A 66,946-nucleotide genomic window follows, 5' to 3' on the forward strand; every position below is an offset into this window, starting at 1 on the left:
GCTTTGTTTAGTGTTTTTTTCCTAGATGCATCTAGGCTGTCTTTCGGTATTCTTTGCAAGATTGGCTTGGTGATCATGTAGTTTTTCAGCTGTTCTTTGACATGGAAGTATCTTATTTCTCCATCCATTTTGAAGGACAGTTTTGCAGGACACATCAGCCTGGGTTGGAAATCATTTTCCTTTAGAATCTGAAATACTTCGCTCCATGCTCTTCTTGATATTATTTTTTTGTGCTAAGAAGTCTGCTGTGATTCTGATAGGTTTTCCTTTATAGGTGATCTGTCTTTTCTCTCTGACAGCTTTTAATATTCTATTCTTTTGTTTGATTTCTGGGATGGCCATTACTATGTGTCTGGGTGTAGTTTTATTTTGGTTATGGCTATTTGGAGTTGTATATGCTTCATTGATCTTGATATCAGTTTCCAATCTCATGTTTGGGAAATTTTCAGCTATTACTTCTCTAAATATCCTCTTGACATCTTTTATGTTGTTCCTTCTTTTTCATTTATCCCTATTAACCTTATGTTGTTCCTCTTTGTGTCATCTTGCAAGTGTTGAATTATTATTTCCTGATTTCTTGTTATTTTTAAAAGATCTTTCCTTTCCTGTTCCCTGGCTGCAATCTTGTTTTCAAGGTCTGAAATTGTATCTTCATATTCATTGAGGTGGTTTTTACAACTTTTGATGGAGTTTTTGATTTTCTGTATATCTCTTTGCATCAGCTTTATATATTCTTTTTGTTTCTTATATTGTTCATCCAGGGATTCTATCTTTTTTTTTATCTCCTCAAAATTTTAAACTGTGTCTTCTTTAGATATGTTCTGCATCTCCTTCATTTCTTTTATCGTTTCTTCTTTTACCTGAGAGATAATTTCTGGTTTGATTTCTTTTAAGGCTTCCCAGAGATGCTTCTTTATTTCAATTACTATTATTTCAGGTATTTCAGGTATGTGGCATATATTTTCTTCCATGCACATGGCTCCTAGGCTTTCTTGGGATGGGCTGGATGTTTGAGACTGCATTTTGGTCTTTTGTTTTGTCATTTTCTTGTATTTTTGAGCTTCAAGTTTTGTTCCAAGTGAGGTAGAGAGGACAACCAGGCTGGGACAGAATTCCCTGCCCCCTCCTTACTCACTGATTTTGACAAGATGCCAGATCCTTGGCTCCAGGCAAAGAAAACAATTTGCTGCCCTAGGGTGGGGTTCCCTGCCTCTGCTGGTCTTACTGGACCAACAGGGAGCTGGAGACTGGTCCCCAGGCAAAAAAGAGAGTGTCACGTCTCTCTGCTCGACTTACTCAACCCACAGGAAGCCGGATCCTGGGCCCCAGGGAAAGAAAACAGTTTGCTGGCCTAGGGCCGACCTCAGGTCTTTATTTACCTTGGTTGAAATTATATCATGCTTATGTTATATGAGATTTTTTAGATAAATTTTATAATCATAAAATTCTTTATATGATTAAATTTATAGTTTCAAAGTGTGATTCCGTCTACAAATTCTTTAGCATTTCAGGAGAATAGCCACATAATTATTTTTTTCAAAATGATTCACTTATAGAACTCTAAACAGGAATTTGTTGAGAATATGATTTTTAAATTAAAAGTATTAGCACTCAGACTTTAGATATTAAGTTACATCCCCACAGTGTGATTCTTAATGACAATATAGATTTATGATAAACATAGGAAATAAAATACATGACAATATGTGATAATAAATAGTTGATACACCTAAATATGTAGCATTTGATAAGAATTTAAGAGTAACCTCAGTTTTCCCCTTTGGTTATTTATAAACATTTTATAGTGAAACATTTTAATGTGATGAAATATGTATGTATGTACACTATTACAAATTTCTGAAGTATGTTACACAAAATTATACATACATTTCATATGAATTTTTACTGTTCCCCTAAATGTTTGTTGAAAAACTTGACACAAGTAATTGTACACTACTTAGAAAATGAATGAAATGAATTTTACATCAAAAGAAGTACAATGAAAAGCTTTCTTCATACATGTAATACATAAATCATATTCTTACTTCATTTGGTTTAAAGATCAGATAGAATATAAAGTAAGCATGATTATGGTTAGGAAATATGATTGGATGATTTAAACACAGAATCTACAGGATGTGTGAAAGTGTATTGTGTCATACATGTTGCATCCTGCTGTAAATGGAGAACACATGTGACATGTACACTGCACACAGCAGGACCAAGGGGGAGACTTCCCCACTGATGCTACCTCGAGGTGCTTGCAGCTTCTGCCCCACAGCTGGTATAAAGACCCACAAAACTTATCTCTAACTCCTCTCAGCTACAATCACTGAGGATTCTAAAGGGTTAAGACTCTTTAGACCCTGGATAACATGTAGCCTTGCTACCTAAGAATCATCCCTAGAAAGTGCAAGTCACTTCTCTATCAAAGCTTGGACTTAAGTCTCTTAGCCCTTTTGCTATGTGTCTTGAGGAAGTACAAGCCAGAGCAGTGAGTTTAGATTTTATGGCTTCCTTTTAGCTAAAAATACTAGATTGCATTGCCTCGTGGGAAAAATTGCAGAGCTGGTATAGCCTTGAGCATCATAATCTGTCTAAAAGTCTAGGATATTTATGATGCTTAATGCTTGCTTGTTAAGAATTTCATGTGTCACAATTATCCTTGCTGATACTTAGCTAAGCTTAAGTAACCAAAAAGTTAAATTGTCTACATTTTGTTCACTGCTTGTGCCAATCTTCCTAACATTTTCAGATATTCCTAAAACTTTTTCTGATTATTACCGAGTGGGTGCAAAATTGCCAACTCTCAGAGATCACCTTGAAATTAGGAAGGGTCTTTTTTGCCTCTGGTCCCCTTGTTCTGTAAAACCTCTAGTTCTTATATCATTTAGCAATCTAATGCATCTTTCTTAGAGCCATGAATGTATCTTTCAAATTTTTTATTGCAGCATTCTAATAGGTATTCCTCACAAGATCACCTTTATTTTTGACAACCGAATTAGACCTGGGTGTCCCATGTTATTTTCCAAATGAAATCAGTGTCCTCAGACACAACTGCAGAGCACTTAGAATTCAGGTTTGTGTGCCATGCCCCCTCTCCTCTGCAACTACGAAGAGCATTTTTCAGCACTGCACAGTAGCTATGTGTGTGTGGGGGGGACAAAGACCCACTTAGTAGATAAATTTTTATTAGTACATATTTGTGATGTATAATAAATACATGCAACACTAGATGTTGGTAGGAATACAAGTTACATTTTGATTTTTTTTTACTTTCTTCTCCTTATCTTTGCTTCCTGCTCTTTATCCCCATATCCGATTACATATTTCGAAAGTCAAGGGCTGCCCATGATAGAAATCGAACCTCATAACCACTACCATGGTTGTAAAGCTGGAAATTGTATTTTGCATCTTCTCTTTCAGCTTGGTGATCTGTTGTAATTATATTTTACATTAAGAATTTTGTGTGGCAAGTCTGTGTATCTTTCCCAGTTTGAACCCCTAAAAATAAACAGGTAAGAGCTCCTGTTAGACAAAATGATAACAAATGACACAGAAAAAGATCTCAACAGAAATGAGGCAGAGAAGATTGGATGGTAGAACAGCAATTTTGGAGAAAAGAAGACATCATAATAGCTAGTGCTGATTTAGTATCATCTTGTTTTGAAGTCCCATCAAGCTTGTATTCTTCTGTCTCCATCGGTATTAACAGGTTGTATCTTATAGGATTTCATTATATGTGATAATATAAGCAAAAACTTTTATAGACAAGGAGATTATACAGAAACCATGGTTCATTTTCTATTAGTTGGTTCTAAATACCCTGTAATAATGTCATTCTCTTGAATGGTTTTACAGTGTCTTGATATGTTTGGTGTTACAGTATACGAAGTTATATTCAAAGATTTCAAGGAAAGAGTCACTATGGTAACTATTTTTATGTCAGGATATCTTGAGGTGAAACACTATTTTGCTTAAATGGTTATGTTTTGACCTGTACTGTCCTGTTGTTATGCCCTCTTTTATCTCAATCCCTCTTTTTAAAAACTTATTTACTTCTTTATTTTTATCTTTTTAATTAAGGGAAAATAAATAAAAAATAGCAGGATACATTATAGTAACCTACTTTGATTTCCTACTTTTATTTCCTTGATTTGAAACCCTGTATTGCCCTCACCATCTTGCTTTGACTGATTTCCCCCTATTCTGCTTTTCTAGATAGTACCAAGTTCAAAAGTATAGGCAACAACTGTGAAGACAATAAGATTCATTATGATGCCCATTCTGGTTGACTATTATCTTCTTTTAAAGTCCTGTAAAGTCTCCAATGTTTTGATTGTATTCTCTACTGTTTTGTTCAATTTTATTATAACTGATGATATAGTCAATTCTTCTTAAGATAGCAAGAGGCAGTGTGGTAACCACTGTTGATCACCTTGTATTTTGTTTTTACATTATCTATTATGTCCATCCTTTTGATTTGACTGATTCTGTTCTGATATGTTGCATTTGGTTTTACTCTCTTCAAAAAAAGTAATAAGAACTGTGGAAGTAATAAAACGCAAAATGTGTAATTGTCATTGTACAAAAGAAAAGAAAAGAAGGTGCTGTGAAGTTTATAACTGCATATATGTTTGAGTGTATAAGATAGATAACCATATTACTGAGTTGTTTTGGATCACTGAACAAAACTGTTTGCACTCTCACTGTTTGAAAGTCCACTTTATATGCTTTAATTTTGTAACTTGAACAACTGTTTCTAAGATGAGAATATGTAATCTATTAACTAGTGATTTCTTACTGTTTAGTTTTTAAATTTTGTATTCCTTGTACCCTTTCTCTGTTTTTTTCTCCTTAAATAAAAAAAATTTGCTAAAAAAAGAGCGTGTGTTATTTATCCTCTCTCTCATCCCCTTTTCAGCCTGAGTATTGAGGATGCCTGCCAGGAAAGTGTATACCTGGTGAAGGAAAGCTTATATAGATGAAAATATCACTTTCTGGACAGACGTAGTACTCTTATATCTTAATTATGAATGGCAGAAAACAAACTTTCTGTGTGTATCTTTGAAAGAAAATGTCATTTGATATCGCAATAAACTCATAATCATAACATTGTGAAGTTAGCAAGGCTCATGATTTTTATGGAGACTTAAAAACATGAATGCCTGATGATTTATGGGAGCAGCCCGGCCACAAAGGATTTTGGGTGTTGTCTCAAATTCCCTCAGTGGTGGACAAAATGGTTTAGTTCAGTTAAAAGGTTACTTGGGAAATGAGTTCACCTCCAGGGTAAAAAATATTTAGCATTTAAAGCGTTATTAGTTCTGGTGATAGGACACATTTGAGATGATTGTTAATCTCTGTTTCAAATAGAGTAGCTTATCAGAAGTTAATGTAAATTTTCCTTTCTCATCTTTCATCCAGGAAACAAAGGTAAATATTATATTTAACCATGATCCAAGGAGCTAAGTGTTAGTTCCTTTTATTTAATACAAATGCAATTCTATAACTGCATCTTTAGCACTCAGAAGTAACACTTATTTACACAGCTTTTTTGGGGGGTGGGGAAGATACACGTCATTGAACTCAGAACTTTACTAAATATGATTAAAGTATGGTTGGATAGTACACTACTAAAGAGTATAGTTCTGTCTTAAATTTAAGTCATACCTTGCCAGACATGCAATGTACCTTTGAGCTAAATCTGTATGTCTGACAAAATTTTAAAAAATAATTTTAATATATTAAGTTTCAAAAGGCTGTTCTGGATGGACGTTTCCTAATTTTAATTATGACAAGGTCAAATAAGCTCAAAATGGAAAGGACATTTTCTAAAGTGAGGTCGTATATTCAATATTACCATTTTTGCAACTCTCAGCATTTTAACTCTCACTTCTTATTCAATGATTACTATCTGTGAGTGTATATTTAAGCATTGTGTTTACAATAAGCCCAGGAGTGTTATCTAAGTGCAGCACAACTTTACACAATTATTGAGCAGAACCCTGAATGGGTATTATGGAAAGGGAGGCCTTGATTGTTGTGCTTTTTGTTCCTGCACAAGTGTTTAGTTTGAGATAAAGAGAAACAAATTAAATATGACTAAAGTATGGTTGGCTAGTACACTATTAAAGAGTATAGTTCTGTCTTAAATTTAAGTCATGCCTTAATAATGTCTTAATTACATACTAATTTCTAAACATCATAGAAACAATTATAGAACATTTTTGAAAGGATGTGCTACCAATTTTTTCCTTTTTGTTTTGTACTGATATATTTATATATGTAAATTACTGTTATATCTTTTCATGTGATGTTTGTATACATGTGTAAATCACATAAATCTCAAATCAGAGTATGTTTAGTTCCTCAAGTATTTATTATACTTTCAGATTAAACCTTTAAAATATTTCTTTTACTTTACTTTTAAAAAATAATGGTATGGGGACGGGGACTTAGCTTAGCAGCATAAGTGCCTGTCTGGCAAGTGTGATGTTGTAAGTTCAATCTCCATTCCAAAAATAAAAAATAAAAAAAGAATAAAAAATAATGGTAGCATACCATGTTCTATAGTTGCATTTCAAGTACCAGCTCAGCAATTTTTAATCCTAACTACATAAGACTTAGTTTCCATTAATCTAATTCACATAATCACCACCAACATTTTCTCTCTTGTGTGATTTCAAGTTGTAGTGTCTCACAACCAAATTTCATCTAGGGAGTTATGAATTATGAATGTCTATTTAAACAGTGTAAATATCATTTGACACTCCCTTAATATTATGTCTGGAATTTTGTAGATGATTAAAGGAATTTATATATAGCTTTCCTTTCATTCCAGAAAATCATTAAGGTGCTCTGTTTTCCATGCACTCCTATCATTTCTCTGTGTGCATAGGTGTGTGTGTGTGTGTGTGTGTGTGTGTGTGTGTGTGTGTGTATGTGTGTGTGATAATACTGGACACTCAATCTAAGGCTTTTATGAAGCTCTTTATGGTTTTAAATTACAACACACATTTCCCCCTATGTTATTCTGCCTGGGTTTTACTGAAGATCTTAATCCTCAATCTCCCAGATTGTTGGGACTGCAGCTGTGTCATGGTATACCTGGTGTTTGTGTCTATGTATTATTCAAACCCCTTTTAGGATCAGTTATATGTGAATCTCCCAGTGTGGTTAGTCCCTGCTTTTAAAATAATATATAACATATATGCTATGTGCTATGTAGTACATCACAGAAGCACTGAGATGAATTGCTGTGTCTGCAAGAGTGAAAGAGGTCACAATGATTTGTAAATGCTCCATCTCTAATCCCACATCTCCAGCAAACAAAAAATCACACAGGTAAGGCATGTTCAATCTTTATCTGGAGATGAGGTCAATAGATTGGCTGGGACCCGATGTTATTCCTTGGGGACAATTGTAGTCATATTGACCAATTCCACTCATTTATAATTTATATGTTAAATTGATGAGTCCAATTTTGGGGAACACTACATTGTCTTTACAAAGTATTGATCATTCAAAAAATGTAACATATAACTCCAGAAGAAGAAACATATTGAGATAAATGATCACACATAGTCAGATGTATAAAAATGTGCAAATCAAGGAAAAGACTGAATGGAACACAAATGTAGGAAAAAGCAAGAATTAGTGAGGGCATGAGCTATTTAGTGCAATCACAGAAATCAGTTTTGGTTGACACTCTTTTCATACCATACATGCACAATTCAAATCTGTATGTTCTGGTCATAGATGTTAGCTGTATCTGGGAAATGTAGAGCTTTCCAAAAAGAAAGGAGAACTTTGAGGTCATTCATCTGTATTAAAACAGCTTGATAAAATTTGAAACTTCTAATTTTGTAGTTCTGGGGCTGGGAGTACAGTTCAGCAGCATATGTACCTGCCTGGCAGGTGCAAAGATCTGAGTTCAATTCCTTGTATTCTCCCCCAAAACCCCAGATATTAGTTTTATAGTTCTTACATTAAAGAGCAAATAAAATTTGATATTGAAATATTTCATATTTCATAATTAGTGTATTGGTACTTCTTAAAAATAGAGAAACAAGCCATATAGTAATCATAAACTAGGAAGAAATAAAATAAAAATTGACCTTACTGATACATAAGAATTCTTAAATATCTTATAAAATATTTATTTAATATGATTAATTTAAATTGAAAATACTAAGGTCTATGTTGTGTGAAGTAGAAATCATGGTAAATTAATGAAATTAGTTATAGATATCCTGAATATTAATTCAGGGTTTGAGTTTTTAAGAATTCAAATAACAGTAACATTTAAAAAATGTACCTCATCACAAATAAAATTTCTCTTTGAAGGGAAAAAGAAAAATGATCTAACATGGGACTATATTAATGATTAAGAATAGAGAACAATCAGCTTATTTTTCATTCTGATATGGAATGGGGAAATGGGGAAATCACTATGTGTAAGATTTTTGTATTAAAAATGATTAATGAAAGTCAAGGCTGATGATATGACTTGAGCTTCTGATGATGTTCACAGATGACAAATGAAGAGATACATGCACATCACAATGATTCCATGGCACATCACTTTATACTGTTGGGATTTTCTGACCTTCCAAAGCTGCAGGGGTTTCTGTCTGGGGTATTCGCCATCATGTACTTGGCTGTGCTCACTGGAAACAGTCTCATAATTATAATAATAAGGCTGGATCCTATACTACAGAGACCCATGTATTTTTTCCTGGCAAATTTTTCTTCTTTGGAAATCTGTTATGTTTCAGTCACTCTTCCTAGGGTTCTGTTCAACATTTGGACTCAAGAGAGAACTATTTCTAGGGTTTCTTGTGCCACACAACTCTGCTTTTTTCTTATACTGGGAAACACTGAGTGTTTCCTGCTGGCCGTGATGTCCTACGACCGCTATGTGGCCATATGTAACCCTCTGCACTATGGTCTCATTATGAACCCAAAGAAGTGTGCTCAGCTGGCTGCTGGCTCCTGGCTTGGTGGAATCCCAGTGCAGATAGGGCAAACATGCCAGATATTCTCTCTGCATTTCTGCAATTCCAACCAAATCAACCACTTCTTCTGTGACATCCCTCCCATTCTCCAGCTGGCCTGTGGGGACACATCTGCTCATGAGGCATCTGTCTATGTGGTAGTCATGTTGGTTGCTGCAGTCCCTTTTATGCTGATCCTTGCCTCTTACAGCAAAATCATTTCCACCATTCTGAGGTTGCCAACAGCCAAAGGACGGACCAAGGCCTTCTCCACATGCTCTTCTCACCTGTTGGTTGTGGTTTTATTTTTTGGATCTGCTACCATTACTTATTTCAGGCCCAAATCCAGCCATTCTGCAGGAACTGACAAGCTGCTGTCTCTTGTCTACACTGTGGTGACTCCCATGCTCAATCCTCTGATATACAGCCTCAGGAACAAAGATGTGATTGCTTCATTGAAAAAAATTATTTCACAAAGCACAGCATCACGGTTCTCCTTGATATGTTAGTCATGTAGTTATCCCAGAAACAATTTGTAGTATGTTTTTATTACATCTACATATTGGCTTGCAATTTATTATGCTTAGATGTGGACCAGGTTCATTCCGCTGTCTTCAGTAAGCCATGCTTCAACATAGTTTCTTTTAAATTATAATAAATGATGCACACATCAGTTTCTCCTTGTAAATAAATAAATTAAAAATACTGTGTTCTAGATTCAATTTAATGGTGATTCTGTCCTAAATGTCCATGCTGTATATGTATTTTCTGACATTTTGTTTTAATCTATAGTGCATAAAACAGTAGTAACCAATAGTCATTCAACAACTAATGCTTTTTGTGTGAATAATTCACTGTATGAGTAGATACCAGAATGAATCCTGGAGAAATATACAGATATTATAGAATCATCATTAAAATGTTTATTTAAATAAATGTGTGGGAACATGCATTTTTTGAGATTGATGCTAGGAGAAGAAGTTCCATCTGTTAGCCATCCACCTAATAATTCCCTGGGAGGACACATGACACAAAGCAATGCAGCTGCTTGGCAAAAGTGGTTTTGCTTTGTTCACATAATTATCTCCTTTCCAGATGCTCCAAACAATCTCTTTTTAAATCATTTAATCTCCTTTACCCAAAACACAAATACGTAGACATCTTTATTACTAAACATAATTGCAAATTTGAAGATATAAATTATTTCTGTGACTCCCTGAAGTTCTCTTTTATTCATTGCATCTGTTTACCTAAACTTTTTCATTGTGATGCCAGCTAAAGGATGTAAAATTACCTAGTATTTGAAACGATGGTATTGTGGAAATTAAGTAGGAATCAGTGGACCCCTAAGTGTCCCAACTTCCAATACAAGAAACATAATCCACTTTAAGAAAATTATTGTTGCATTTCATATGACAATTATTCTCACCTGTGGCTTTAGAAAATTATTTGCACCTGTGGCTTTAACTCTTATTGTAAGCACATATCCAAAAGCAATCTTCGTTTTTGTTCTGAACATAGTTCTATTTCTCTCATTTATCCATTTTCATTTTGTACTGTCTAACAGGTGATATTAAATTGTAGTCATATGTTTTCTTCATGTAAATCTCTGTCTGTGCATGTCTTGTCACACAGTGCTTTGTTGGACTTAAGGATTTGCCATTTGATATGCTAGAAAGATCATTTTAATGTGAGGAAAAAGACATGTGCTGGAGATGCTTCCATTCATAGTCCATTTTCTAAAGTTTGTACAGAAAGATTCCCTATGTTGGGCATGCATTTTTGTCCAGTGAATTTTGGTAACTAAATTTTATTCTTCTCTTTAGGAAGTATGGAGTACCTAAATATCATTTAACTTTTCACCCTAACATTTCTAATTAGTAAGATGACAATAATACCCAAAGGATAATTTTTGGGTAAAGACTCACGCATAGGATGAACAAAATCCTGTAAAGCATTATTAAAGCAAACTGATGTGTTGACTGTATCAAGGTATGAACATGGAAACATTGCTGCCTATGCTTTATTATATTTCTCTTCATTCATATAATTACAGTGTACTATTCAGAGGGAAGCAATATTCTTATATCAGTTAAAGTGGAAAATAAAATTGTTTGTATGTTCTCACTTTTTACATTAACCTTCTTGTAATATATCCTTTCCTTAAGATATTCTTTAAAATAACAAGGCTAAAAATGTAAAAATTTACCATCTAACATATGAACACTGTGGAGTTTGAGTCATTAGTTTCATCAGCAATAAAAAGTGATGTAATATCATAAGATGCTCAGTGAATAATAATTTATATCAGTTAGGCATACAGGTAAACAGGAATGTAAACTAGTACAAGCACTACAGAAGTCAGTGTAGAGATTTCACAACACCAAAAAGTAGAAATTCCATTTGATCGCACTACTCTACTTCTAGGTATCTTCCCAAAAGTTTTAGTGACATCACATTTCAGAAATATGTGCTTGCTGTGTATACAGCAGCACAATTTATAACAGCTGAATCTTAGAAGTAGATTATATGTCCATCAACAAGAATGGATAAAGAAAAATTAGCACATATATCCACTGGTGTATTAGTATACCATAAATAAAGATAAAATTGCAGCATCTGTACACAAATGGACACAACTTGAGAATGTAATGCTAAGTGAAATGTCAGAGATGTAAGCTTAAATATCACATGGATTCTCTTATATGAATTTTTTTATTTAAAGAAAAAAAGCAAAACATAAAAAGGGTAGAGATAATACATAATTTCAAAAAAGTAAGAAATCAATAGTTGAGAAACACATATCTTTTAGAAATAGTTGTTCAAGTTACAAAAGTAGAGCACACAAAGTGGACATTCAAATAGCAAGACTGAAAACAGTTCTATTCAAGTATTCAACAAAAACTTAGTAATATGGTTATCAATCCTACACAATTAAATATACATGCAGTTATATCCTTGAGAGCACTTTATTTTCCTCTATTTTTTACAATAGCAATTACACATTTTGGGTTTTATTGCTCCTACTTATTACTTTTTTACACCAGAGACACAATGTGTTATTTATAAATATGATTCTTATTTATTTCACCAATGGTGATAGACTCAAGTTGTCTCCATTTGCCTATGAAAGCCTCAGGATCATCCTTTTTATAGCTGAGTAATATTCCATTGTAGAAAAATACCACATCTTTTTCATCCACTCTGTGGTTGATGGGCATCTTGGTTATTTCGAAGATGTAGCTATTACAAATTGTGCTGCTATGAACATGGGTGAAAATATATCACTGTGATATGACTTTTTCAATTTTTCTGGGAAAATACCCACAAAGGGAATAGTGGGTTGAATGGAACTTCCAATCCCAGTCTTTTGAGAATTCTCCATACTGATTTCCACAGTGGTTGCACCAGTATGCACTCCCACCAACAGTGTAGCAGGGTTTCTTTTACCTGAAGCCTCGCCAACATTTGTTATCATTTGATTTATTGATGACAGCTATTCTTTCTGGAGTGAGATGAAATCTCAGTGCTGTTTTAATTTGCATTTCTCAAATGATCAGTGATGGCGAACATGTCTTGATGTACTTATTTGCCATTTGTATATATCTTCTTCTGAGAACTGTGTGTTCATCTCTGATGCCCATTTTTGGAAAAGGACTTTGAATTTGGGGAGCTTGATGTTGTTCAATTCTTTAATTGTTCTGGATATAAGTCCTTCGTCTGACGGTTGTTGGCTAAAATTCTTTCCCATTATGTGGGTTTTATTTTCACTCTGTTGGTGATTTCTTTGGAAGTGCAGAAACTTTTCCATAACATGAGATCTCAGTTGTTGATTCTTTGAAGTGTTTCCCATGCAGTTTGTGTTTTGTTCATGAATTCTCTGTCCATCCCTATGTCTCCAAGGCTTCTACCTACCTTGTCTTCCAGTAGATTTAGTGTCTCTGTTTTAATATTTAGGTCTTTGATCCATTTTGACTTTAGTTTTGTGCATAGTGATAGGCATGGATCTAGTTTCAGTCTTCGTCATGTAGAGAGCTGATTTTTCCAACACTATTTATTAAAGAGGCTATCCTTCTTCCAGTGAACATGTTTAGCCCCCTTGTCAAATATCAAGTGGATGAGTGTGTTTGTAGTTGTGCTTGCATCTTCTCATCTCTTCCATTGATCCTCAGGTCTATTTCTTTCCCAGTATTGTGTGGGTTTTATTACTGTGGCTTTGTAGTACAGTTTCAAGTGAGGAGTCGCCAGCAGCCTTCTCCCTGTCACTCCGGTTAGTACTGAATCACATGACCGGGGGTGGGGAGGTGCAGAGCACATTCGTGTTTTAAGCCTTGTAAAGGGGAGAATGTGCAGGTCGGTCCAACTTACAGGGACTGAAAAGAGAAGGAGAAAGACATCCATGCTGATCCTAAGCAGAAAGAAAAGCAAAAAAAAAAAAAAAAAAGCATGAAAATGTGCACCCTAGTAATGCCAAATGCTGCAATCTCATCATGCTGGCTGAGGCTCACAATTGTGAGGAGGTGCGGGGCTCCACAGCAAGACCCTGTATATAACACAGAGAAAGAGAAGTGTCAGTGTGGCACATATCCCAGGGCCTGCCATGCTGGTGAGCTGTAGGTGTTGACTTGACCAAAGGTTCCAGATATTGATTTGTTACCAAAGTGTTTTTGTATTAAATTAAGGTGTAAATTATTAAGCTGAGTAAAGGTTATTGCCCTGTGTAGGAGCGCATGATCCTGTTGATGAAGATTATCTTGCTTGACTGCCAGCAAAACACAACAGCTAAGATTCTGTCTTTGTATGTAAATGGAGGCTTGAGATTCTGCTTGGTCTCAAGCCCAATGACCCTAAGCAGATCTGTGCAAACAGCAATTGTGACACATTTGTAATTATACTGGAACTCAAACATTTGCTCTCCTGGAACATTTTATTTCATGCAATGAGCATTGCATACTATAATAAACAGTTATATTACATATAATAACTATTATAACCTAAGGATGAGAAAAATATTGGGAGAATTACAAGTAATTTTTAATATAATTTTTTTCTTATGTGTCAGTTTCCCAAAGAGGATACAAGTAGATGGATGGAAGGTGGTGGGGTGGTGGAGAAAGGGAGAAAGGGATGTTTGCTGATAGGGAGACACATAGATTGATATAGATATGTAGATGATTTTCCTACTTTAATCATTACAGAAACACTATGAATTTTCTGTTGTGATTGTGATAGCATAAGTCAAGATAGTAAATATTAGATGACAAAAATTCATACAGTTCACTTAGGTGAAGCTAACACTGAAGCCAAAATGTTGTGAATTGTAGAGCAATGCTTTTTACATGTTTCTAAATAAATTATTCAATTCAAAATATGCTCAATAGTGAGACAATTCCACTGTATTCCAGTAACACTGCATCTGGCTGACATTCTCTGAGGTAAGCAGATCAGAGAAAACATCTTGAAAAAATGCTCAGCATTATGATCAGCCTCATGCTTTCCTGTGCCCATGGCACAGAATGATTTTAGTGATTACATGAGGTAAACAAAACCCTTGGCATTGGTACCATCATAGTATTTATTACAAAAATGAAGGATTAAGTCAGAAATGTTTTAAAAATCCCTTATTGACCCCAGGGCAATACCAACATAATAACTGGATATTTTGCTTGTTTATTAATTTTATACATTTTTGTGTCCTTCATCCATGGCAAGATAAGATTTCTTGTTTTCTGAGGTACTTTTCAAATTCCTTTAATTCTTGGAAACAGTTTGAATTTCTAAAAGCCATGCTTGAAAGTTCAGACTGAACCCCATGAGTTTTTCTAAAACATAAGTGGTTAGCCACTAATTGCTTTTATGTGCTCATAATAATCACTGTAGTGATGCCATAGTAATATTGTTTTGATAAGTTAACTTACAACCATTGTTTGTTTTTTAACCAACATTATATAGACAGCTAACTTATATTAACTGAGCTCTTATTTTAGTCCAAAATTGAGACAGGAGCCATAGAGATTGGCACAATTGGTGTATTAATTTAGTATGTCTGTTTGGGTACTTTACAAAATATCCTACTTTCATTACTGTAAAAAAATACTCAAACTGATATCGATGACACTTGTGCTACTATGAACATTAGAATCCTAGCCTTTGTAGGCCTTTGTTATTCCTCATCTTCCCCAAAATGTTTTTCAATTTCTTATAAGAGAACAAAATTTCTAGTAAAGGTGTGCCTGCCAGTTTCCATGGAGTTTTTCTCCACTTTTGAAGATACAAAATGATTTATCTTCTCATCACAGCAAGAGATTTTTGTGTCACCATCTATAACACTTTACTGAACGTAGTTGTGATGTCAGAAGGAGTGTATGTATGGTTTAATGTTTAGTTACATCACAGAGGTAACCTGAGCTCTTTGTTTGTGTCATGCAATACTGTACCACACTGCTCTTAATGATTTTCCTGGGACACCCCCCGCCCTCTTTGCATAAGCTCTTTTGCATGGGCACATTGGCTAAGGAATGACTTCTCTCCTACTTTTTCATTCTTACCTGAATTTTAAAATTCTTATCTGAGTCTTAAAATTACCTGAGTCTTAAAGTTCTTTTCTAACTGTCTGCCAGTGTTGGCAAGCCAGCAAAATATCTTTGATTTGTAAAAAGAGAGACTTTAGAACAATAGTGCATTATGGAAGTGAGGAAAGGCCTGCTTTGATAAAAGAGGGGAAGAGATCTTCCATGGATTAGATCAAAACCATTAGTATTCACAGGCTAGAGGGACAAAACATTTTAAAGATTCAACCAGCTCATCATTTATTTGAGAAACCCTCCAGGGAATTAGACAGAGTCCTGACAAACCTGTGCCTCCCTCAGAATAATTCAAAGATTGAGAAAGATTGAGCTCTGTCCTTCTGAATTGTTCCAGTTGTTCTTTCTCTTGCTATCTAACATAGGTTAGAACCCTCTACAACAGTCCAAGAGCAAAATGGTCAAGAAGTCAGAAGTTACTTCCTAAATACCACGAAAATTCTATGCAAGATGTCAGTTTGTCTTTCTATGATGGATTCTCAAACTCCTGTGACAAATATGGCACATCAGTACTCTTGGAATGTCCTATTGGTGATCTTGTCCTCAGGTCTGGGTTTGCATTTTACTTTTCAGCTTTATAGATGACATATTAATATACATTTTATACCTTTCAGATACAGACCATGATGAGTTTATGCCTGTGTACAATGTAAAATCATTACTACAGTTGGAGATTTCTGTTATTTGTGTAGTGAAATCACTAAGACTGACTTTAAGTAAATAAGAAGAATTTAACGTTTTCATTTATTATAATCATCAGAATATATGATGGTTCTCCAAAATTTATCATCAAATAGAGCCGTTTGCTCTATTTGACCGGTGTCATCTTTTTCTTCTTCCCTCTGTCCCTCCTACAATTACTATTCTACTTTATATTAATGTGAACTTCATTATCATTTTTTAGATTGCACTAGTAAATGTGTTCATATAGTGTTTCTTTTCCTGTGTCTGCTTTGTCTTTCTTTGTTTTCCAATGATACTTTATGATTTAATTTTATTAACATATTTGCAAGATTAGAGGACTTATATTTGGATCAGTATAAATTATTATTATTATTTTTTATTTAAGGAGAAAAGAAAAAAACAGTGAAAGGGTACAAGTTATACAGATTTACAGAAGAAAAAAATGAACAGTAGGAAATCATTAGTTAATGGATTACATATTGCCATCTTAAAAATAATTGTTCAAGTCACAAAATTAAAGCTTGTAGAGTGGACATTCCAACAATGATACTGCAAACAGTTCTGTTCAATGATCCAATAAAACTCTGTGATATCATTTTCTATCTTATACACTTAAATATACATGCAGTTATATAGTTTAGAGTACTTTCTTTTCCTCTCTTTTGTACAATGACTATTACACATTTTGGGTTTCATTGCTCCCACGGTTCTTATTGCTTTTTTGGAAGAGAGTAAAACCAAATGAGACATAACAGAACAGAATCGGTCAAGTCAAAAGGGTGGACATAATAGATAATATAAAAACATAATACAAGGTGATCAACAATGGTTACCATAATGCCTCCCGCTATCTCTAATAGAATTGCCTATATCATTAGTTATAATACAATTGAACAAAACAGTAAAGAACAAAACCGACAAAACCAAAACATTGGAGACATTGTAGGTCTTCAAAAGTAGATAAAAGTCAACGAGAATGGGCGTTATAATGCATCTCATTATCTTCACAGCTGATGCCTAAACTTTCGAACTTGGTACTATCCAGCAAAACAGAATAGGGGAACATCAGTCAAAAACCAGATGGTGAGAGTAATACAGGGCTTCAAATCGAGATAATCGAAAGTCAAAGTGGGTTACTATATTATATCCTGCTATTTTTTTCCCTTTAATTAAACGGATAAAAATGAAAAAGTAAATAATGGAGTGGAGATTGAGAAAAAAGAGGGCATAAGAGCGAAACAGCGCAGATCAAAACATAACCATTTAAGCAGAATAGTGTTTCACCACCAGATAATTCCGACCCAAAAGTAGTTACCATATTGACTCTTTCCTTGAAGTCCTTGAGTACAACTTTGTATATTGTAGCATTAAGTATATCAAAACAATGTAAAACCATTTAAGAGAATGACAGCATTACAGAGTATTTAGAATCGACTAACAGAAAATGAACAATGGTTTCTGTATATTCTCCTTGTCTTTAAAAGGTTTTTGCTTATACTATCGTACATAATAAAATCCAATAAGATACAACCTGTTTAGACCATTGGAGACAGAAGAACAAAAGCTAGATGAGACTTCAAAACAAGATGATACTAAATCAGTATTACCTATTAAGATGTCATTTTCTCCAAAATAGCTGTTCCTATCATCCAATCTTCTCTGTCTCATTTCTGTTGAGCTCTTTTTCTGTCAGTAGCTGTCAGTTTGTCTTTTCATTTTGTTCTCTGCTCCATTCGTTGTGGCCTCCCCACCACCATATCTGGGTTGTTTGTATTTTTCTTTTTTTAGAATATCCTGCAATACTTTCTGTAGGGTTGAATTGGTGGTTGCAAATTCCCCCAGTTCCTCTTTATCCTGGAAGCACCTCGTTTTTCCATCAATTTCCAGGAACAGTTGTGCAGGATATCTCAATCTTGGCTGAGATTATTATCTTTCAAAGCTTGAATTATTTCCCCCCATGCTCTTCATGATTTGATGGTTTGTGCAGAGAAATCTGCTGTAATTCTGATGGGTGTTCCCTTGTAAGTGGTCTGTTTCTTGTCTCTTACAGCTTTTAATATTCTGTTCTTGTGTTGAATTTCTGGAATTTTTATTATTATATGCCTGGGTGTTTCTCTGTTAGGGTTGTAGGTAGCTGGGGTCCTGTATGCCTCATACATCTGAGTATCTTTACCTTTTGCTAAATTAGGAAAATTCTCCTGGATTATTTCTGTGAGTAGCTTTTGTAGTTCACTTGTTTGTGTCCCTACTTCTTCTTTTATGTTCTTAATCCTTAAGTTATGGCTCCTCTTATCATCTTCTTGTCTTTGTTTTATTGCTGTTTGTTTCTTTGTTATTTTTAAGAAGTTTTTCATTTCATTCTCCCATATTACAAGTCTGCCCTCCAGTTCAGATAGTCTGTCCTTAGTTTCTTTCAAGCTGTTATGCCAGTCTTGGATAGACTTCTTAATTTCTTGATAGTCCCTTTGAACCTGCTTCACATACTCAATGCTTTCTCTGTTTTCTCCATCAAGCAATTCTCTCCTCTTTTTCTGTTCTTCCATTCCACCATCTGTTTTTTCCTGGGTGGTGCTTAGCATTGCTCTAACTATTCTGCATACTTCTAGCTTCAGGTCATTGATAACTTCATTCCTGAATTGGTCTATGAGGCTCTCTATATGGCACTTAATGTATATTGGTGCGGTGTCCACTATTGCCTGATTCTCAGGATTGGGGGCCGAGGAGCCTTTCTTGTTGCTTCCCTTCCCCATATTTTCTGTTCCTTATTAAATGCAAGCTTACATAGGAGGCCCGGCTTCCCTGCCTGTCAGCCACAGCCTGATCAAATTGCGCTGGCTAGGTGTTCCCGCCCACCGCTTCGCACCAGGGAGTTGCGGAGGAGGCAGCCTATGTGGGAGTTAGTCGCTCCTCCGGGCCACCGTCAGGCTCTGGGATCTGGGTTGGGCTAGCCTACTGAGTCCGCCCGCAGCGTCACGCAGGCCAGGCACTTTTCACCAATCCCGTCCGAGAAGGGAATGTGTGGCTGGAGTTGCCACCGCGCCCTGCTCTTACAGGACTGCCCGAGCCCAGAAAGTCCTCCGCTGGAGTCAAACTGTGGTAGGGGGTCAGTTTCTCTCACTCACCTCGCCACCAGTCAGTTTTCGTTTACGCCTCCTTGTCCGTCCTGTTTTTGACTCTGTTCGCAGACTCTCGTTCCCAGAGTTTCTGCGCATCTCTCCTTGCCGAGCGGCTGTGGAGGCAGCCAGCCGCCGGGCGGCGGGAAACCCAAATCGCGGTTTCCAATGGCACGGGGTCCAGCCTCCACACCGAGTCTTTTCTGTTCCTATTTTAGCGCCAGGACTGCATTCCAAGTTGGTTTCTCTCAGCCCAGTTTGTTCCTGAGTCAGCAGAGCATATCTCTACTGGCTCATGTCTCCTTAGTCCGCATCATTCCTGACTTCTGAGCCGAGCCTTTCAGAGAGACTCCGGTAGTTGCTGTTATCTGTCCGCCATGTTCTCCCGGAAGTCAGTATAAATTATTTAAATAAGGTAAGTCAGTGTTTCAAAGGGATTTTATGGTTCTTTTGTATTAAATGAAAAAAGGTCAAAGCATGTTCCTTTACTTATACATCTCAGGACACACTTGTGTAGGAAAAGATAATCGTGCAGCACTTATTTAACACCTATCAACTCTTGCTGAATTTTCACTTTTATTTTTCTATTTTCTTGCAGCCACTGTGTTTTCTAAGTCAATCTATATATTTTATTATTAGTGTAGGTGGCTTAATGAGATATTTTCCCAAATGGTTTAGAAAGAAAATTTAGTTCTTGAAAAAATACCACATAGGAAGGCATTTCATTTAATTTCTGAGTGTGAAAGAAGGAATTCAGTGAAGACTCTCTAGATTCCAAACACCCGAGCTCAGAGAAGTGAACATAAGCCCTATGCCTTGCTCCTAGAAGTCAGAGTAATATTCCAAATTATCTCTCTCTCTCTTTTTCATCTTTCTCTGTCTCTCTCTCTCCCTTTCTTTGACATTTTCTGGTTGCTAAGGGAAAAAATAATTTCTTGAATATCAGTTTAAATTTATTCTCAATTCTCATCATATTTATTAATTTCACATGAAGTAATTCTTCAATTCTGAGCAACAGGTAAGAAAGTCTACCTTAGTTCAAATGCAATAACCATTAAATCTTTTTGTCTCTTTTTCCAAGGATCATCTTTTATAGTTCTGATCTTTTCCCTTTTACTTGGTTACCAATTTTAATGTAACTTTCAAAGCATCTACCATGTACCTAATATTGTATAGCAAGCTGACAAATTTTAAAAAGAATTTTATAAAATCTGGGAAAGTCCTGAGTATCTCATGTCATATACAGTGGAAGGGAGCCCTATCCATCATCTGCAGTGAACACAATTTACTGTGGTCCTTTGATTACAGCCTGGAGGTTCACCAACAGTGTAAGGAAAATGAAGTACTTCCTTGGTGTTGTGATTTGCCTAATACTTATAAAGTAAAAGTGCTGGAGTAGACTATGAAGAGTGAAAAATCAGGTAAATGCAAAAGAAAATGAAGGGGAGAAAGGGATAAACACATTACTGAGAAGAATAAAAATATTGAATAATATAAGTAATAACAAGGTTTTAAGTAAAACTAAATAAATACATGATAGATGGTGATTGCAGAGCAGCCTAAGATTGGTAGGGAGCACAGGAATGAGGGAGGTGAGGAGGAGGATCACTGTAGCTGAGCAGGGCCACTCTAGGAAAGCTAGCAGTGCTTCAGCTCCGTGACATCACAGTGAATGCTATGGCAAAACTTCCACAGATGCACTTCCGGGAGAACATGGCAGACAGATAGCAGCAGCTACGGAGGCTCTCTGAAAGATCCAGCTTAGAATCCAGGAATGGTGCAGAGTGAGGAATCCTAAGCAAGAGAGGAGATATGCCCTGCTGACCCAAGAACAAACTGGGCAGAGAGAAACCAACTGGGAATGCAATCCTGGCACTATAACAGGAACAGACAAAGCCTCAGCAGGGAAGCTGGAGCCCATGCCATTGGAAGCTGCGATTTGGGTTTCCTGCCACCACGGCTGCATCTGAATTGGCTTGGCACGGAGACAGACGTGCAAAAGCTCTGAGAAGGGAATCAGTGAATGGAGTTGAGAGCAGGATGGGCAGGGAGCTGTGCATCAACTTGCAGTGAGTGAGAGAAAGTGGGACTCTTCCATGATCTAGGAGGCTCCAACAGAGGACATTTTGGGACCAGGCAGACTTGCCGGAACAGGGCGCTGTAGTGACTTCAGTCACATATCCCCCTCTCAAGTGGTGCCTAGACTATGTGACGCTGCTGGCTGAGACCCAGTAGGCTAGCACAGCCCAGGTCCCAGTGCCTGAAGGTGACCTGGAGGGGTGGGCCCCACATAGGCTGCCTGGTCCATAACTCCCTGGTGCGCTACAGTGGGCAGGAACACCTAGCCACTGCAATTCAATCAGACTGTGGTCAACAGGGAAGGAAGCTGGGCCTCCTATCTATGCTTGCATATATAAGGAACAAAGAATATGGGAAGAGAGAGCAACAAGAAAGGTCCCTCAGCCCCCAATCCTGAGAAACAGGCAATAACGGACACTGCACCAATAGACATAAAACCCTATCTCCAGAGCCTCATAGACGAGTTTAGGAATGAAGTTATTAATGACCTGAAGCTAGAAATAAGCAGAATAGTTAGAGAAATGCTAAGCATCACTCAAGAAAAAACAGATGGTGGAATGGAAGAACAGAAAAAGAGGGGAGAATTGTTTGATGGAGAAAATAAAGAAAGCATAGAATACGTGAAGCAGGTTCAAAGAGATTACCAGGAAACTAAAAACTCTATCGGAAACTGGCATAACAGCTTGAAAGAAACTAAGGATAGACTATCTGAACTGGAGGCCAGATTTGTAATATGGGAGCATGAAATGAAAAACTTCTTAAAAATAACAAAGAAACAAACAGCAATAATACGAAGACTAGAAGATGATAAGAGGATCTATAACTTAAGAATTAAGAACATAAAAGAAGAAGTAGGGACACAAACAAATGAACCAAAAAAGCTACTCACAGAAATAATCCAGGAGAATTTCCCTAATTTAGCAAAAGGTAAAGATACTCAGATGTATGAAGCATTCAGGACCTCAGCCACCTACAACCCAAACAGAGCAACACCCAGGCATATAATAATTCAAATTCCAGAAATCCAATACAAGAACAGAATACTAAAAGCCGTCAGAGACAAGAAACAGATCACTTACAAGGGAACACCCATCAAAATTACAGCAGACTTCTTGGCACAAATCATCAAATCACAAAGAGCATGGGGGGAAATAATTCAAGCTTTGAAAGATAATAAACTCCAGCCAAGATTGAAATATCCTGTACAACTATCCCTGGAAATTAATGGAAAAACAAGGTGCTTCCAGGATAAAGAGGAACTAGGGGAATATGCAACCACCAGTTCAACTCTACAGAGAATACTGCAGGATATCCTAAAAAAGAAAAATATGAAGAATCCAGAAATAGTGGCAGAGAGGCCAAAATGAATGGAGCAGAAAACAAAATGAAGAAGACAAACTGACAACTAATGACAGAAAAAGAGCTCAACAGAAATGAGGCAGAGAAGACGGATGATAGGAACAGCTATTTTGGAGAAAACGACATCATAATAGGTAATGCTGATTTAGTATCATCTTGTTTTGAAGTCTCATCAAGCTTTTGCTCTTCTGTCTCCATTGGTCTTAGCATGTTGTATCTTACTGGATTTTATTATATGTGATAGTATAAACAAAAACTTTTATAGACAAGGAGATTATACAGAAACCGTGGTTCATTTTCTGTTAGTTGATTCTAAATACCCTGTAATACTGTCATTCTCTTGAATACTTTTATATTGTTTTGATATATATGATGCCACAGTATACGAAGTTATACTCAAAGATTTCAAGGAAAGAGACAATATGGTAACTACTTTTATGTTGGGATTATCTTGTGGTAAAACACTATTTTGCTTAAATGGTTATTTTTTTTTCTGTGCTGTTTTGTTATTATGCCCTCTTTTATCTCAATCTCCATTTTATTATTTACTTTTTTATTTTTATCCTTTTAATTAAGGGAAAATAAATAAAAATAGCAGGATATATTATAGTAACCCACTTTGATTTACTATTAACTTGATTTGAAGACCTGTATTGCTCTCACCATCTTGTTTTGATTGATGTTCCTCTATTCTGTTTTGCTTGATAGTACCAGGTTCGAAAGTATAGGCAACAGCTGTGAAGATAGTGGGATTCATTATGACGCCTATTCTGGTTGACTATTATCTACTTTTGAAGACCTGTAATGTCTGCAATGTTTTGGTTTTGTTGGTTTCATTCTTTAGTGTTTTGTTCAATTTTATTATAACTGATGATATAGGCAATTCTATTAGAGATAGCGGGAGGCATTATGGTAACCATTGTTGATCACCTGGTATTATGTTTTTACATTATATATTATGTCCACCCTTTTGATTTGACCAACTCTGTTCTGTTATGTCACATTTGGTTTTACTCTCTTCAAAAAAAAAGTAATAAGAACTGTGGGAGCAATACAACCCAAAATGTGTAATAGTCATTGTACAAAAGAGAGGAAAAGATAGTGCTCTAAATGATATAACTGCATGTATATTTAAGTGTATAAGATAGACAATGATATTACTGAGTTTTGTTGGATCATTTAACAGAACTGTTTGGTCTCACTGTTTGAATGTCCACTATATAAGCTTTAATTTTGTAACTTGAACAAATATTTCTAAGATGACAATATGTAATCCATTAACTAGTGATTTCCTACTGTTTATTTTTTTCTGAAATTCTGTATAACTTGTAAAAAAAAACTTCCACAGATGCAACAAGAGATGAGGAGGTGAGGACCAGATAGGGTAAGGAAATGAGATAAAGTAAGTGAGAAAATGTAAGTATGGAAGGCTGTACATGGACTAGGACTAAGGAGGGTGGTGATCAAAAGACACCAGACAAAGCTGAACTTGCCTTTGATGTCCTAATCTGTACCCATGTATCCCCTGCTACACACTGTGACCCACAATCTGGGTCTTAGATGTGTTTTAAAGGTGGGAAAACAATGCCAAGACAGACCTGCTAGTGCATGCCTGTAATTCCAGCTCTGAGGCAAGAGGATTTCTGTAAGTTCCAGGCCAGCCTGAGCTACTTAGTGAGTTCAAGGCCAGTCTCAAATACATAGAGAAAGCCTAAGTCAACATCCATGCACACACATAAAGAGAAAGATATGGCAGTATTCAGGAATCTAACAATTGTTGAAGTTGGAATTTTCCCATTTCCTGGACACCAAAACTGTCAGAGTTGAGGTAAGTCTGTTAGTGTATGTCCTCATATAATTCATGTACCTTTGATTCATGTATAATCTTGACATTAATTTTAAGTCATTGATGGAAAAATGTGAGCTCAAATAATCAGACTAATATCAACTGCCTGAAATTGAAATTACAGATTCCTCATCTGACCAGTAATGCATTTTAAAATTTCAAATTGTAAAAATGTTTATTTTTCATTGATATTTTTTATTTAAAGGAAAAAAGAAAGAAAAAAAACCAAGACAAAACAGAAAAAAGGGTAGACGTAATACATAATTTTGAAGAAAATTATTGACACTAAGAAATTACTAGTTGATAAGTTACATATTGTCCTCTTAGAAATAGTTATTCAAGTTACAAAATCAAAGCATAAAGTGGACATGTATTTAAACATTCACAGTGCAAATTATTCTGTTCAATGAACTATTTAAAACTTAGTAATATGGTTGTCTATATTACACACTTAAACATACATACAGTTATATCCTTTAGAGCACTTTCCCTCCTTTTCACTTTCACAATATCTATTATACATTTTAGATCTTATTACTCTTTCAGTTTTTATTATTTTTTACACTAGAGAGATAATGTGATATTTACAAATGTGGGTCTTATTTATTTCACTTATGAGGATAGTCTCAAGATGCCTCAAGGCCTCAAGGCCATCCTTTTATATAGCTGAGTAATATTCCATTGTATAAAATACCACATCTTTTTCATCCACTCTACAGTTGACGGGCATTTTGGTTGTTTCCAAGATTTAGCTATTACATATTGTGCTGCTATGAACATGGGTGCACATATATCTCTGTGAAATGATCTTTTCAAGTTTTGGGAGTAAAATACCTCAGAGGGGAATAGCTGGATTGAAAGAAACTTCAAATCCTAGTTTTTTGAGAAATCTCCATAATGATTTCCACAGTGTCTGTATCAGTCTGGATTCCCACCAACAGTGGAGCAATGTTTCTTTATCCCCAGAGCCTTGCCAACATTTATTATCAGTTGATTTCTTTTATTTTTTTATTTAAAGAGAAAAAACCAAAGCAGTAAAGGGGTACAAGTCATACAGAATTTCAAGAAAAAAATATACAGTAAGAAATCACTAGTTAATAGATTACATATTGTCATCTTAGAAACAGTTGTCCAAATTACAAAATTAAAGCATACAATGTGGACATTCATACAGTGAGATTGCAGACAGTTCTGTTCAATGATCCACCAAAAACTCAGTTAGTATGGTTTTCTATCCTACACACTTAAACATACATGCAGTTATATCCTTTAGACCACTTTCTTTTCTTTTTTTATTTAAAAGGAAAAAGAGAAAAAAAGCAGAACAAAACAAAACAGTGTAAGGGTACAAGTATTTCAGAACTACAAAAAAACAGCTATCACCAGTTAATAGATCACTCGCTATCATCTTAGAAACGGTGTTTCAGGTCACAGGATCAAAGCACACAAAGCGAACATTCAAACAGTGAGACTGCAAACAGTTGTGTTCAGTAATCCAATCAAAAATATTAATATGGTCTTCTATTTAACACACTTAAACACCCTTGCTGTTGTATCCTTCAGGGCACTTTTCTTTCCCTCTCTTTATTACAATAAAATTTACACATTTTGGGTTTTATTGCTCCCTTAGACCTTATTACTTTTTTTTGTAAGAGAATAAAATCAAGCATGATAAAACAAAGCTGTCAGTCAAAACCAAGGATAGACATAGCACATGATGTAAAAACAGAGTACAAGGTTATCAACAATGGTTACCATAATGCCTCTTGCTTCCTTAAGAAAAATTGTCTATCTCATTAGGTATTATAAAGTTAAACAAAACAGGAGACAACAAGAGCAATAAAACCTAAACATTGTAAATCTTACAGAACCTCAAAAGAGGATAATAGTCAAACCAGAATGGGTATCATAGTGAATCTTATTGCCTTCAAAGTAGTTGCCTATACCCTGGTACTTGATACTTTCATACAGAGCAGAATAGAGTCTAATCAGTCAAAACAAGATAACGGGGGTATTACAGGACTTCAAGTTAATAGGAAATCGAAGAAGTTATTATAATATATCCTGCTAGATTTTTGATTTTTTACCATTAGTTTAAAAAAGAAATTTAAAAAATTAAATAATTTTTTAATGAATAAGGGAGAGGTTGAGATAAAAGGGGGCATAACAACATAATACAGGTTAAAACATGACACTTTCAGCAACCTAGTGCTTCACCACCAAATAACCCGACTTAATAGTAGTTACCATAGTGTCTTTTTCCTTGAAATATTTGAATATAACTTCATATGCTATAGCATCAAACATATCAAGGCTGTGTAACACCATTCAAGTGGATGAAAGCATTGTAGAGTATTTAGAAACAGCTAACAGCAAAATGATCAATGGTTTCTATATTGTCTCTTTGCCTATAACAATTTTTGTTTATACTACCACATACGATAAAATCCAGCAAACTACAACATGATAAAATCAATGGGGACAGAAGAGCCATAGTTTGGTGTGGCTTCAAACAAGATGGCATTAAATCAGCACTAGGTATTATGATGTCTTGTTTTCTTCAAAATAGTGGTTCATTGCATCACAGGCCATAATATCAAGTAGCCCAAAATAAAGCCATTCCAATTAATGAGTGAAAACTTTATAAGACTTCAAGGCCACATAATGGGGAATCATAGTTACCACATACTTTTATATATTTGAATCATTTCCTACACTAGGGAAACTATTCAGTGTTCACAGATGCGAGTTTGATTTAGTTCACTTATGAGTATGGTTTTAAGCTGCGCCCATTTATTGATAAATACCTCAATGTGATCCTTCTTTATAGCTGAGTAGTACTCCATTATATAGAAATACCACAACTTTTTTATCCATTCCTCAGTTGATGGACACTTGGGTTGTTTCCAAGATCTGGCAATTACAAATTGTGCTGCTATAAACATAGGTGCACATATATCACTGTGGTATGATGCTTTCAGTTCTGGGAATATGCCTAAAAGTGGAATAGCTGGAACAAATGGGACTTCCAATTCCAGGTTTTTGAGAAATCTCCAGACTGACCTCCACAAAGGCTACACCAGTCTACACTCCCACCAACAGTGTAGGAGAGTTCCTTTTCCCCCACAGCCTCTCCAGCATTTGTTCTTGTTGGTTTTCTTGATGCTAGTCATTCTTTCAGGAGTGAGATGGAATTTCAGTGTGGTTTTATTTTGCATTTCCCTAATAACCAATGATGATAAACATTTTTTCATGTATTTATTTGCCATTTGTATTTCTTCCTCTGAGAAGTGTGTATTCATCTCAGATGCCCATTTTTGGATTGGGTCTTTGAATTTTGGGGGTCTGAGTTTTTTTAATTATTTATATGTTTTAGACAAAAGTCCCTTGTCTGAGGGGGAGTTCACTAAGATCTTTTCCCAATTTGTGGGTTTTCTTTTAACTATGCTGGAGATTTTTTTTTGACTTACAGAAACTTTTTAATAAGAGGTGATCCCAGTTATTGATTCTGGGAAGTATTTCCCATGCAGTTTGAGTTCTGTTCATGAATTTTCTACCTATCCCTATGTCTTCAAGGTTTCTACCTAATTTGTCTTCCAACAGATTATTGTTTCTGTTTTAATATTCAGATCTTTGATCCATTTAGATTTTAATTTAGTACATGGTGATAGGCTTGGGTCGAATTTTAGTTTTCGGCAAATGGAGAGCCAGTTTTTCCAACATCATTTATTAAAAAGACTGTCATTTTTCCAGTGAACCTGCTTGGCTCCTTTATCAAAGATAAGGTGGTTGAGTGTGTTTGTAGTTGTGGTTGATTCTTCTAATCTATTCCATTGTTCCTCTGCTCTGTTTTGATTCCAGTACCATGTTGATTTTACTACTGTTGCTTTGTAGTATAACTTCAAGTCAGGGATTGTTATGCCTCCTGCCTTGCCTTTGCTGTTTAGAATTGCCTTTGTTATTCTAGGTCTCTTCTGGTTTCCGATAAATTTTAGGAGTGATTTCTCTAGATCTATAAGGTATGTTGATGGTATATTTATTGGGATTGCATTGAATCTGTATAACAGCTTTGGGAGAATGGCCATTTTCACAATGTTTATTCTTCCTATCCATGAACATGGGATGTCTTTCCATTTTCTGAGATCATCTTCAATTTCTTCTTTCAGTGTATTATAATTTTCCCTGTATAGGTCTTTCACTTCTTTCATAAGAGTAATTCCTAAATATTTCATTTTTTTGCTTGCTAGTGTGAAGAGTGTGGCTTCTCTTATTTCTCTCTCTGTGATTTTGTTGTTAGTGTACAGGAATGCTATTGATTTCTGAGTATGGATTTTGTATCCAGCTACATGACTGAATTTATTTATTATATCTAAGAGTGTTTCAATGGAGTTTAGGGGGTCTTCTATGTAGAGTATCATGTCATCTGCAAACAATGATAATTTAACTTCTTCTTTTCCTATCTTTATCCCTTTTATTTTTCTCTCTTGTCTAATTGCTCTGGCTAGTACTTCCAGTACTATATTAAATAGGAGAGGTGATAAAGGACATCCTTGTATGTGCCTGATTTTAAAGTAAAGGCTTTCAATTTTTGGCCATTTAGTATGATACCGGATGTTAGTTTGTCGAAGATGGCCTTCATTATATTGAGGTAAAGACCATCTATTCCAATTTTCTGTAAAGTTCTTACCATGAATGAATGTTGGACCTTATCAAAGGCTTTTTCTGCATCTATGGAAATTATCATGTGATTCTTATTTTTGGCTTTATTGATATGGTGGATTACATTTATTGATTTACTTATGTTGAACCATCTCTGCATGCCTGGGATGAATCTCACCTGGTCATGGTGTATAATCTTCTTGATGATTTGCTGCATCCTATTTGCCAATATTTTATTGAGGATTTTTGCATCTGTGTTCATTAGGGAGATTGGTCTATAGTTCTCTTTTTTAGTTGAGTCTTTCTTAGGTTTTGGTACTAGAGTAATATTTGCTTCCAGGAATGACTTGGGAATGATTTCTTCCCTTTCAATTTCATTGAAGAGTTTGAAGAGTGTTGGTATTAGGTCTTCTTTGTATTTCTTATAGAATTCTGCAGTGAATCCGTCTGTGCTTGGGCTCTTCTTTGTAGGTAAGGAATTAATTACATGTTCAATTTCATTGATAGAGATTGGGTTATTCAGCAGTTTTACATCCTCTTGATTTAGCTTTGGTATTTCGTATGTTTCTAAGTTCTTCTGTGTCATCAAACCTTTGAGAGTAGAGGTTTTCAAAATAGGTGTTGATGATCTTCTGTATTTCTACTGAGTCTGTAGTGACTTCACCTTTTTCATTTCTTATTGCATGGATTTGAGCTCTTTCTTCCCTTTTTAAAATAAGGTTGGCTAGGGGCTTATTGATTTTATTTATTGTTTCAAAGAACTAACTTTTTGTTTCATTGATTCTTTGGATTGTTTTCTTAGTCTCTATTGCATTGATTTCTGCTCTGATTTTAACAATTTCCTTTCTTCTTTTGGCTTTGGGCTTGACTTGCTCTTCTTTTTCTAGCTGTTTGATGTGTAGCATCATGTTGTTTATTTGTATTCGTTCTGTTTTCCTGATGTTGGAACTCAGTGCAATAAATTTTCCTCTGAGGACGGCTTTCATTTCATCCCATAGATTCCGGTAAGTTGTATCTGTATTTTCATTTGTTTGTAGGTATTGCTTAATTTCTTTTTTAATTTCCTCTGTGACCCACTGATTACTCAAGGGTGTGTTATTCAGTTTCCATGTGTTTGTGGGATTTTTGCAGTATCTTTTATCATTAATTACTAATTTCATAGCGCTATGGTCCGATAGCATGCAAGAGATAATTTCAACTCTTTTGCATTTAGTTAAATATGTTCTGTGAGTTAATATATGGTGTCTTTAGAGAATGACCCATGTACTGCTGAGAAGAATGTGTATTCTGTTGTTTTTGGCTGGAATATTCTTTATATGTTTATTAAGTCCATTTGTTCACAGGTACAATTCTGTTCTTTTATTTCTTTGTTGATTTTCTGTTTGGTTGATCTGTCCATTGGTGTCAATGGTGTGTTAAGATCTCCCATCAGAATTGTGTTACTGCTGATTTGTTTAGCTGTTTTTTCCTAAATGTATCTAGGCTGTCTTTCAGTATTCTTTTCAGGTTTGGCTTGGTGATCATGAAGTTTTTCAGCTGATCTTTATCATTGAAATATTTTATTTCTCCATCGAATTTGAAGGACAGTTTTGCAGGGTACATCAGCCTAGGCTGGAAATCATTTTCCTTTAGGATCTGAAATACATCACTCCATGTTCTTCTTGATTTTATTGTTTGTGCTGAGAAGTCTGCTGTGATTATGATGGGTTTTGCTTTAGAGGTCATCTGTCTTTTCTCTCTGACAGCCTTTAATATTCTATTCTACAGTTCAATTTCTGGGATAGTCATTATTATATGTCTGGGTGTAGATTTATTTTGGTTGTGACTATTTGGAGTTCTATATGCTTCATTGATCTTGATATCAGTTTCCAATCTCCTGTTTGGGAAATTTTCTGCTATTACTTCTCTAAATATCCTCTTGACATCCTTTCTGTTGTTCCCTTCTTTTTCATTTTTCCCTATCGACCTTATGTTGCTTCTCTTTGCGTCATCCTGTAGATGTTGAATTGTTATTTCCTGATTTCTTGTTATTTTTAAAAGATCTTTTCTTTCCTGTTCCCTTGTCTGCAATCTTGTCTTCGAGGTCTGAGATTCTATCTTCACATTCATTGAGGCGGTTTTTACAACTTTCAGTGGAGTTTTTGATTTCCTGTATATCTCTTTGCATCTGTTTTATGTATTCTGTTTGTTTCTTATATTGTTCATCCAGGGATTCTATCAATTTGGTTAGTTCCTCCAATTTTTAAACTGCATCTTCCTTAGGTATGTTTAGCATCTGCTTCCTTTCTTTTATCAATTCTTCTTTCATCTGAGAGATTTTTTCTAGTTTGAATTCCTTTAAGGCTTCCCATACTTGCTTCTTTATTTCAGTTACCATTATTTCAGGTATTTCAGTTATGTGGCATGTGTTTTCTTCTATGCACATGGCTCCTGGGATTCCTTGGGATGGGCTGGATGTTTGAAATTGCATTTTGGTCTTTTGTTTTGTCATTTTCTTATATTTTTGAGCTTCAAGTGTTGTTCCAAGTGAGGGAGAGAGGTCAGCCAGGCTAAGACGGAATTCCCTGCCCCCCTTACTCACTGATCTTGACAGGAAGTCCAGGCCTGGTCCCCAGGCAAAGAAGAGAGCTCCACCAGGCAAGGATAGGTCTCCCCGCCTCCTCTGGACCCACTCCACCTGACTGGAAGCCGGATCCTGACCCCCAGGTGAAGAAGAGTACTGCGCCTCTGCTGGACCCACTCATCCCAACAGGGAGCTGGAGCCTGTCCTCAGGCAAAGAAGCCAGTCCAGGCCTCTGCTGGACTTACTTGACACATCAGGAAGCTGGAGCCTGGCCCCCAGGTGAAGAGTTCACCAGGCTGGGGCAGGGTCCCTGTCTCTGCCGGACTCACTCATCTGATAGGAAGCCAGAGCCTGGCCCCCAGGTGAAGAAGACAGTTCCAGGCCTCTGCTGGACTCACTTGACTGACAGGAAGCCAGAGCCTGGTCCCCAGGCAAAGAAGAGAGTTCCAGTTGTATTTTTGTACAATGGAGTACTACTCAGCTATAAAGAAGTATCACATTGAGATATTTATAAATAAATGGATGCAGTTTGAGGCCATACTCATATGTGAAATAAATCAAACTCACATGTGTGAATACCAAATAGTTTCCCCATTTAAAAAATGATTCAAATATATAAAATATGTGGTAATCATGATACCTCATTATGTGGCTTTGAAGCCTTATAATGTTTTCACTCATTAATTGGCATGGCTTTATTCTGGGCTGTTTGATGTTACTGCCTGTGATGATATGAACAGCTATTTTGAAGAAAACAAAACATCATATAGCTAGTGCTGATTTAATATCATCCTGTTTTGAAGTCCCACCAAACTATTGTTATTCGGTCTCCATTGGTTTTATCATGTTGTATCTTATTGGATTTTATTATATGTGATAGTATAAAAATTTTTTTTATAGTCAATGAGATAATATAGAAACCATTGTTCATTTTTCATTAACTGGTTCTAAATGCCCTGTAATACTTTCCTACTCTTGAATGGTTTCACACTGCCTTGATATATTTGAAGCCATAGTATACGAAATTGTACTCAAATATTTCAAGGAAAGAGACACTATGGTAACTACTATTAAGTCGGGTTATCTTGTGGTGAAGCACTACGTTGCTGAAATTGTTATGCTTTCACCTTTATTGCTATGTTGTTATTTCCTCTTTTATCTCAGTCTTCGCCCTTTAAAAAAATCTATTTATTTATTATTTTTTTTAATTAAGGGAAAAATAAAAAATATTAGCATGATATATTCTAGTAACTTTTTTGATTTCCTATTAACTTGATTTGAAGCCATGTATTGCTCCCACCATCTTTTTTGACTGATTTTACTGTGTTCTGTTCTGTTCTGTTTGATAGTATCAAGTTTGAGCATATAGGCAACTACTTTGAAGGCAATAAGATTCACTATGACACCCATTCTGGTTTGTCTATTATCTTTTTTTGAAGTCTTGTAAGGTCTCCAATGGTTAGATTGTATTGGTCTTGTTCTGTACTGTTTTGTTCAATTTTATTATACCTAATGATATAGGCAATTGTTTTTAAGGAAGCAAGAGGCATTATGGTAATCACTGTTGATTACCTTGTATTCTGTTTTTACATCGTGTGCTATGTTTATCCTTTGTTTTGACTGACTGCTTTGTTTTGTCAGATTTGGTTTTATTCTTTTCCAAAAAAGTAATAACAACTATGGGAGTAATAAAACCCAAAATGTGTAAATGTTGTTGTAAAAAACAGAGGAAAAAAGTGCTCTAAAGGATACAACTGCAAGTGTGTTTAGGTGTGTTAAGATAGATGACCATATTACTGAGTTTTAGTTGGATCACTGAACACAACTGTTTGCAGTCTCAGTGTTTGAATGTCCACTTTCTCTGCTTTAATCCTGTACCTTGAACAACTATTTCTAAGATGACAATATGTGATCTATTAACTAGTGATTTCTTAGTTTTTTTGAAATTCTTTATTATTTATACCCTTATGCTGTTCTCCTTTTTTTCTCCTTTAAATAAAAAAATACCCAGACCTGCATGTGCCCCTGTTTGCGGCATTCTTGGCTATATGCAACATTACAGTGGTGTGGAATCTGGGAATGATCCTGATCATTCAAAGCAACCTCAAACTCCACACACCTGTGTAAGTTTTCCTCAGTAATCTGTCCTTTACTCACTTCTCTGATTCCACTAATGTCACATCTAAACTGCTGGAGAACTAACTTGGTCTTGGGAGGCAGAACTGTCTCCTTCACAGGATGCATCATTCAATTCTTCTCATCTTGCATGTGTTCAATGGCAGAAACATTCAAATTGGTGGTGATGATCTATGACTGATTTGTGTCAGTTTTTAACCCCTTCTACTACACATGCGTTGTGATCCAAAAGCTGTGCACATGACTGCTGACATGGCCCTGTATGTGAGGAGTACTGTCTCCACTGATTTGCAGTTTTCATCTTGGCATGGTTCTCCTATGAATGTAACATCGTCAGTAATTTTCTCTGTGCACACTCAGTGGTCATCCCCAGCTCCTATTCAAACCCCTACCTCAGCTAAATTCATTGTTTTATCATTGCAATATTCAATGAGGTGAACAGCCTCTTTGTCATCATCACTATTGTATTTCCATTTTTGTCACTGTCATGAAAATGCCTTCAGTTTGTGACTACTAAAAAGCTTTCTCCACTGGTGCCTCTTATCTTCCTTCACTGTGGCCCTCACCATCTTCCATGGAACTGTTCTGTTCTTTTATTGTGTTTCCATTTCCATGAACTTGTGGCTTATGTTCAGAGTTGGTCCTGTGTTTCACACAGTTGTGATGCCCATGCTGAGCACTTGGTCTACACCCTGAAGCACATAGATGGAAATGATAATATCAGGAGAGTGATGAGTCACCTCACACAGTGGCACTGAACTTGGTATGTCCAGAGGGCTTTGATTTAATGCATTGAAGATATTCTACTATTTATAATATAGATCATGGTTGAACTTATTTAATACATGCACTAGTCATACTTTTAAACTTCTGTAATAAAACTCTCCAGGAATCACATACACTTCCTCTTAATTATGAATAATAAATTGATTAATATACTGTTTAAAAATTTTTCAAGACCATGGTAGTAAAATTTTTTACTTAGGGAATTCTTTGTACATTTTTGTTTTAATTGTCCCTTGGAAAATTGTGTGTTTCTGTGCATATGTGTGGTGGTGGTGGTGGTGGTGGTGGTGGTGGTGTGTGTGTGTGCCCTCCTTTGTGTGAGGTTATAAACATTTTATCAATGAATACACTAATTATAAATTAAACATCAGTAATTACCTTTAATAATAAAATAGTTTGTTACAGAATTCTAATACATTGCCTTACATATGGTTAAGTGATTAATACTTTTGATCTTCAGGTTATAAATTAAATAGCAGAGAAACTCACAAATAACTATGTAGGAAAGAATCAAGATAAAAGCCTAAGTAGTTTTCTTTGCTTATTGCAAACTCAGAACATCTAACCAGAACACTTGAATTTCTATTACAAAGAATAACAAAAATCTATAAATTTTATTCATCTTGTTTGTTGTGTTGCTTTGGATTGATCTCAGGGGTTTATGTATGAAAGTCAAGAACCTGACTATTGAGCTACATTCCCAGTCCAGAAATCTATAAATTTCAAATTAATAAATTATTTTATGCCTCAAGAATCTCATACTATTATTATTAATGGATATAATTTAGGTAAAGAGCTTAAAAAGGTCTATAAAATTTAAGGTTAGTTGAAAGAATTTCATGAAGTGTTCACATATTGAATAGAATGATGTGTTGTTTCAAAAAATATATTAATTAAGATTTGTATTCATTAGTAAGATATTTTTAATATGGAAATTAGTATGGGGAATTCTCAGAAGACTAGAACTGGAAGTTGCATTCAATCAGCTATTTCCCTCTTGGATATTTTCCTAGAAAACCTCAAAAGGTCATAACACAGTGATATATGTGCACCCATGTTCATAGCAGCACAATTTGTAATAGCTACATTTTGGAGACAACTAAGATACCTATCAACCACAGAGTAGATGAAAAAGATGTGGTATTTTTATACAATGTAATATTACTCAGCTATAAAAAAGGATGATCTTGAGGCCTTCATAGGTAAATGGAGGCAACTTGAGAGTATCCTCATAAGTGAAATAAATAAGAATCATATTTATAAATATCACATTGTGTCTCTAGTGTAAAAGGTAGTAAGAACTGTAGGAGTAATAAAACCCAAAATGTATAATTGCTATTGTAAAAAAGAGAGGAAAAGAAAGTTCTCTAAAGGATATAACTGCATGTATTATTAAGTTTTTGTTGGATTGTTGACCAGAACTGATTGCAGTCTTGCTGTTTGAATGTCTACTTTGTATGCTTTACTTTTGTAACTTTAACAACTATTTCTAAGAGGACAATATGTAACTCATCAACTAGTGATTTCTTACTGTTTATTTTTTGAAATTATGTTTTATTTCTACCCTTTTCCTGTTTTTTTCTTTAAATAAAAATTTAAAAAGGTACTTTTGAGCAAGTCAACTTCTACAGAAGTATTCTCACATTTTCATCCCTCATATTACCTGTGTGTAAGTTCAGCATTGGTATGAGCACATGAAGGATGCAGAACCTACTTCCCAAAATCTCTTCATCTTCTAGACCTGCCATATTACGGACAGAATGGATGATGCTGACGTGGAAGCACAGGTGGGAGGTCTTTGATGATCACTGCTATGAGGCACAATTAGAAAAAAACTGAAAATATCATGAAACAGATGATGATGAATAACTTTCTCAATCATTAAATAGTATTAAAAATACAAGTTAACTATATGAAGTGAACCTGATATAAAAGACAAGAGACTGTTTGAACAAAATATTCAGTGAAATTTGGAATCCCAATGCTGGGGAAGAATGAATATTAGAAAACAGACCTGATGCCCAGGGGGACAAACAATGTGCAAATCTTTCAAAATATACAAGTTTTAAAAATTTATGTGGGCAGATACTTAATAAATACAAGCATGAGTTATCTGAAGATACTGAGACAAGTTCACAAAAAAAATCAGGAAAGATGAATAAGCAAGGAGTGTGATCTACTCATTCAAAGACATGAAATTTTTTTACAAAGTCAGTCCAATTCTCAAACTGAGCTCACCTTAACAAAAGTGGAGACTGGTTATCTTTCAGAGGCTTCAGAGCTGGTCCCTCCTCGTGCATAGATGATGGAGATAAGCCATTTTGTTGTTTCAAAAGCGAGCACAGGAAGCCTAAATTTCTGGGTACTCAACATCAGTAAAACATGACTTAAACTCTGCATGAAACATAAAATCAATACATGTTTGTACACTATTGGAAATCTAAAAGCAATTCTAAAAAGTGTGCCTGAAGAAAGAAAGAAACAGAAAAAAATAGGGTTTCATGGAGTTCACCAAATAGATTTTTGAGAGATTTGTAAATACATTTATCTTTTTGAAAAAATATAAAAATTAGATGGAAGAATGGAACACCAATTTTCAACCATGAATATACATGATCCCAACACAGCGTTTTTCTCTGATATGCCTAGAGATGAAGTAATAGGTTATGTTGCATTTCACAATGTCTCACAACACATCTAGCAGCTTTCTGTTAGTTGTTTCATGTTGTGTTTGTTCTAAGTCAAACACACACACACACACACACACACACACACACACACACTTTGACCAAATATAATTTATCACAAAATAAGAATATCACTACCTACATATGATGTGATAAAATATTTCTACATCCAGATTTTGGAAAAGCTTATCTTCATTTTCCATAATTTGGCAGTGAAAAGAAAAGATGGACACAATGCTCTTGATGTTGTGATTTGTATTTGTCTATTTCTCTACACTTGGACACACATATTCCAAATGCTGAATCTGAAACCCACCACATCCTCAACTACGAGCAGAAAGGTGTGACTTCCAGGAAAGTGTATGTTGCATTTTTTAAATATATGGACACATTGCAGTTTTAAAGTTTTATATACAAATAAGATGAATGTTTAAATTTTTAAGCATGTATTTAACTAAAATAGAAATTGTCCTTAATTTTATTCAAAATACAACTTCATACTATGAATGCACACTTCTGAAGCCATTCTGGAAGTCCTCCTTTAGAGTCCATCTTTAATTATGCTGCCATGGCACCTTAATGCCCTGAGTCTTCTGAAAAAAATCTTACTTTTCAGGCCATTTTGAGAGGGGAGAAGAGCTGAAAGTTGGTGCAAAATGCCAGATTCAGTGAAAAATTGAAGGATAATGTGAATGTGATATAGAAGGTTAAGTGTCATATAGTTTTCTCTTCTGTTTTTTAGAAATCAAAGGATGAGTAATTTAAAGAACAAAGTAAAAGACAATGATATGAAATGAGGAGGTAGAATTTGTGGAGATTGAAAGCAGGCCTGAGAATGAGGGAGATGAGATGGAGTGGAGGGGAAGACAAAAGAAAGAGAATCAAGGGATGATATGCATATGAACTAATTCCCACTGTGTTTGGGTATTAATGAAATTATTAAAAGTTCTGGAAGAACATGGTGGATAGATAGCAGCAGCTATGGAGGTTCTCTGAGATACCCTGCTTAGAATCCAGGAATGCTGCAGTAGGAGTGCTTAGCAAGGGGAAATACACCCTGCCGACCCAGGAATGAACTAAGCTAAGAGAAACCAACTGGAAATCCAATCCTGGTGCTATAACAGGAACAGATAAAATCTAGTGAGGAAGCTAGAACCTGCGCCACTGGAAGCCGTGATTTGAATTTCCTGTTGCCGCTGCTGTGTCCAAATCTGCAGGGCAGGGAGAGAGACATGCAAAAGCTCTGAGAGTGGGAATCTGTGAACGGAGTTGAGAGTGGGACTAGCAGGAGCCCTACATCGACTTGTGGTGAGTGAGTGGAATGGGGACCCTTTCATAGAGTAGGAGGCTCCAGCAAAGGACATACTGGGACTGGGCAGACTTGCTGGAACAGGGCGCTGCAGTGACTTCAGTCACATATTCCCCTCTCAAGCAGGATTGGTGGGGAGTGCCTGGCCTGCGTGACACCACTGACTAAGACCCAGTAGGCTAGCCCAAACCAGGTCCCAGCACCTGGAGGTGCACCCTAGTGGTGAAGCCTTTGGTAGGTTGGCCTGGAGGGGCAGGCCCAGCAGAACATGCCCAGGTATGTGTTTCCCTAGCACCCTGCAGTGGGCCAGAACGCCTAGCTGGCACAATTCAAACAAAATGTAACTGAAAAAGAAAAAAAATTGGGCATCCTACATTCACTTGTATGGAAGGAACAAAAAGTATGGGAAGAGGAAGCAGCAAGAAAGGCCCCTCAATCCCCACTCCTGAGAACACTGATCCAGGAAAGGGAAACGCAAAGGAAGACAGAAAACATGCAATATCAGACACGGCACCCATAGACATAAAGCGATATCTCCAGAGCCTCATAGATGAGTTTAAAAATGAAGTATGTAATAAAATAAAGCAAGATATAAGTAGAATAGTTAGAGAAATGCTAAGCACCACCCAAGAAAAAACAGATGGTGGAATAGAAGAACAGAAAAAAGGGGAGAATTATTTGACAGAGAAAATAGAGAAAACATAGAATACATGAAGCAGGGTCAAAGAGACTACCAGGAAACTAAAAACTCTATTGAAAGCTAGCATAACAGCTTAAAAGAAAATAAGGATAGATTATCTGAATTGGAGGGCAGACTTGTAATATGGGAGCATGAAATGAAAAACTTCTTAAAAATAACAAGAAAACAAACAGCAATAATACAAAGGCTACAAGAACATAAGAGGATCTATAACTTAAGAATTAAGAACATAAAAGAAGAAGTAGGGACCCAAAGAAATGGACTACAAAAGCTATTCACAGAAATAATCCAAGAGAATTTCCCTAATTTAGCAAAAGGTAAAGATACTCAGATGTATGAGGCATACAGGACCCCAGCCACCTACAACCCAAACAGAGCTACACCCAGGCATATAATAATCAAAATTCCAGAAATCCAATATAAGAACAGAATATTAAAAGCCATCAGAGACAAGAAACAGATCGCTTACAAGGGAACACCCATCAGAATTACAGCAGACTTCTCGGCACAAACCATCAAATCACGAAGAATGTGGGGGAAAATAATTCAAGCTTTGAAAGATAATAACCTCCAGCGAAGATTGATATATCCTGCACAACTGTCCCTAGAAATTGATGGAAAAACAAGGTGCTTCCAGGATAAAGAGGCACCAGGGGAATTTGAAACCACTAGTTCAACTCTACAGAGAATACTGCAGGATAGTCTAAAAAAGGAAAATACCAAGATTCCAGAAATAGTGGCAGAGAGGCCACAATGAATGGAGCAGAAAACAAAATGAAGAAGACAAACTGACAACAAAAGAGCTCAACAGAAATGAGGCTGACAAGATCGGAAGGTTAGAACAGCAATTTTGGAGAAAACAAGACATCATAATAGCTAGTGCTGATTTAGTATCATCTTGTTTTGAAGTCCCATCAAATGTGTATTCTTCTGTCTCCATCAGTCTTAAAAGGCTGTATCTTATTGGATTTTATTATATATGATTAATAAAAGCAAAAACTCTTATAGACAAGGAGTTTATATAGAAACCATTGTTCATTTTCTGTCAATTGGTTCTAAATACCCTGTAATGTCATTCTCTTGAATGGTTTTATAGTGTCTTGATATGTTTGGTGATATGTTTGAGTATAAGAAGTTATACTCAAAGATTTCAAGGAAAGAGACACGATGGTAACTATTTTTATGTCACGATATCTTGTGGTGATACACTATTTTGCTTAAATGGTTATGATTTGACCTGCACTGTTCTGTTGCTATGCCCTCTTTTATCTCAATCCGCCTTTTTAAAATTATTTACTTTTTTCTTTTTATTTTTTTAATTAAGGGAAAAATAAATAAAAAATAACAGGATACATTATAGTAACCTACTTTGATTTCCTATTAACTTGATTTGAAATCCTGTATTGCCCTCACCATCTTATTTTGACTGATTTTCCTCTATTCTGCTTTTGTTGATAGTACCAAGTTTGAAAGTATAGGCATAACTGTGAAGACAATAAGAATCATTATGACGCCCATTCTGGTTGACTATTATTTTCTTTTAAAATCCTGTAATATATCCAATGCTTGGTTTTATTCTTTACTGTTTAGTTCAATTTTATTATAACTGCCAATTCTTCTTAAAATAGCAAGAGGCAGTATGGTAACCATTGTTGATAACCTTATATATTTTTTTACATTATCTATTATGTCCATCCTTTTGATTTGACTGACTCTGTTCTGATATGTCACATTTTGTTTTACTCTCTTCAAAAAAAGTAATAAGAACTGTGGGAGTAACAAAACCCAAAATATGTAATTGTCATTGTACAAAAGAAAAGAAAAGAAAGTGCTCTATAGGTTATAACTACATGTATGTTTAGGTGTATAAGATAGATAACCATATTACTGAGTGTTTTTTGATCATTGAACAAAACTGTTTGCACTCTCACTGTTTGAAAGTCCACTTTATATGCTTCAATTTTGTAACTTCAACAACTATTTCTAAGATGAGAATATGTAATCTATTAACTAGTGATTTCTTACTGTTTATTTTTAAAATTTGTATTACTTGTATCCTTTTTCTGTTTTTTCCTTTATCTCCTTAAATAAAAAAGAATATAACTGCATATATATTTAAGTGTATATGATAGATAACCATATTACTGAGCTTTGTTGGATCATTGAACAAATCCGTTTCCAGTCTCACTATTTGAAAGTCCACTTTATATGCTTTAATTTTGTAACTTGAACAACTATTTCTAAGATAACTATGTAATCTATTAACTAGTGATTTCCTATTGTTTATTTTTTCTGAAATTCTGTATAACTTGTACCCTATTTCTGTTTTTTCTTTTTCTCCATAATAAAAAAAAAATAAAATCATTAAAAGTAAAAGTAAATTCAAATTAGGTGGATAAGTCCACATTAAAATGATTTTATTTGATTAAAATTGCTCAAAAATTTTGAATGTGTTTAGGACATCTAGATAAAGCTTGGAAAGAGAGTCACTCACAGTCTCTAAGTGGAACACATTGTTACCCAGAGTTTGGAGTACTTTTCAATCAGAACTTAGTGGCTTTTGGAAACAATACTTCTGCATTACAATGAGCAACAGATAGTGATCTGAAACAGTTCTGGTATTGGTCAAACCAATAAAGGTCCGGTATTGGTCAAACCAGTGAGGGCCATAAAATTTTCAAAGGGAGGACAAATAAAACTGGATCTCTAAAGAAGAGGTTTCCAAAAGTACAGCCATCATCTGTCAGCACAGGTAATTATTACCCATTCTGGATTTCAGAAATTTCTTATTACAATTACTTTTACCATTTAGAATTTAACATTAGAAATACTTCAGTATGTGTGATGTTTCCTTTTTCTATTCTTTATTTTTTTGCTCTGCAAAGACCTAGCTCAGTCATCAAATAAAGCAGTACATGTTTATCACACAATATGGAAATGGCAACAGACATTTCAGTCAGGCAATCATGAGAGCAAGGCTGGCTTTGGTCTTTTGGAAGTAACTCTGGCAGACCAGGTGTCACCAGCAGTGAACCAAGATTTAAGTTAAGAAAGAACTCGTCACTGTCTGGGAAAATGCTTGGAGAATATAAAAGTCAAATTTTCAATTTTGAAAATATTTACAAGTAAAAGCAAATGAAATTATTTTCAGCACCAGACCTGGAACTCTATGTGTGTTAGAAAAACCATTTTTCACTCATAATTTTTAAATAAATCATTTTTACACATATGATTTACGCTAACAGAGTAAAGTCCATGAGTGTAATGGATTTGTATTCTTGGTTCATTATGCTCAATCATTATAGGTCTTCAACAGTTAAAATGAATGCTAGGAAGGAATTACTATTGCAAACTCAAAATAAGAAAAGCATAAGCACCAAAGTTATTCCTAAAGATGTATATGTGGTAGAGAACTTCCTATGTAAATAAACATAGTTAAAAATAATCTGTCATTAATTTCTCCTGAATGTGGAGGACATGGTCTAATCATAGCATTAGTGAAAGTTAGAAGGATGACAAGTGATTGGGGATGGATATGCAACAAGGACTGCAATGTCAGAAGGTTATGAGCAAATAAATATCCTAGTGTTATTATTATGCCCAGAAGTCAAAGTAGAAACAATCTACAAGTTCTTTTACTGATAAAAAATAAGGAAAATGTATCATATCCATTTATCCACCTAACAGAAGGGAATTCTGAAAAAAATGCTATCATATGGATATATATTTAAAGCAATGGCAAATGAAAGATTAACAGAAAAGGCACATTTTGGGGAATCCTTTTGTAGTTAACTCCAGAATATACGAACACATACATTCAGAAAGTAGCTGAGAGTTACGGAAGACAGTGGGGGAAAGGAGAGGGTGAGATTACTCCTTGCCGTCTTTTGCGTTGATAAAAAATGCTCTACAGGTGGACTATGGTGGCCACTTTGCAGCCTTTGGACTGTGATGAGCACCAAATAAAGGTTCAGAGTGGAGTTTGTGGTACATGTATTATGTCTCCATAAATGTATTGTTGAAAGGAAGTAGTAGTTTAGTAATATTGGGGAAAACAATGTGTGAGCACTTGAAGTACAAAAGAAGAATGAATGGTTTGGTAACGATTCTTTCAAGGGCAGTTTCAGCTTAACTGCATTCTGCTTCAGGTAGACAAAGATAAGACAGGTAATAGTTTAGAGAAGAAAACTGATATATAGTGCGCATATTATGTGGTATAAAATTTGTCGTTTTATTCTGACACATGTCAGTTGGTAAGTATATTTATGACTTAAACTCAACCTGTGCTTCACTTGGGCCTGTAATTAGTCACAGGAGAAAATACAGATACAGAAATACAATTAATTACATGTGTGTACCACAGTGAAGATTAGTAAATGTAGCTTCAGAGAGTTAAGTCCCCAAAGCCTCTTATTATAATAAAATGCTATTGGCCTAGTGTTGTTCATTTACCAAAGCACAACACACCTCTGGTAAGTTTTTCAATCCTAAAAATATTCTAAAGGAAAAGAAATGTAAAAGCGTAACTAATTGGAGAAAACTTACAGATTTTTATGACAGATTGCTTAGTAGAACACAATCTGAAATCTAATTTTCAAAATTGATAATTTCTTCTCAGAAAAAGATTGTTACTTAATTTATTAGTATCCACAAAACCTCATTATGCTTATTTTTCTTTAGTATGGGTTCACAGTCAGGTTTTCATTCATTTCATCATTGTGTAAAGATGCATATCACTTTAAGAGATTGTTCTTGCCTAATTACTACATATCTACAGATGACATTACAAAAAAGCACTGAATTAGAAATCAGAATATGCAAAAATTGAAGTACATGGATATCATATAATAGAGTAATATAATTAAAATAACCAAACAAAATACCATATGTATACATCCTTCACATTTCACTATTTATATTTCAAATAAGAATCAACACACATAAAATACACCATAAGTTCAAGAGCATTCATATACTCAGGAAAGAGAAGCTACATGTTTCTAACTTACAACTATTCATCTTGTTTTCAAATTTTTATATGTAAATGTATTGTTGAAAGGAAGTCTATTCAACTCTTCTATATAATAAATGGATTCAAAAATATGACAAAATCCAAGGGAATGTGTTAAAATATGTTTTTTCAACTTGTGTTTTAATATTTCTTTTGGAGTGATCAGAACAATGGTATTTTAGCTCCAATTACCTCTACATTAAACAATGAGCACAGTGAAAATATCCAACTATATTTTTAGGAAAAGAGTCAATAAAATACTTTTTATATTTTCTCAAATAATAGGCAACCAGAATAGTAGAATAATAATATTCATCTTTATTTGTTGGTAATAAGATTCTTTTGAACAACAATAAATGTATTTGAAACTATGATGAATATTGAAGAAGATAAAAATTGTGATTTATTTTTATATGTGTGATTATTTCAAGGAACATAGAAAATTCTAAATTGTATTTCTGATCATAAAATTTCCCTAAGAAGTGAAAAATCTGTATTTCCACATTCATATTATTTGAAAGATGCACTGAGGTTTCAGATCATCAACTATATATTAGCTGAAATAAATCCAATAAAAGGGCCAGCAAAATGAGAAAAGATATAAGAAGGCAAAATTTTATGATTTATATGTAGATTTCTCTCCCTAAATTGGATTGATGGTATTAATATACTGAAAGGCATCCAGTGGGTGTTGCATTAGGATAAAAATCTAAGAAACAAAAGATGTTTTTTACAGATATTTTGCAATACACAGGAAGATTAAAATGTACCTATATTTTTTAAATTTAGAGAAGAACAACAAGAATGGAGAGGAGCAACTGCTCTGCCTTTAATGAATTCATTTTCTTGGGAATTACTGATAACACAGATGTCAGAGTGGCTCTGTTCACCATATTTCTCCTTGTTTATCTCATCGATCTCTTAGCAAACCTTGGAATGATGTCCCTAATGTTAGTGGATCCCCACCTGCACACACCCATGTATTTCTTCCTCAGCCACCTCTCTTTCTGTGACCTCTGCTATTCCACAGCAATCGGACCCAAGATGCTTTTGGACTTCATGGCTGAGAAGAACTCAATCCCTTTCTTGGGCTGTGCTCTACAGTTTCTGATCTTCTGTGTCTTTGCAGATGCTGAGTGTCTGCTGCTGGCTGTGATGGCCTTTGACAGGTACCAGGCCATCAGCAACCCCTTGCTGTACACATCCCACATGTCCAGCAGGCTGTGCTCCCTGCTCGTGGCTGGGGTTTATCTGGTGGGACTCACAGATGCTCTGATACACACTACACTGGCATTCCGCTTATGTTTCTGTGGATCTAATAAAATCAATCACTTCTTCTGTGATTTACCTCCTCTTTTTCTCCTTTCTTGTTCTGATACACAAGTCAATGAGCTGACTTTATTCACCATCTTTGGATTCATTGAACTGAGTACCATCTCAGGAGTCCTCATTTCTTATTGCTATATTATCTTGTCTGTCATGAAGATCCGCTCTGTGGAGGGAAGGTTCAAAGCTTTCTCCACCTGCGCCTCCCACCTCACTGCAGTCGCCATCTTCCAGGGAACTGTGCTCTTCATGTACTTCCGCCCCAGTTCTGCCTACTCCCTAGATCAGGACAAAATGACCTCACTGTTTTATACCCTGGTGATTCCCATGCTGAATCCTCTGATATACAGCCTACGGAACAAGGATGTGAAAGCAGCCATGCAGAAGTTGAGAAACAAGAAGTGGTTTAAATAACTGTTTCATATCTGCATGTAATTCTTATACAGTGATGGCTGTTTTGAAAAATACATTGCATTTTCCAGAACAAATTAGACAAACAGTATAACTTACTGAAATAAGTGCTTAACCTAATATTTAATTGTATGAAAACATTGCTTGTCTCCAAATGTGTTCTGTTGTATTATTTATTATGATTTAATATGTGATAGTTCCCTGTGGTAAGTTTTTCTGATATTTCTCAATTATGCCCATATTGCATTTATTCATACTCTCCTTCAATTTCAATTATACTGAAATTTACTAAGTGTTTACTAATTGCCTTTTGGCACTATATATTTCATGGTAAATCTAGATTATTTACCAATGAATCTTACATTTTAAGGGAAGCCATAGGAAAAAAATAAGATAGCAATAAATTCAAAATATCACTTTAAATAATACTGATGTAAAAAGAACACAACTATAACCTAGAGGAAATGTTTAAATCTGGTATGCAGGCAAAAGTTTTCTTAGATGGAGTTATTAAGACTCTTTTAAATAGACACATGTAGGGAAAAGGAAGGGATGTGAAGGAAGAGTCATAGCAATTTTTCACCGAATCTGGCATCTTGCACCAACTTTCAGCTCTTTTCCACTCTTAAAATGGCCATGACCCTTCCTTCACATCCCTTCCTTTTCCTTACACATGTCTATTTAGAACAGTCTTAATAATTCTAAGAAAACTTTCTCTTGCATACCAGATTTAGACATTTGGTGAATCATGAATAGGCCCAGATAGATAAGTCAATTATATTTAGAAATAAATGTAGTGTCACTGGTTCAGGACATAAAAAGAAATGGTAAATACCCTGGTAAGTTAGGTAATGATAATCACTGTCTATATGTCTTCTTTTCTTTTCTTCTTCCTCATCTTCTCCCTAGTTACATGCTTCTCTTCATCACTGAAAATCATTTCCCCTTGATTATTATTTTCCTTTCCCTTTAGTCCATGACTTGTATATGAGATAGTAAGCATTATATTCCTCCAGGGATGCACTTTCAGTCCTTGTTTTTAAAAGCTCTTACTTCAAATCTGGGACACTAAACAGGCCAACAAGGAAAGAATAAAGACATTTTGAGTGCTTACTAATGGTAATGAGCAAATTTCCCTGAGGGTATGATACATGTCAAATGTACACAAAAACTTACATACACCTACACAGACACTACCAACTGAAGTACATATAAAATGTCTGAGCATTAAAAGGTAAAGAATCTACAAAGACATGAGTCATAATTTTCTGAGAATATGGAAATTATGTCTGTGTAGTTTTTTGATGAGTCAAGCACTGAATGAACTGGTTGAAAAACTGTGAGTATAGCTATACATTTGTAGGTCAACGTAAGATATCTCGCTATTCTCCTATCTTGCTAGGAGTGTTAAAGTCACCACATTATAGAGATGCACTCACATTCATGTTTGTAGCAGCACAATCTCTATTAGCTGGATCTTGGAAGCCGTCTGTATGTCCATCACCAGAATAATAAAAACTGGTACTTATACACTGTGGCCTCCTAGTCTACCATAAATAAAGATGAAGTTGAGGCATTTGTAGGCACATGGATGCAACTTGAGAACTTCATGGTAAGTGAACTATGTCAGATACACAAACTTAAATATCACATGGTGTCCATTTTATGAATTATTAAAAATATCATAATTAAAAATAGATAGAAAAAATAAAGAGAATTTAAAATAATTCCCCATATTATTTGTTGTTTGGAAAATATTTTAAGATACATGGTGAATTGGCTTATTTATACTACTAGTTAATTTTGGTCAGTGTAGCAGAAGATTTGTCCATTTATTCATTTTTGTCTGTGTACATCTGCATTTATAATTTGTACTCTGAGTAACATTTTTGCATTTTGCATTTATTTCAAGGTCATGATACATATTAAGTCTAGGTATTTTGTTATAAAATTAGTTTTATTTTCTTCATGGAATTACAAAGAGTGTTTTTATATTTTCTTTAATCATACCTATTTACATTACATTAAAATAAGAAGAAAAACCCAGTGAATACCATATGTTTGAGTCTCCTCTCCATTTAGATGCTGTGATTCACAAGACTGCAGCCTCAGAACGGCCAGATGCCTCCTCCCTGTCACCTTGGATCGTGCTGCCTCACATGACACAGTGGCCCTACAGAGTGCTTTCAGGATTTAAAACTTACAAAGGGGAGAGCAGGAGAGCATGCAAGTCAGCTCATCCTAGTTATTAGAGATTGAGAAGGAAGAAGATGTCAGTGCTGGCCTTAACAAAAAGAAAAGTAAGAAAAAAAGCACAGAAACGTGTAGCCCAACAATGCTAAGTGCTGTGATCTCATCATGCCAGAGGCGGAGGCTCACAGTGTGAGGAGACACTAGGCTCCACAGTGAGACCCTATCCATAACAGAAAGAGAAATGTGAACGTGACACACGTCTCAGTGTCTGCCACGTTGGTGAATTGTAGAGGGTGAGTTGACCACATGGTATCTAGATGTATGTCCTATCATTATTGTGAGTGTTCCTATGATGGTGCTTTTCAATTAAATGAAAGGGTCAATTACTAAACTAAATAAAACACATTGTTCTGGCTCATATAGCAGAATGTGATCTAGTCACTTGAGGCTAGCACGGAGCAGCCTGCACCTCACCTTGACAGAAGAGGATTTTCCTGCTGGACTGACTACACCAGCTGTCATTCTGTCTTTGTAAGAACTGAAGCATGAGATCCTGTTGGCATCCAGGTGACCTTTGAGCCCATCTTTCCAAGCAGGTATTCTGATTCTTTGCATATTGGAAAAGAATCTTTCTGTGTACTACATCTCAGGCCTATCAGTGCAACTATAAAATGTTGGATTCATTAGACTCTATAAGCAGATGGATAGTTTCTTATAATAAATACTCTAAAATAAATGTTATTATTGGTATATAAAATTTTATTGTATCTTTATATCCATGTACATGTAAACACACATATATTAGAAATTTGAAGACACTATTCAAATTATCACCAATAGTATTTCCATTGTTATTATTAGTTTTTACAAAACTAGTTTCAGTGATACTTGCTTCCTTTTATTTTTTTTTATTATTTTGAAGGTAGTGAAATGCAACACAAGACAGAACAAAGTCAATTGTGACAGTGCAGTGAATTGGTACAGAATGCCACAACAGGTTACCAGGATAACAGTAATAGATACCATAGTATATCTCATTATCTTCACAATAGTTGTTTCTTCAATCAGGTATAGCAAAATCAAACCAAATACATGATATTATAGAACTTATCAAAACAGAATATTGAATTGAGCAGTACAATTAATCAGAACAAAACAAAACAGTGATAACAATATTTGCCTTCAAAGAGATGGCAATCCCCCCTATTTGCTATATTGCATATGGTCATCCTCCCAAGAGATGCTCAGACCTCTGGCTCCCATTTGCTAATGGGAGGGATGGAATGTTTGATTTTCAGCCGGCATGCCAGTATGTCACACCTGCTTACCAGGGAGGAAAGTGGGTTGCTTGGTTTCCCAGTGGCCTCAGTTCCAACATGGAGTGGATCTCAGGATGCTGGCTGGTTCTCTCCTTGGGGTGGCCACCGCTGCCCAAGCCATGGCTGCTCACCAGGGAGACAAGTGAGTTGCTTGGTTTTCCAGCTCACTTTCTTAAATTATTCTGTAGATTTCCTTTGGAAATGATGTGTTTAAAATCTTTGAATTATTAGCAATGGCATACATGCTTGTCAAACCTGTGTGTTCTATACATAAAACTATTGATCTGGGAGACTTGAAAACAGTTCCTTCCTTTGCAAGTAACTTTTATAGTTTCTAGAAAGGCTTTAACGATGTTATGATTCAACTTTGTGCATATGTGAGCAAAAAGAACAAACAGGTGAATTTGTCACTCAGCAATGTATCTCAAATGTCACAACTAGCTTAATGATCCTAAATAGAAAATAAGCCTTAATCAAAACATGGAGCTAATAATAAAAATATAGCCTATTAAAAGGTAAGGGAGTAAAAATCTTTTATGTTTGTTAATAAGTTATTCATTCTAAAAACACACACAGTGTGAGAAAATCACCGTATTCTGGTAACAGAATACCAACTCTGGTACCTCCAGAGTCGGTATTCTCTGGAGGTGAGGAGACAGAGAACACCCTGAAGAAGCACTTGGCCTCTGGTCAGGCCCAGGCTTCGCTGTGCCCATATCAGAGAAAGATATTAGTGATTAAATGAAATAAAAAGTCCCGGGCATTGCAGCATTATAGTATTTATTACTAAAATGAGGGATTGAGCAAGAAACATTTTTAATTCTTTGTGGATCCTGGGGCAATATCAACCTATTAACTGAATATTTCATTCTTTTATTACTTTTATATATTTTTATGTCTGTCCTCCAGGGCAAGATAAGACTCCTTGTTTTTTGAGGTAGGTTTCAAATTCCTTAAATTCCTGGAAATTGTTTGAGCCTCTGAAAGCAGTGATTGAAAGAATATTTAGACAAAACACCATGAGTTTTTCTAAAATACAAGTGATTGATGGATAAATATTTTTATATTCTCATATAATCTGTGCAGTGACAACATTGTAATTTGTTTTGTTTAAGCATTATCTTATAATAAATATTTTTTGTTATTACTAACATTATATTGGCAGCTGACATACTATTGTTTTAAAGATAAAAAAAGGATAGACATAACAATGAAACTCAGCATTAAAAGGGATGGTACAACACTAACAATAGTGGATACATTGGATATTGCAGTCTTTGGAGTGGTTATTCAGAGTACAAGACATAGACCTGATATATTGTCCAAACAATATTAGCACAGAACTTCCTTTTCAAGAACTAAGAGAAACTGGTTGTATAGCTATTTTAACTCTCTTGTGTGTGTACATATATTGTTTTTCTTTTTCCCTCTCTTCTTTTACCCTTTCCCTCATCATAATTTGTCTTTTCTTTTGAATAAGTTCTTCATAATTGACAATATCTCTTGTACATTTTAGATCTTAGTTACTCTTTGAGTTTCCTACCTTAGTGAGAAAACATGATGCTTACATATATGGCCTAATTTACTTCATTTATGACTGTGGCCTAAAACTCTCCAGCTTACCCTTCTTTATGACTTTACTACTGTACTTCATTGTATAAAAATTTCACATCTTTTTATCCATTCCTTTGTTGATGGGCAAGTGTTGTTTTCAAGATCTAGTATTTACAAACTGTGCTGCACAGAACCTATAAGCAGTTTATAAGAACTGATCTTACAACACATGATGAAATGAACAAATATTTTGAAGAAAAAAAGACACTACAGTACTCAGTGCTGATCTCAGAGTGTCATGATGTGAAATCCAGTGTGCTATTTGGTGCAAACAGGGGTGGAATACGCTGGTCCCTCCTCTCTGGGTCAGTCAACCTGCTGAGGCCTTCACTGCATTAGCGTTCACTGCATGTAGGGAATTGATTTGGGACAATTTACTGCGTCTCAGCTAGGGGCGTGACCCAGGCCAAGCATAACCCACGAATCCTGTCCGGGAAGGGAACAACCCAATGAAACCACTGCTGTTCCTTGTTCTTGCCAGTGCTGCCTGGTTCCAAGATGTCATCCCATTGGAGCAACACCTTTTCCCGTGGAAGGGTTTTGTTCCTGACACTCATGGCAGGTCTATGCGGTCCCCTGTCAACTGGGCTCTCCATTGGTCCCACTAACCCCAGACTTCAGTGCAACTGCAGTTCTAGTGAATAGAAATGCCTGAGCAGCTTGGTAAGCCGCAGCTGCGGGAGTTCAGACACTGCAGCAGAAGCACAGAACCTTTAGCTGTTCCAATACCAGCACCGAGACTGCATGTTTGATTGGTTCTTCTCACCTTAGTTTCTTCTACTGATTTAGTATCATCTTGTTTTGAAGTCTCATCTAGCTTTTGTTCTTCTGTCCCCAATGGTCTAAACAGGTTGTATCTTATTGGATTTTATTATGTACGATAGTATAAGCAAAAACCTTTTAAAGACAAGGAGATTATACAGAAACCATTGTTCATTTTCTGTTAGTCGATTCTAAATACTCTGTAATGCTGTCATTCTCTTAAATGGTTTTACATTGTTTTGATATACTTAATGCTACAGTATATGAAGTTGTACTCAAGGACTTCAAGGAAAGAGTCAATATGGTAACTACTTTTAGGTCGGAATTATCTGGTGGTGAAACACTATTCTGCTTAAATGGTTATGTTTTGATCTGCGCTGTTTTGCTGTTATGCCCTCTTTTTTCTCAATCTCCACTCCATTATTTACTTTTTTATTTTTATCCGTTTAATTAAAGGGAAAAAAATAGCAGGATATAATATAGTAACCCACTTTGACTTTCTATTATCTCGATTTGAAGCCCTGTATTACTCTCACCATCTTGTTTTTGACTGATGTTCCCCTATTCTGTTTTGATGGATAGTATCAGGTTCGAAAGTTTAGGCATCAGCTGAGAAGATAATGAGGTTCATTATGACGCCCATTCTCATTGACTTTTATCTACTTTTGAAGACCTACAATGTCTCCAATGTTTTGGTTTTGTCAGTTTTGTTCTTTACTATTTTGTTCAATTGTATTATAACTAATGATATAGGCAATTCTATTAGAGATAGCGGGAGGCATTATGGTAACCATTGATGATCACCTTGTATTATGTTTTTATATTATCTATTATGTCCACCCTTTTGACTTGACCGATTCTGTCCTGTTATGTCTCATTTGGTTTTACTCTCTTCCAAAAAAGCAGTAAGAACTGTGGGAGCAATGAAACCCAAAATGTGTAATAGTCATTGTACAAAAGAGAGGAAAAGAAAGTGCTCTAAACTATATAACTGCATGTATATTTAAGTGTATAAGATAGGAAATGGTATCACAGAGTTTTATTGCATCATTGAACAGAACTGTTTGCAGTATCATTGTTGGAATGTCCACTCTACAAGCTTTAATTTTGTGACTTGAACAATTATTTTTAAGATGGCAATATGTAATCCATTAACTAGTGATTTCCTACTGTTCACTTTTTTCTTCTGTAAATCTGTATAGCTTGTACCCTTTCACTTTTTTTTTCTTTTCTCCTTAAATAAAAAAAAAAGGAAAAAAAAGAAAGGATCCATCTCCCTCTGTCCAGGACTCCCCATGTTGTGTTATTTTGGCATCTAAGTTGATTATCTCAGGGAGCCTCTGTAATCTGCTCTTATCTATCTGCCATCTTTACCATTATAATAATGAAAGGGAAGAAAGTGTTCTAAAGGATATAACTGTATGTATGCATGCTTAAGTGTTCAAGATAGTTTTTTAATTTATTAAGCAGAATAGTTTCTACTGTCATTGTTTGATTTTGTAACTTGAACAATTACTTCTAAGATAACAATATGTAATTTATTGATCAGTGATTTCTTACTGTTATGTTTGAAATTTTATTAGTTCTACTCTTTTTTTGCTGTTTTGCTTTTTTTCCTAAATAAAAAATTAAGCCTTTGTATTTGTCAGATTTTCTGTCACTGTTATAAAACGTCTGACATCCCAATTCTAAAAAACAAGACTTTTAATTTGTCCCATGGTTTCAGTGCATTCCATGGTTTGCGGTCATCATTCTTGTTCTGCATCCCTCTTTCAAAAATAAATTCCTTGTGTGAATATAATATCCATTTGATCTATTATGGTGGTTTCATGAATTTTCCAATAGAGTTTGTGAAATCGTAGTTGATGAAATTTTATTTTTGAAAAGTTTTGTAAAATTTTATTTTAAAGAGGGTAAAATTAAATAGAACAAAATATATCAGAAGAAAACAATGTAAGAGTCACAGATTTCAAAGAAAGACAACGGAGATCTTCACTGTCTATCATAATGTCTCTTATTTTCTTCTAAATAGTTGTCAATACCTTCACACAAAATGAATTCACACAAAACAAAATAGTATTAAACTGATGAGAACAGGATGATGAAGGCATTTTAGTTCTTCGAAACCAGACAATAGGGAAGTCAACAATAGCTGCTATAATGTCTCTCTTTCTCATCAAGATAGTTGTCCATACATTCATGTATGTTGAAATTAAACAATACAAAACAGACTAAAATCACTCTGAACAAAGAATAATAGTGTTGATGGATTTCCCAATACACTGGTACAGAATCAGCACTGGGTGCTTTCGCATCTCTTTTTCTTCAAGTAGATGCTCATTTCATTGCGTCTTAAATAATTGATTCTCATAAAGTGTTTAGGAGAAATTCTATGCATGTATGAGTCTCTACATGTATGCCTGTCCTTTATATTTTAGAGGGAAAAACATAACAAAATGAAACAAAACAAATTCCTAGAAAAAACAAAACAAAAAAGACAAGTAAATAACAATAGCAAAGAGCCCAAAACACTGACAGTATAGGCCTTCAAAACAAGGTGGTATGAGCATAAATAGAGTTGTTATTTTACATAGTGATCTTCAGGAGTTCCTCCACCATACAATAATATGCACAATTGTTTCAATCCTATGAATGTTAATTATTTTGTTCCAAGAGCTTATAGAATTTGTAGCACAATCATCTTAGTTATTCTAAAAATGTTTATTTAATTTTAGATATACTTTCTTTTCCCTTCCTTTTTCCTCATTTTCTCTGAGATATTATTTTTCCCATTTAAGCAGATTCTTATCCTTTCACTCTGTTTATTGAGTTTTTTGCATCTTATGTATGCTTACCATTTCTTACACTAGGGAGACTATATGGTATTTACACATGTGAGTTTGATTTATTTCACTTATGAGTATGGACTCAAGTTGCATCAATTTACTTATAAATAACTCAATGTGATCATTCTTTTTTATAAAAAAGAAAAAGGGTAGAAGTAACACATAATTTCAAAAAATAAACAGTAAGAAATCACTAGTTGATAATTACATACGATGTCCTCTTACAAATAGTTGCTCAAGTTACAGAAGTGAAGCATACAAACTGAACATTCAAACAGTGAGACTGAAAACAGTTCTGTTCAAAATCCAACAAAAACTTAGTAATATGGCTATCAATCTTATGCACTTAAATATACATGCAGTTATATCCTTTAGAGCACCTTTTTTCCTCTTTTTACAATAGCAATTACACTCTTTGGGTGTTATTACTCTTACATTTCTTATCACTTTTTATGCTAGAGGCACAATATGATATTTATAAATATGATTATTATTTATTTCACTAATGAGAATAGTCTCAATTTGTCTCCATTTGCTTATGAAGGCCTCAAGATCATATTTTTTATAGCTGAGTAACATTTCATTGTATAGAAATACCACATCTTTTTCATCCACTCTGCGGTTGATGGGCATCTTGGTTGTTTCCAAGATGTAGCTATCACAAATTGTGCCACTGTGACATGGGTGCACATAAATCACTGTGATATGACCTTTTCAGTTTTTCTGGATAAATAATTTAGAGGGAAATAGCTGGGTTGAATGGAGCTTCCAATCGCAGTCTTCTGAGAATTCTCCATACTGATTTCCACAGTGGTTACACCAGTCTGCAATCCTACCAACAGTGGAGCAGTGTTCCTTTTTCCTGCAGCCTCGCCAACATTTGTTATCAGTTGATTTCTTGATGGCAGCCATTCTTTCCAGGGTGAGATGGAATCTCAATGTCGTTTTAATTTGCATTTCTTGAGTGACCGGTGATGGTGAACATTTCTTGATGTATGTATTTGCTATTTGTATATCTTCTGAGAACTGTGTGTCCATCTCAGATTTTTGGAGAGGGTCTTTGAATTTGGGGGTTTGATGTTTTTCAGTTCTTTATATGTTCTGGATATAAATCCTTTGTCTGAGGGATTGCTGGCTAAAATCCTTCCCCATTTTGTGGGTTTTCCTTTTACTCTGTTGGTGATTTCTTTGGAAGTGCAAAAACTTTTCAATAATATGAGATCCCAGTTGTTGATTCTTTGAAGAGTTTCCCATTCAGTTTCCATTTTGTTCATGAATTCTCTGCCTACCCCTACGTCTCCAAGACTTCTACCTACCTTATCTTCCAGCAGATTTAGTGTTTCTGTTATAATATTTAGATTTTGATCCATTTAGATTTTAGTTTAGTACATGTTGATAAGCACGTGGAGAGTCAATTTTTCTAGAAACATGTTTCAAAGCGACTATCTTTTGGCAAATGTTTTTGGTTCTGTTATGAAAGATAAGGTGGCTATGCATGTTTGTAGCTGTCGTTGTATATTCTAGTCTATTACACTGACTTCATTCCAGCATCATGCTGATTTTATTACAGTAGTTTTGTAGCATAGCTTCAATTCATGGATTGTGATGTCTCCTGCTTTACCTCTGTGGCTTAGAATTGCCTTTGCTGTTCTAGGTTTCTTCTGGTTCCAGATGAATTTTAGGAGTGATTTATCTAAATCTGTGAGGTATGCTAGTGGTATTTTGATTGAGATTGCATTAAATCTGTATAATACTTGTGGGAGAATGGCCATTTTCACAGTTTGTTCTTCCCAACCATGAACAAAGAATATCTTTCCATATTCTGAGACACTCTTTGATTTCTTTTTCAGAGTGTTAAAATTTTCCCTGGATAGATCTTTTTAAAATTTTTATTTTAGATTTTATTTAAGAGAAAAAGAAAAAAAACACACAAAGGGTACAAGTAAATAAAGAGTTTCAAAAAAAATAAATAGTAGGAAATCACTAGCTAATAGATTACATATTGTCATCTTTGGAATAGTTGTTCAAGTTACAAAATTAAAGCATATAAAGTGGACATTCAAACAGGGAGACTGCAAAAAGTTCTGTTCAATAACCCAACAAAAACTCAGTATTATGGTGATCTATCTTATACGCTTAAATATACATGCAGCTATATATTTTAAAACACTTTCTTTTCCTCTCTTTTTTACAATGACAATTACACATTTTTGGTTTTATTAATTCCACAGTTCTTATCACTTTTTTGAAGAGAATAAAACCAAATGTCACAAAACAAAACAGAGTCAGTCAAATCAAAAGGATAGACTTAATACATAATGTAAAAACAGAATACAAGGTGATCAACAATGGTTACCATAATGTCTCTTGCTACCTTAAAGAGAATTGCCTATATCATCAGGTATAACAAAATTGAACAAAACAGTAGAGAACAAAACCAATAAAATTGGAACATTGGAGACATTACAGGACTTCAAAAGAAGATAATAGTCAAACCAGAACGGGCATCATAGTGAATCTTATTGTCTTCAAAGTTGTTGCCTATACTCTCAAACTTGATACTATCAAGCAAAACAGAATAGAGTAAAATCAGTCAAAAAAGATGGTGAGAGCAATACAGGGTTACAAATGAAGTTAATAGGAAATCAGAGTGGGTTACTATAATATATCCTGCTATTATCTATTTTTTTCCTTAATTAAAAAGGTAAAAATAAAAAAATAATAAAAAAGGAGATCAAGATAAAAGAGGACATAACAACAAAACAGCACAGGTCAGAACATAACAATTTAAGCAAGACAGTGTTTCACCACACGATATTCTGGCATAAAAGTAGTTACCATAGGGTCTCTTTTTTTGAAATCTTTTGAGTATAACTTCATATACTGTAGCATCAAACATATCAAGATAATGTAAAACCATTCAAGAGAATGACAGTATTACAGGGTATTCAGAACCAACTAAAGAAAGCAACAATGGTTTCTATATTATCTCCTTGTTTAAAAAGTTTTTTTATATTATCACATATAATAAAATCCAATAAGATACAACATATTAAGACTGATGGAGACAGAAGAACAAAAGCTTGATGGGACTTCAAAACAAGATGATAAATCAGCACTAGCTATTATGATGTCTCATTTTCTCCAAAATAGCTGTTCATATCATTACAAACAATAAAAATTAAACAGCCCAGAATAAAACCATTGAAATTGATGAATGAAAACACTATAAGGCTTCAAAGCAATATAATGGAGAATCATGATTACTGCATACTTTTATGTACTGTTATCGCGTCTTACACCTGAGAAACTAATAAATATTTATACAGGTGGGTTTGATTTATTTCACTTATGAGTATGGTCTCAATATGTGCCCATTTATTTATAAATATCTCAATGTTATCATTCTTTACAGCTGAGTAGTACTCCGTTGTATAAAAATACCACGACTTTTTTTTATCCATTCCTCAATTGATGGACACTTAGGTTATTTTCAAGATCTGGATATTACAAATTGAGCTGCTATAAACATTGGTGCACATGTATCAAGGTAGTATGATGCTTTCAGTTCTTCTGGGAATATGTCTAGAAGTGGAATGGCTGGAACAAATGGAGCTTCCAATCCCAGATTTTTGAAAAATCCTGAGACTGACCTCCACAATGGTTGCACCAGTCTACCACCAACAGTGCAGGAGAGTTCCTTTTTCCCCACAGCCTCTCCAGCAATTATTGTTGGTGGTTTTCTTGATCCTGGCCATTCTTTTAGGAGTGAGATAGAATCTCAGTGTGGTTTTAATTTGCATTTTTCTAATGAGTAATGATGATGAACGTTTTTTCATGTATTTATTTGCCATTTGTATTTCTTCATCTGAGAACTGTGTATTCATGTCAGATGTCAATTTTTGGATTGGATCTTTGAATTTTGGGGATTTGATATTTTAATTCTTTATATTTTTTTGACAGAAGTTCATTGTCTGAGGGACAGTTCACTAAGGTATTTTCCCAGTTTGTGTATTTTCTTTTCACTATGCTGGAGATTTCTTTTGACATGCAGAGGCTTTTTAATAGGAGGTGATCCCAGTTATTGATTCTGGGAAGTATTTCCTGTGTGGTTTGAGTCCTGTTCATGAATTCTCTACTTACCCCTATGTCTTCAAGGTTTCTACCCAATTTGTCTCCCAGTAGATTGAGTATTTCTGTGTTCATATTCATATCTTTGATACATTTAGATTTTAATTTAGTACATGGTGATAGGCATGTTTCTAGTTTTAGTTTTCAGCATATCAGAGCCGGTTTTTCCAACATCATTTATTAAAGAGACTGGCATTCTTCCAGTGAACCTGTTTGGTCCCTTTATCAAACATAAGGTGGTGGAGTGTGTTTGTAGTTGTGGTTGTATCTTCTAATCTATTCCATTGATCTTTGGCTCTGTTTTGATTCCAGTACCGTGTTGATTTTACTACAGTTGCTTTGTAGTATAACTTCAAGTCAGGGATTGTGATGCCTCCTGCCTTGCCTTTGCTGCTGAGAGCTGTCTTTTTCTATTATACATCTCTTCTTTCCCCAGATGAATTTTTGGAGTGATTTCTCAAGATCTATGAGCTATGTGGTAATCATGATTCCCCATTATATGGCTTTGAAGCCTTATAAATTTTTCACTCATTAATTGGAATGATTTTATTCTGGGCTGTTTGATATTATTGTCTGTGATGATATGACTAGCTATTTTGAAGAAAACAAGACAATATAATAGCTAGTGCTATGACCGGTGATGGTGAACATTTCTTTATGTTTTTATTTGCTATTTGTATATCTTCATCTGAGAACTGTGTGTTCATCCCCAATGCCCATTTTTGGAGAGGGTCTTTGAATTTGAGAGGCTTAATGTTTTTCAATTCTTTATATGTTCTGGATAGAAGTCCTCTGTCTTAGAGGTTGGTGGCTAAAATTTTTTCCCATTTTGTGTGTTTTCTTTTCATTTTGTTGATGATTTCTATTGAAGTGCAAGACCTTTTTAGTAGCATGAGATCTCAGTTGTTGATTCTTTGAAATATTTCCATCTGGTTTACATTTTATTCATGAATTCTCTCCCTACCTTCACGTCTCCAAGATTTTTATCTACCTTGTCCTCCAATAGACTTAGTGTTTCTATTTGAATATTTAGATCCTTGATCTATTTAGACTTTCATTTGGTTTACAGCAATAGGCATGGGTTTATTTTTAGTCTTTGGCATGTAGAAAGCCAATTTTTACAATACCATTTATTAAAGATGCTATCTTTTTTCCAGTGAACATGTTTAGCACCTTTGTCAAATAAAAGGTGTCAGAGTGTCTTTGTAGTAGTGTTTACATCTTTTAAACTGTTCCATTGATCCTCAGGTCTATTTCTTTGCCAATATCATACTGATTTTATTACTGGGGCTTTGTAGTACAGTTTCAGGTCTGGAATTGATATGCCTCCTGTCTTGCCTTTGTTGCCCAGAATTGCCTTTGCTATTGTAGGTTTCTTCAGTTTCCAAATGAATTCTAGGAGTGTTTTCTCTAGATATGTGAGTTATGTTAATGGCATTTGAATTGGGATTGTGTTAAATCTTTATACAATTTTGCAAGTATGGCCATTTTCACAATGTTGGTTCTTCCTGATCAAGACCAAGGAATATCCTTCCACTTTCTGATATTCTCTTCAATCTCCTTTTTTAGGACTTCTTTATCTCTTCTGATCATTCTTGGTTTGAAGTTCACATTATCTGCAAACCAAATAGCTTCACCCACTTTTTTTGGGTTCATTTTGTATGATATATTGTTTTCTGTCCTTTGACTTTCAGTCTGTGAATATCCTTTTGAGTTAGATGTGTTTCTTGCAAACAGCATATTGTTGGATGTTGTTTCTTGATCCATTTCTTTTAGTTAGTGCATTGAGTCCATTTACATTAATAGTTATAACTGTTATATGTTGGTTTATTGTTGATATGTTATCTTTCTGCTGTTGCATCTTTATCTTTATATTCTGTTTAATTGTCTGGTTTGCTTAGTGTTTTTTTCCTAAGTGTATCTAAACTGTCTTTTAGTATTCTTTGCAGGGTTGGCTTGGTTATCATGAAGTTCTTTAGCTGTTCTTTGTCATGGAAGTATCTTATTTCACCATCCATTTTGAAGGACAGTTTTGCAGGGTACATCAGTCTAGGTTGAAAATCATTTTCCTTTAGGATCTGAAATACTTCACTCCATGCTCTTCTTGACTTCATTGGTTGTGCTGATAAGTCTGCTGTGATTCTGATAGGTTTTCCTTTATAGGTGATCTGCCTTTTCTCTCTGACAGCTTTTAATATTTTATTTTTATGTTAGATTTTTGAAATGGTGATTATTATATGCCTGGGTGTAGCTTTATTTTGGTTATGGCTATTTGGAGTTCCAGAAGCTTCACTGTTCCTAATGTCAGTTTCCATTCTCATGTTTAGGAAATTTTCATCTATTACTTCTGTGAATAGCCTTTTGATATCATTTGTGCTGTTTCCTTCTTTTTTATTTATCCCTTTTAGTCTTATGTTGTTTTTCTTTGCACCATCTTGCAGCTGTTGAATTGTTATTTCCTAATTCCTTGTTTTTTTTAAAAAGATCTTTCCTTCTGTTCACTAGCTGCAATCTTGTCTTCGATGTTTGAAATTCTATCTTCACTTTTGTTGAGTCAGTTTTGACAACTTTCAATGGAATTTTTGATTTCCTGTATATCTGTTTGAATCTGCTTCATGCATTCTGTTTGTTTCTTAAATTCTTCATCTAGGCATTCTATCTTTTTGTTTTTTTCCTCTATTTTTTAAACTGTGTCTTCTTTAAATGTGTTCAGCATATCTTTCATTACTTTTATCATTTCTTCTTTTACCTGGAAGATTATTTCTAGTTTGAATTCCTTTAAAGCTTCCTGGAGTTGCTTCTTTATTTCAGTTAGTATTATTGCAGGTATTTCAGGTGTATGGCATATATTTTCTTCTATGTGCATGGCTCCTAGGCTTTCATGGGATGGGCTGGAGGTTTGAGATTGCATGTTGGTCTTTCTTTTTGACATTTTCCTATATTTCTGTGTTTTATGTGTTTTCCTAAGGCTTCCCCTGATGTGTTAGAAATTGTCTCCTATGCCCTAGGTGCCTGAGACTGAATGGAGGTTGTTGAGCATGGTTCATTCAGTCCCTCAGGCCCTGCTGTGGTACCTTCAGTTTTCCAGGTAGCTGGGCATGCACATACCCACTGTGGATGATGGGCTAAAGCTCTCCCCGGGCAAAGACCAATGCCCTGAAACTCACTTCACCTCCTCTCCACTCCCATAATTGAAAAAGGTCGTGGGGGTAATCTACTCAATCTGCAAAACCTCCTAAGGCGAGTGTAGAGTGGCTGGGCTCTGGGCAACTCCTTGACCTCTGAGAGTAATTATCTTAACACGGTGTCCCAGCTTGGGATGGCTTGTGCACTCACCCCAGCTGCCAGCTGAGTTTCCTGGTTCCTGGTTCCAGAGAAGGTTGCTGGGCATGTTCTGGGCAGGCCTGAAACCTGCCAGGCAAGTGAAGTCTAGTGTGGCCAGGCTCTGGGTGGGTCCTTGAGCTCTGGGAGCTATAATCTTAATGCAGTCTCCTGGGTTCTGGCTTGGGGGAAGACTCACCCCAGCTGCCAGCTGAGTTTCCTAGTTCCTGATTCCAGAGAATGTTGCCGGGCATGTCCTGGGCAGGCCTGAAACCTACCACCGGAGCACAGTCTAGAGTGGCTGGGCTCTGGATGGGTCCTTGAGCTCTGGGAGCAATGATCTTAACACAGTCTCTGGGCTATGGATAGGGAGCTGGCTCATCCCAGCATCCAGCTGCATTTCTTGCTTCCTAGTTCCAGAGAAGGTTGTTGGGCATGTCCTGGGGCAGGCCTGAAACCTGCCAGGCAGTGCAGCCTAGTGTGGCTTTTCTCAGGGTGGGGCCTGAATAGATCTTTTACTTCTTTTGTTAGATTAATTCCTAAGTATTTCATTTTTTGGATGCTATTGTGAAAGGTGATATTTCCATAATTTCTCTCTCATGGAGTTTTTTGTTTGTATACAGGAATGCTGTTGATTTTTGAGCACTGTAGTTTGTATCCAACTACACTGCTGAATTTGTTTATTTTCTCTAGTAGTCTTTTAATGGAGTTTTTTGGGTCTTCTGCATAGAGTATCACGCCATCTGCAAATTGTCACTGTGATTCTTAAGTGACACTCTCTTCAGTGTGCCGTCACTCTCTCTAGTAAGCATCACCATCAGTTTCAGACAGAACATTTTTGTGCTCAATGGTACCATGTTTTGTTGCCTGAAATCTAGAAACTTTCTTGAGACTGAGACCAAGAATGGAAAAAGAAGTCAATTGTGAGTGCTTATTATATATAAAATGATTATGACATGCACTTTGACTGTACACTGTATAGATTCTAAGAAATAATATATGTTTTATGTCCAGTGTAATCGATCTATAAAGGCATGCATATTAATTATGGAAGAAATTAAAAAGATGTAAAATTCTTATAGAAAAATGAGGATGTGGCCATATGTATGAAGTAATCCCCAGAGTCATGGTACTCTTAATTATGCATTAAAACAGTATAAGCTAAATTACACTTAAACATCTAATATTTTTAGCTGTCATTTTAAATATTATTTTTAGAAAACACTTTCTAATGGAAATAGAGCCCAAATGATTCCTCTGCTTTTCACAATGTTAACCTTGGGACTCTGACACAGATGATAGGAAAGAATGGTGGTAGAAAAGCCCTGTGGGGAGGAATACCTCTTTGGTTTTCTTTTGTCAGTTTCAGGAGTAGAACTGAGGACCTCACATTTTCCAGGCAGGCACTGTGCCACTGAGCTAAATACCCAGCCAATGGACATCTCTTTTGGAAAACAAATTCAGAGTGTTATACTCCTGCATTACAATTTACCCTATTTTTAATTAGTTTTTTTATTTTCAAATAACAGCATAGCTGAAAATATTGTCTATGATATAATTTTCCAGTGACTATAAATAATAGGTTAACAATATAGTCATGTGTTTATATTTCTACTCATTTAACTTAAGCCTTCATACTGAAATACCTAAACATAGCTATGCCATGGTGATGATTCATTTGGATATGTGTGTAACATTGGGAATAGATTGGCACCATTGATAGGTTGAGAAGTTTTCAGTATACACAATGATGATTCTTAGTGGAAAAGTAAGTAGGAGGCCCTGAGCCAAATCACAGGAGACAAGTTTTAACTTTTCTGCTGTAGTTCCTTTTCCCTCAGTATTCACCTCCCCCCTTATCATCCCTTCCTTCACCCCAGCTCTCTCTCTGTCTCTCTCTAACTCTGTGTCTCTTTCTTTGTTTCTCTGTCTCTCTCACCCCTGTCTATCTCTCTTCACATTTAATATGTGAGGCATTTGAAGCAACTCTGAGTGATTGTGTTTAGCAAGTTATTCTTCCTCACTAGAAATCAGGATGATCCATAAGATCCTTTCTTGTTGCCAGGTTTCCTCTCAAGATGACTATGATATTATGGTTGTCTAAAGCTGTCCTCACTGCTAGAGATATTTAAAATAACAAAACAACAACATCAGCATCAGACACATACACACAAAATATGCAGGGATTCATCACTGCAAATCTAGACCTATGTGATCTAGAATGACATTAAGAATTCTATCTGCTTACATGTGTGAATTGTGAAGGGGCAGATTCTTTAGTAACAGGCTCTTTAGTGGGTTTCTATTCTGCATTGCTATTTAAATAGAAACACCACAAATAATATGCTATAGTTATTAGTGTCTAATTATACTACAAATTGCAACATTAGAACAGTATCAATCATGAAAAAATCAAGATTAACATAACTAACAATAATAATTTCAACTATTAATGTGGATGCTTAGCAACTTTGGCTCTCATGTGTTGACAGGAATAATAATTTAATCTTTCATTAGTAAATATTTTTTATACCTTATAAATTCCTTATGATCCCAAAATGTCATTTCATTTCTTATATCCAAAATAACTAAGTCTATACTGACAGTCAAAGCTGTTACCAAAATATTTCACTATATTGTCATGTTTACACTGATAAATAACATTTGATATATTTGTTTATTAGATTGCTGCAAATGAATGACCTTTCACTATATACAATAGGATGAAGGGAGCTCACATATAAAAGAGTGAAATAATTCAGACCAATGTGTAAAATAATACAAACTGCAGCTCTTTAATGGCTTCCTATTTTGAACTTATTTTTAAATAGACTTGCTCCACAAGTTTAATTTGTTTTATGATCTCATTATGAGATTGCTAGGCACATTTAGGGACATGCATGGTAGTGTGTAATATATATGATAGTCTATGATAACAGATTACATAAAATGCCAATAATAAGGTTAAAATTGATCAAGTTTTAAAATCAAATCTAGAACATGAACTCATAGGCTATTTCTTAGAAGTTCCTTCAAAGAATTACTTGTAAATAATATAATTTTGGATGTATGATTTTACTTATGACAGACATTTTATGATGTGAAAAATTAGATAGGGTAATAATACCTGTGAGTCCAAGAGAGATTAAATAAATTAGTGTAGAGATTAAATAAATAGGAAACTACATCATCTCTAGTGATAATATTTGCAAAACTTAACACTGACATCATTTTTGTTTAAAATTAGAAATAGATAATGAAGCCTAGTTATCTCTAGTATGTAAAATAAGGTTTGATTTTGCTGAAATCACAGATGTCGCTGTCAATGTTTTTCATGAAATGCATTTGTTCATGCATGTGTTTGTGTTTGCATTTTACTTCATTAAAATGAAATGTTCATGTATGAACAGATGAACTGGAAGCAAAAATTCTTGTTGATTAGGGTCCTTTACTCTAACTAGCACGACATAATATTGAATACTATGCTAGATAGTTTTAAGAAATTATTTTCAAGAAGTATACACTTTTTTCTCTAATACCCTATTAGTGAGATACATCAGATGTTAAATCATTTGTCACTTACTCCTGAAAGACCAAGTGTTCAACATACAGAGATGAGACATAGAAGTGGTTCTGACCCAAGGCAGGCAGGAGACTGATAGATCTGGCCAACAGTGACCAGCCCCCCCCCCCCCACCATTGAAAAAGTCCAAACACAGGGACAGAAGGTCTGTTGCCACCTTACAAGAGTCTAACCATAAGAACAAGGGAATACCCCCTGTAAAGGAGAGACCCACTGCCAAATTCTCCAGAGAAAGACATGTTACATAAAAAGTACAAGAGCTACCTACAGCTCTCATCTTATGACTGAAACAAAATTTACCTGCCTTTTAACCATCAATAAAAACCCTACTCATCCTGCCCTGGGAACCTTGGCCTGGTTCGCTGGGTAAACTGCCACTTCTGCTTCCTTTGATTAAAACCCCTCATGTTGATTGCATAGTGTGTGTTCTGATTCCTGACATGGTGTTTGGCCACTGTATCTGAGACAAACTTATCTTGTTGTAGATAGAGTTGCATCCAGTGAAGAGATCAGTAGTGCTGGCTCACGTACTGATGTTTCTTGGTGTTTTTCTGACTTATCTTGTACACTTTTTAGTTATTTTGTCAGTAAAGAGTGTAATAAAACCAAATGATACTCTAAGATCATGCAAACATAAATTTTAATACTTTACACATTAGCATTTCAATAGCTATATGTAGAAGTCAGGAAAGCAGAACATATTATTATGATGAGAAAAATGAGAAAATATGTGTTATTTCTAATCTTATCAGTATTCACATATATCTTATAGAATGTAATCAAAAATAATAAATAATAATAAATTTAATCATTAAAAAATCTTACCACATGCATTAAAATGAGTTTATAGCAAGAATTTGAGACTTGCAAACTAATTTTTTATTAATGCTATATCACTTTAAAATTCATCTACACTTAATTCCAC

At 35.1% G+C, this 66,946-nt stretch overlaps 2 protein-coding genes across 2 annotated transcripts; both read left to right on the plus strand.

Annotated features, from left to right (window-relative positions):
* Window positions 1-8,456: 8,456 nt before the first annotated feature.
* On the plus strand, window positions 8,457-34,423 carry LOC100729805 (olfactory receptor 10AG1-like). Its single transcript, XM_003467839.2, has 5 exons — window positions 8,457-9,475; window positions 16,978-16,998; window positions 20,921-20,972; window positions 31,917-32,165; window positions 34,317-34,423. The coding sequence occupies exons 1-5, from the start codon at window positions 8,537-8,539 to the stop codon at window positions 34,421-34,423; spliced, it is 1,368 nt and encodes a 455-aa protein (XP_003467887.2). The 5' UTR covers window positions 8,457-8,536.
* A 10,896-nt stretch (window positions 34,424-45,319) lies between these two features.
* LOC100725647 (olfactory receptor 5W2-like) lies at window positions 45,320-46,255 on the plus strand. The gene has a single exon (XM_003467898.1). The coding sequence runs from the start codon at window positions 45,320-45,322 to the stop codon at window positions 46,253-46,255; it is 936 nt and encodes a 311-aa protein (XP_003467946.1).
* Window positions 46,256-66,946: the final 20,691 nt, after the last annotated feature.

This window comes from Cavia porcellus, unplaced genomic scaffold, assembly GCF_034190915.1.
Source record: "Cavia porcellus strain 051 isolate PalLab524CR breed Dunkin Hartley unplaced genomic scaffold, mCavPor4.1 scaffold_17, whole genome shotgun sequence".
Taxonomy (NCBI): Eukaryota; Metazoa; Chordata; class Mammalia; order Rodentia; family Caviidae; genus Cavia; species Cavia porcellus.

Excerpts from the sequence above, each read along its gene's own strand:
- LOC100729805 (XM_003467839.2), top strand. The coding sequence starts at position 8,537 with ATGACAAATGAAGAGATACATGCACATCACAATGATTCCATGGCACAT. Across the intron at positions 9,476-16,977 it reads TGAAAAAAATTATTTCACAA|TTATTGCTTTTTTGGAAGAG; the intron begins AGCACAGCATCA and ends CTCCCACGGTTC. Across the intron at positions 16,999-20,920 it reads TATTGCTTTTTTGGAAGAGA|ATGGTGATTGCAGAGCAGCC; the intron begins GTAAAACCAAAT and ends AATACATGATAG.
- LOC100725647 (XM_003467898.1), top strand. The coding sequence starts at position 45,320 with ATGGAGAGGAGCAACTGCTCTGCCTTTAATGAATTCATTTTCTTGGGA.